This window comes from Pelophylax lessonae, assembly GCF_965119305.1.
Source record: "Pelophylax lessonae genome assembly, chromosome: 3".
NCBI lineage: Eukaryota > Metazoa > Chordata > Amphibia > Anura > Ranidae > Pelophylax > Pelophylax lessonae.
Window position 1 is genome coordinate 554,027,834 of NC_138770.1, and position 72,089 is coordinate 554,099,922.

General features: G+C 41.9%; 2 protein-coding genes across 2 annotated transcripts; both read left to right on the forward strand.

The window, feature by feature from the left end:
* Nucleotides 1-11,041: 11,041 nt before the first annotated feature.
* Nucleotides 11,042-48,325, forward strand: LOC309549701 (uncharacterized protein; the record flags this gene model as incomplete). The annotated part of the gene is made up of 5 exons (XM_082250155.1): nucleotides 11,042-11,214; nucleotides 26,890-27,104; nucleotides 36,179-36,362; nucleotides 39,215-44,155; nucleotides 48,134-48,325. Exons 1-5 carry the CDS (start codon nucleotides 11,212-11,214, stop codon nucleotides 48,323-48,325), a joined length of 5,535 nt encoding a protein of 1,844 aa, XP_082106281.1. The 5' UTR covers nucleotides 11,042-11,211.
* A 1,420-nt stretch (nucleotides 48,326-49,745) lies between these two features.
* On the forward strand, nucleotides 49,746-57,142 carry LOC309549702 (vinculin-like). The gene is made up of 3 exons (XM_082250156.1): nucleotides 49,746-50,263; nucleotides 51,275-51,395; nucleotides 56,841-57,142. The coding sequence occupies exons 1-3, from the start codon at nucleotides 50,166-50,168 to the stop codon at nucleotides 56,955-56,957; spliced, it is 336 nt and encodes a 111-aa protein (XP_082106282.1). The 5' UTR covers nucleotides 49,746-50,165; the 3' UTR covers nucleotides 56,958-57,142.
* The last annotated feature ends 14,947 nt before the right edge of the window (nucleotides 57,143-72,089 follow it).

The following is a 72,089-nucleotide window of genomic DNA, read 5'->3' on the forward strand; positions in this document are numbered from 1 at the left end:
AATGGCCGCTCACCTCCCAATCACTCTTAATGAGTGTTTGTACCAATAGGTAACAGGTCTCCAATGTAGAGGTAATGGTCCAGTGGTGGTCCCTTTAAGACAAGCTCTTAGATCCTTTTCGGTAGCCAGCATCAACCATCAGAGAGAAAATATCCTAGGTAAGGTTTGAAACTCTTATTGGTACAAACACTCATTAAGAGTGTTTTGGAGGTGAGTGGCCATTTCACTCATTTATGGATACACGCTCACCACCACAGTGAAAGTAGTTTCCGCACCAACTGAATGATGAGAGTTTCCCGCACTTCCGGCAACAATTTCAGACATCAGCACTTTTTCTTTGAATTTTTATCTTTCATATGAACTTATGAACTTTTTTGATTAATCTCTATCCTTATAAAGTGTTTCTTTATATGTGAACTGTCACTTTTCTGCTTTATAGTGACTTTCCATTGATTATTATTTGTTGAATATTATTGTGGTTCACTCCTTTGCACCATTTGCACAGATACTCTTTACCACATCACTATATATTTATTTATTCAATATTTATTTATTTGATGTATTTATGATTGTCACTTTTAACTTATGTGTTTATTAATTCTTGCATTTCTATTAATTTTATGGGATTGATCAAGCTGATCCCCCCCCCAATGCAGGAGGTCGAGGTCCCCCCCAGCCCATCAGTCAGACATAAAGTTGTGACCTGCGAATGCTGCTGCTGGCGTCTGTCTTTGTTGTGGGAGGGATCGGATCGGCATCTGCGCTGTAACCATGTTGCTTGCAGTGAGTCCGACGATCCACCACCGCGCAGCCACCCGCTCCCGCCAGATGTGACGTCATGCCGCTCATAGCGGCTGACGTAGGAAAGTGTATCAGTGTATCCGATTGGAGCGCAGCGGGCGCTGGGGCTGCAGCGGCCCCAATGCTTCAAGCGGCTGGGCGGCCCCCAATCATTGCTTAAAGCGGCCGCATCTTAAAGTGGCCCCAGGGCCGACGGCCCACCGGGAAATTTCCCGGTATCCCGGTAGGCAAGTCCGGCCCTGGTCACCTGAATTAGTTGATCATAGTGTCACTTACATGATGCTGGAGGATGCGCAGCAATTTGAATGCTGACATGTTGGTTCCCAGGTTGAGGACAGGAATAACGTGGGCCTAGAGAGAGGGGGTGACAATGACGGACAAGAAACTAGCAGTCATGTTCCTACAGCTGCAGCATACTGCCAAGTTTGCTCTAGTGACGAGAAGGGAGGGGATGATGAGGTCACTGACTGTACTTGGGTGCCTGAGAGAATAGAGGAAGAAAGTGAGGAGGGCAGCCACCCTATTGCATCACGCCACAGAGCTCCACAGGTGCAGGGGGCTTCTAACTCCCCGATGACTTCCAAAAGTTCATTGGTGTGGGCTTTTTTTAACACATGTGTAGTAGACTGCAGCGTTGCTGTTTGCAATCTCTGTCTGAAGTGGATAAAGTGTGGCCATAACACCAGCCCCTTGGGCACCACATGCTTGACAAGATATATGACGACCTGCCATGAAGTCCATTGGCAACAGCACCTGAAAGACCATCATAAAGAAAAGCATACTTCACCTTGCTCCTCATCTGGGATCTCTACCCCTACTATATACCTCATGTCTTCTCAAAAACCTGCACTGAGAGGGATGATGGTATAGCAATGAGTGCCACAAATACTTGCACCCAATCTGGTATGAGCCTGTGAGACAGAGGATGAGGACGGCATAGTTATCCACTCCACCAACTCTTCTGCATGTTGTGGTTCAATAACACGGCCAGCACCGGAAAAGGACAAGTGTGCCCCGCCTGCAGAGGATGCACCATGTCCATGGCCACCACTTTTTACTGTGGACACAGAGGCTGCTTGCTCTCTTTTAGTGTCCTGTAAGCATCTTCCTCTCCTTTTTGGTCTTCCAGACATGATGTGGATTTTGGGGTGGTTTTTGTAACTGATTATTATAGAATGTGTGATGGAAATATGTTGCTTGGTGCAATAATTTTGTGCTTGGTGCACTATAAACTGTTTTATTATTGTGTTTTATTTTTTGGGGGGATTTTGATAACTTTTTAGTATAGAGTGTGGAAAGGGAATATGGTGCTTGGGTGCAATACTTTTGTGCTTGGTGCACTATAAACCGTTTTATTCTAGTTTTTTTTATTAATAAAGAAAAAATTAATAAAGCCCAAAAAAAAAGAAAACCCCTGCTGAGGCAGAAGGAATAGCGCCTGAGATGCACAAGGGGGTACAGCAATTATGCCATTAGTATTATTGGTGCTGGTGCTCCAACAACAGAAACACCCACGTCTGGAGCAGAAGGAAGAGCGTCTGAGATGCACAAGGGGGTACAGCAATTTTGGCCCTAATATTATTGTTGCTGGTTCACCACCAAAATAAACACCCAAGACTGGAGCAGAAGGAAGAGCATCTGAGATGTACATAGGGGTACAGCAATTATGGCCCTAATATTATTGTTACTCGTTCACCACCAAAAAAACACCCACATCTGGAGCAGAAGGAAGAGCGCCTGAGATGCACAAGGGGTACAGCAATTATGGCGCTAGTATTATTGTTGCTGGTTCACCACCAAAAAAAACACCCACGTCTGGAGCAGAAGGAAGAGCGTCTGAGATGCACAAGGGGGTACAGCAATTATGGCCCTAATATTATTGTTGCTGGTTTATAACCCACCAAAAAACACCCATGTCTGGAGCAGAAGGAAGAGCGCCTAAGATGCACAAGGGGGTACAGCAATTATGGCCTAATATTATTGTTGCTGGTTCACCACCAAAAAAACACCCAGGTCTGGAGCAGAAGGAAGAGCACCTGAGATGCACAAGGGGGTACAGCAATTATGGCCCTAATAGTATTGTTGCTGGTTCCCCACCAAAATATACACCCACCAGAGGCGTAACTAGCGCCTTCAGGGCCCCGATGCAAGAAACCATGAAGGGCCCCCCCAGATCCCTGGCCGGGGCCCTTCCCTTCAAGCCCAGGGCTCTTCCCACTAATCCTGGGGCTCTTTACTCTCGTTGCATGGCCTTTTATTACGGTCCCGCAGCAGGATCCTTTCACAAGTTCTGCAGTGGGCTCCCTTCCTGCAATCTTGGGGCCTCCCCACAGTGGTGCAATGCCAGGGCCCGGTCGCAAGTGTGACTTTTGCAATCCTGGAAGTTCACCCACTGGTTTGCTACTGGGCCCCCTGGAGCATGGGGCCCGGTAGCAATCGCAACCCCTGCCACCCCTGTAGTTACGCCCCTGACACCCACATCTGGAGCAGAAGGAAGAGCGTCTGAGATGCAAAAGAGGGTACAGCAATTATGGCCCTAATATTATTGTTGCTGGTTCACCACCAAAGAAAACACCCACATCTGGAGCAGAAGGAAGAGCGCCTAAAATGCACAGGGGGGGTACAGCAATTATGGCCCTAATGTTATTGTTGCTGGATCACTCACCACCCACCAAAAAACACCCACGTCTGGAGCAGAAGGAAGAGCGCCTGAGATGCACAAGGGGGTATAGCAATTATGGCCCTAATATTATTGTTGCTGGTTCGCCACCAAAAAAAAAACACCAGCTTCTGGAGCTGAAAGAAGAGCTTCTGAGATGCACAAGGGGAGCAGCAATTATGCCCTTAATATTTTTAGTGCTGCTGCGCAAAAAAAATAAATAAAAATTGCTGCTGACGCAGAAGGACGCTCTATCGCCTGCAACAAACGGGGGGAGTACTACTATTGCAGAAACAGAACCTGATAAGTATAAGGTAGGACCCCAAAAGTAATTTGAGGTTTACTATAGCGCTTGCTCGAGTGAATCCAGGAATGAACAATAACTTGTAGATATCCTGGGTTTAAAAGATGGTAGGCATTTGTGTAAAGTGCTGAGTGTTGAAGTATAAATTACAGAGATTATAAAATCCAGTGATATATAACACAGTAGAATAAATGCTATGGATAAAGGAGGTGATGATAAATATATATAAAATCACAATAAATATGAGTAAAATGATATATATGTGCCTTTAGTGCAAATTAGTGCAAAATAAAGTCCAAGTAAAAAGTTCATATGTGACTTGGGTGAAAGTACAGATAAATATTGAGTGCCAATAAAGGAAAGTGCAAGTGCTCTGTGCTGAATCCTCCAATAGTTCAATGCTGGTACTTGTAGTGTGACCATGTGGAATAATAGGGGGATGCACTTACCAGAAGTAGTGGGTCTTAGATACCATACGGTAGTAAGACCTAATAAGCCTTATGGCTGCCTGGGCCAGGGAGGTCACAGCTGGGCTTTGTAATCCCGTGGTGATCTGGAATACCTCTCCTTGATGGCCTGGATCCTCAGAGTCCGATCAGGGTAGGAAGTAAAAAAAGGCTCCAGATAGTGCAGTACCTTTAAATAATCTTTAATAAAGTGTGCAGGTTCACAGTACATAAAAACCGGAGAAACGTCAGCCAAAAATGGTGCCTGTGAGTGGAGAGCGGTGAGTACCGGCTTGCCTTCCACCCAGGCTCCCGTGACGTGTGCAGCGTGCGTTCCACCTTACGCGCGTTTGTCAGTGCGTATGACGTCTTCAATCAGCAGCGCACATCAGTAAAGGGTGGTGGGGGGGGGGGGTAGTGTTAGATGTACTAGCAGATTTAAATACACTAACTAATTGAAACAAAACTCCAGCAAACACTTTGAAACCAGTTACACTAAATAGTTTTTTTTTCCTTTTGGGCTTTACATTAATAAATAAAAGCTGATCATTGAAAGCATGCCAGTGTTACATGGTTTGTCTCATCTCTGTAAACTGATACACTTGGAAGAGAGCTTGTTCTTTTAAAAAACAACAGACTTACTGGCCAGATCTCTAGATGAAAATAGAAGAAATAAATCCTAAAAAAATAAATTATATCAGCCATCACATCTAAGAATTGGTAACCTGCAATAAAATACATGCTTGCTTTTGGGTTAAATACTGCTTTAAAGTCTATGAAAACCCCAAATCTATTGTTTAGAATATTTTGTATGTTTGTTGTTTTCTTAAAGTGTTACCCTGCAGTCACTATATCTGGTCTCCCACAGTACACAGAACATGGACTTTACTTTAGTAAATATAAACTGATAAATACCTTTTTTCATCGGCTGTATATAGCAATCAGAGCAATCTTGTGACTTGTATCAGTGAGTGCTGATAAATTGTAGGAGGAGTTTTCTTTTCTCCCACGATTGTCCTATCAGGCTTAAAGACTCTCTTGATTCTCTGTCTGAACATGTCTGGACAGTGCTGATTGGCCCTGTGCTGATCACATGTACCCTCTCAAGAAAAAAAAAACTCTCTAGCAATACACACCAAACTGTGCAGCCTAACTCCATAGACTGTAAATATTAGGTTATGGATAGGTTGGAGTCTGTGGAAGAAGGAGACGATCAGAGCAGACAGGATCAAAGCCTTTTAACACAATGCAGAGGATTAACCCCTTAGGATCCACACTAAGGAGTATAACAAGCATGCTTTAATGCATATACAGATTGATTCTACTGTTGTGAGTTTAGTAACACCTAATCATTCACCTGGGGTGGCATCTTTATTGTTAACATAGTGTTCCAAATTTCAATATGCCCCTGTCCACAGGCCACATTACCTGCCACCACACATTTATGGGGAAGAGACCCTTGTCCTCTCAACATTGGAATAAGCTGCTTTCTCAATGCAGGTGTTTGGAAGCTGGCAATGAGTTATAGGGGAATGATGATGACAGGGGTAGTGTATTAGGACGGTATCAGTGGGTTGCTAGGTGTGATGAAGATGAGGATGACAGGGGTAGTGTATTAGGAAGGCATCAGTGGGTTGCCAGGTGTAATGAAGAGGAGAATGAGGATGACAGGGGGTGGGGTGTTAGTAAGGTATAAGTGGTGTGCCAGGTGTGATGAGGATGACAGGGGGTTTGGGTGCTAGCAAGGTTGCAGTGGGGTGCCAGGTATGATGAGAATGACAGGGGGTGGGGTGTTACAAAGGTTGCAGTGGTTAGACAGGTGTGATAAAGATGAGGATAATAGGGGGTGGGGTGTTAGTAAGGTATCAGTGGGGTGCAAGTTGTGAGGAAGATGAGGATGGGGATGGCAGGGGGTGGGGTGTTAGCAAGGTATATGTGAGGTGCCAGGTGTGATGAGGATGGCAGGGTGTAGGGTTAACAAAAAAGGTTAACAAATTAATATCAGTGGGATGCCAGGTGTGATGAAGATAAGGATGGCAGGGGGTGAGGTGTTAGCAAGGTATCAGTGGGTTGCCAGGTGTTATGAGAATGAGGATGAGGGGGGTGGGGTGTTAGTTGCCAGGTGTGATGAGGATGACAGGGGAGAGAGAGAGAGAAAAAAAAAGGAAAGGCACAGAAAGAGAGAAAAAAGGATTACAAATATAAAAAGAAAACGTAACACATTTTTGGCATGATCTGTATTATTTGTGAATTTAGAAATTCGGAAATAAATGTATTTTTAAAGGTTTCGAAATCTCTATAACCTCAATATGCATGTCTGTAGGCTGTAACTGATGCTGTTGAGAAGTCAAAAAATAACACTGCAAAAACATGTACAGTACAGGGGTATTATCTCCTTTATGGAATCACTGCCTCTTGAAATCCACTATAGCCTGTGTTCTCATGCTTTTATGGTAGGCGGAGCATCCATCAATCAAGATGTGACATCCCACCCACTCTGTTCTGTTTTAGTTACTGGGCATGGAGGAGGAGGGAGGGACTGGGCTGTCATTTAGGATCTGCATACACGCCCACATGTGTGATGTTAATACCATGTGACCTGAATAGCTCAGCTAAAATTAGGATGTGTGCTATCCAGCAATAGAGACTAAACTGAGCATGTCCAGCTGAACTACACTTACTGTGCTTATCTAGACTTGTCTTGAGTGAAAGTGCAGGAGGGGGAGGATCTGTGCATACAGGATAACACAGCCTTTTTACGCAATGCAGAGGATTAATCACTTAAGTTAAAAAGTGAGTATAACAAGCATGCCATTCTGCATCTACAGACATATTTTAATGTTTTAGGTTTAGTAACACTTTAAGCAAATCATTTGTAAACATGTTAGAACATGTATTATCTAGATATCCTGCCAGGAACAGCACTTCCTTTTTTTTTTTTTTCTTTTGAGATTTTAACCACTTGCTCACTGGGCACTTTTACCCCCTTCCTGTTGTACTTTGAATGACAAATGCGCGGCCATGCAACAGCGTACCCAAATTAAATTTTTATCATTTTTTTCCACACAAATAGCTTTCTTTTGGTCGTATTTAATCACCACTGGTTTTGCTTTGCTAAATAAACGAATAAAAACCCAAAAATGTGGAAAAAAACAAAATAACATTTTCATAGTTTGTTATAAAATTTAGCAAATGGGTAATTTTTCTCCTTCACTGATGTCCGCTGATGAGGCAGCACTGATGGGCACTGATAGGCTGCACAGTTGGGCACTGATAGGCTGCACTGATTGGCACTGATGAGGTGGCACTAATGGACACTGATAGGTGGCACTGATAGGCGGCACTGAAAGGTGGCACTGATGGTCACTGGTAGGCAACGCTGATGGGCACTGGTAGGTGGCACTGATAGGTGACATTAATGAGGAGACACTGGTGGACACTGATTGACAGCAGTTAGTACTGATTGGCAGCAGTGGTGGATGCACTTTTGCAGCAGCCGATTATTGGCTCTTTTCTCCTCTACTCCACACGCTGCGTGAGAAGGAGCGGTAAAAAGAACCAGTAACCGACTTCTGTTGACATCGTGATCAGCTGTGATTGGACACAGCTGATCATAAAATAAAGAGAAGCTGATTGGCTCTTTACCTCAATCTGTGTTCGGCAGTGTCCAGAGGACACTGCGAACACAGAGTGCGCTGCCCGCGCCCAGCTGCAGGTGTGCGGTGGGCGTGATCATGGGAGGCCGCCACATTATGGGCGCCCAGAACTGGACTACCGTGCTGTAGTTGTCATTCGGCTATAGCGCGGTCGACAAGTGATTAAGAACAATGGGGTTATTACTTCGTCTAAATTACACACCAGACATCAGTAAATTTTTTGTTCAAGGTTCAAGTTCACTAAATGTTTACAAAAGGAGATAGATTGGTATGCTGATTTTTTTTTTCCAACTATTGGTTATAGCGTTCCTGGCATGAAAAAGGAATAGGCCTAAGGCCGCCATACACGGTTCAAATGTTAGCAGGAACTGGCTGAGATTCAAACCGTTAATGGGCAGGCTGAATGTACCAAGTTGATCGATCGATCCACTTAGGTACAACCAGCCTGCCGGATTCTCTTGTGATTAATGCTAACAGCTGCTATAGCCACTAGCGATAATTACGGTCTTCACCAGACGGGGATGGCTTTCATCGCCTGCCCCCCCGTCAGGAGAAGACAATTGCTGATTCCCCTGTCAACACTGTGTTGATGGGGGAATTGTGCATATTAAATTTGCACCGTGTATGGCCGGCCTAAGAGTGTCCTTTCACCAATAGTAGGAGCCATGTCTTCAGCCAGGCTCAGTAAACAGATTAGGACTTCCTTTTTCAGGTTGACAATGTTATCCACTTCCGGACCACCCACTGTATATATACCATATGTTATTACTTTGACGTTAAATACTGGGGTTATGGCAGCAGCTAGCTATTTTTTTCATACAGCTGGCAATTTGCCATTTCGATAAAACTGGTCCCTTCGGCCGATTCACCATGAGACCACTTTTATAGACAGCGGGAGAGGTGACCCCCCTGCCTCTTTCCGGTCATTTCCCCGCTTACCGGAGCTGTCGGTAAAGGGGGAAATGATCCGATCCCCTGGAGCAATGGGCAGGAAGTTACCTGAGGGCAAGATGGCCCCCACTCGACTCTATGTCCTTGGAGGACCAGAGCGATACCTGACGTCACTTCTGCCTAACGGCCTTAAAGGGCCAGTTTTTTTATTTGGGAAATGTAAAATGAATTTTTTTTTTGCTTTTTTGCTTTTAAGTATAAATGTGAGATCTGAGATCTTTTTGAATCCAGATCTCATAATAAAGAGGCCCTGTCCTGCTTATTTCCATTACAAGGGATGTTTACATTCCTTGTGATAAAAATAAAAGTGATCAATAAAAATAAATACATTTAGAGGGACAGTGTAAAAAAAAAAAAGTAAAAGTAAAATAAATAAGAAAAAAAAAATTCAAACCTCCCCGTCCCTCCCAGCTTGCGCGCAGAAGCAAACTCATACGTAAGTCGTGCCAACATTTGTAAATGGTGTTCAAATCACACATGTGAGGTATCACCGCAATTGTTAGAGCGAGAGAAATAATTCTACCACAAGACCTCCTCTGTAACTCTAAACAGGTAACTTGTAAAATTTTTTAAAGCGACGCCTATGGAGATTTTTAAGTACCGTAGTTTGTTACCATTCCAAGAGCGTGTGCAATTTTAATGCATTACGTGTTAGATATCTATTTAGTGGGTATAACATCATCTTTCACATTATACAAAAAAAATTGGCTAACTTTACAGTTTTTTTTTCATTCAAAAAAGTGTATTTTCTCCAAAAAACGTTTGCAATTGCATTTGTAAGACCGCTGCATAAATATGGTGCAACATAAAATAGTGCAATGATCTCCATTTTAGTCTCTGGTTTCTGCTAAAAAAGTTATAATCTTTAGGGGTTCTAAGTAATTTTCTAGCAAAAATTACTGGTTTTAATATGTAAACAGTAAATGTCAGAAATAGGCTTGGTCTTTAAAGTAGAAGTCCACCCTAACACTAAATTCTCTACATCTAAAGACATCCACAATCTAACACTAATCTATCTAGCCGTGTAAATAAGAAATCAGTATACATACCTTTTCTGAAGCCGGTCTGACTATATCCAACGCTGAGTGCCAACAGCCCGAAAACGGAAGCCCCACAGTAAAGCTGGATACACACTATACAACTTTTGTTGTTAGATTTCCTTTAGATTTACCTTCAACTATGTAGTGCAAGGGCCTGCCTGATTGCATACACATTGAAAGTGTTTAGATTTGACCTCATATTATATGGTTTTGGTAAATCTAAAGGAAAAAATCTAAAGACAATTGTATAGTTTGTATGGCCCTTAAGTCTATGCTTGACGTCACTCCCCATTCATTTTACAGCCGTTGTCGGCTGTGTCCTCTGCAAAGCTTCCGCCGCGGGAAACAGGATTGGCTTTAAAAAAGGTATGTATGCAGGCGGTCCCAGGTTACAAACATCCGACTTACAAACGACGCCTACTTATGAACAGAGAGAGACAACAGGAAGTGAGGAGAACTCTAGCCATAGGAAGGGAAATTCACTCCCTAGTTCTCATGGGAAAAAGGTGTCTCCACCAAAGATTTATCACTAATCCTTGTTTCCACAACAACCCAAAATGTTCAAAATACAATTGTCATAGGGACAGAATGTGAGGTGAAATCTTCAGAACAGGGGTAAAGACAGCAAAACAAATGGTACAGGGGTGGTAATCCTTCCCTATGCTATCCAAACACGTTTAATTTTTTATTTTTTTTGGCTGGAGCTACACTTAAAAATGTACCTGTTCCAACTTGCAAACAAACTTGACGATCCCACAGTCCCTATCTTGTTTGTAACCCGGGGACCGCCTGTACTGATTTCTTCTTTACAGGGCTAGATAGGTTAGTGTTAGATGGTGGATGTCTGTAGATGGTGGAGTTGTAGTGTTATGGTGGACTTACACTTTAAGTGGTTAAGCCACTGCCTTCTAAAGTACATTAGCATTGTCAGCCTGCTTTGTGTTCTTTCTTCACTTGGCTGTTGGCTGCCTATCAAGTCTACACATGAGATGGGCTTCTAAATGTATCATGATAAATTATATATGGCACATTTTCTGAATACACAAGCTGATACTTGACAGACCATTTTCATACGTCTGTATCTATTGTAGGTTTCACAAAGATGGAACATCTGCTGTGTATCTAACAAGCTACTGCACTTGCATGGTATGCTATGGATAGAATCACTTGAGCTTCCTAATGAATTAACCGGTGTGTTTTCAGGTGCTAGAAGAAAAGTGTGATGATGTCATCAGGCAGCTGACAGACAGTTGCTATGAGACCACATAGCAGTTCAAAAGACTGACACGTTAGCATCATTTATTGATGTACTGCGTGCACCTGAACCGACAGAATACTTCAGCAAGTAAATGGAATGGTAAGAAAAGGCTTTTTATTAGGATTGTCATTTTATACTTATTGGCTTTGCTCTACAACCCTTTACTGAACAACAATCTCTATATTCTTAAAACTAGAATTGTTCTTGCAGATATTTTAGTGTCTGCCAGTTTTTAGAGATCACTAATACATTTGTCTTCTGAGCAGGATACATGTGGGTTACAGTTTTACACTTTACACCAAAATTTAGTTTAGAGGAAGTTGTAAAATTTATGGTGGTTCTTTATTGCTTGGGTAATAGTGTCTTGATAATTGGGCAAATAATATTATTTTATTATTATGTTCAAGCAATCAGCACTTTATATGGGTTACACTTTAGCTCACTCTGACCTTGCTAGAGCAAACCTATAAAAACAAAAATAGGATCTTGAGTTATGGCTTCTCAAATACTACCCCATGGTACCTCCTCTGATACACCAAAAAAGAAGATGGTCCTGGGGTTCACCTCCTCTGCTATTCATTGAAGCAAATGTATAAACTTTTCAGTTATTTTTTTAATTAAAATGTTTTTAATATGTTATGTTTTAAAAAAAAAATTGTGTGTGTCTGTGTACAACATGTAATATATCTACATATGGCAGCCATATTTGCTCATTACATCTTTAGGCTTTGCTTCCTGCTTTGCAAAGCTGCACAGCAGTTCTGCTTGGCTATACCTTCTCATAATGCAAGGCTATGAATTGGGTCAAATCATATCTCAACAGTTATTAAAGTGACCTTGTTGCTATTGTAAATGTGTATCGGGGGATGGGGGAGGGTCATGTGAAAATACCCTCCTACCTCACAGCCATTACATCCCAACACTGTAGTAGTGCTTGGGCAACATGGGATCTTGAGTAAGGTGACCAGATTTTCAAAATGAAATCTGGAGACACCCTACTGACCATGCCCACTGGCAACAGGGGTAGGACAGGGGCAGAGTAGGTTAATAGTGGCACAGATAGCATGCTGCCCTAAAAAGAAAGTATGGCTAAATTGTGCTTAAAGCAGAACTATAGGCAAAACTTTTTTTTTAATTTTGGATAGCACAAGGGAGGGTTATAACCCTTGTCAGATATTTTTTCACCATCTCTGTCTCATTGCGGAATTTCCCTTCACTTCCTGTCCCATAGCCAAACAGGAAGTGAGAGGAAATCCCTGCAAATTAGGGGAATTCCTTGGGGACCCCCAGGTCACCAGAACTAGTGTCCTTGTTTGAAGATTTCCTCCCTATTTATTTTCTGGGACAACCCAAAATTAGGAATTTTCTTTTACTTTTAATTTTACTTTCAATGGTAATGGTAAAGAGGACAAACGGAGAGGGTGATTCTCCTTAACGGAGGCACAGAAAGCAATAAAACCTGACAGGGGTTCTAATCCTTTGCCACGCTATCCGAAACAGAAAAAGGAGGGTCAGGAGTAAGTAATGCACAGAGTAAATGGTTCAGGAGTAAATAACACACAGAGTGCAAGGGTTAGGAGTAAGTAACAGGCAGAGTGACGCGGCTATGAGTAAATGACTCACGGATTAAAGGGGTCAGGAATAAGTAATGCGCAGAGTGCTGAGGTAAAAAGTAAGTAAAACACAAACTCTGGAATTCATGGACTGATGCAGACGACAGATTTTGTTAAAGTGTCTCTCATGCATTCTAAAATTGGTGAAGAATGCACCAAATTCATATACCTGTCTAGAACATGTATTTGAATTTGGCTCATGATCAGCACAGGGCCAATCTGTACTGTCCAGACAGAGGGCAGCCTCATAGGACAGTCAGCGGAGAATAAAAACTCCTCCTACAAGCTTTAACCAGACACTGATAGAAGTCATAAGACTGCTAAGTACTGCTGCTAAGAAAATGTATTTTGCAGTTTATATTTACTAAAATTATTGCATTTCCATGTTCTATGTACTGTGGGAGACTAGGTATAGTGAATGCAGGGTCCTGGGATTTGCCCCCTTAATGACCAGGCCATATTTTGCGATAGGGCACTGCGTTACTTTAATGGACAATTGCGCGGTCATGCAACACTGTACCTAAATAAGATTGATGGTGTCCTTTTTTTCCCACAAATAGAGCTTTCTTTTGGTGGTATGTGATCACCTGTGCGGTATTTTTTTTTTTGCGCTATAAACAAAAAAAGAGCTACAATTCTGAAAAAAAAAACAATATTTTTCACATTCTGCTATATAACATTCCCCCCCCCCAAAAAAAATTAAAAATCAAAACTTTTTAACATTTTAGGCCAATTTGTTTTCTGCTACATATTTTTAGTAAAAAAAAAAAAAAATTGCATTTTGTTAGCATACAAGGTTTGTATTTAATCAGCAACAACCACTGTATGTCATTGCTGTGTGCCTATTACATTGTATGACCACTAGATGTGACCACTAGATGGCAGTGTTACATTTGTGAGTTCATGTTTTGTCTATGCCTCAAAAAGTAATAAAGAAGAGTTCCTGCTCTGAACAAAAAGCAGCGTTCAGTGAAACAACAGTCTGTCTGCCTGTACTTTGTTTAGCCCCAAAAGGTTATATCTAACAGGTTATGGGCCCAGGACATGTTACAGAAGCCCAGGATATAATACAGATTACCCCTGGATATAGCCAGATACAGTGAGCTAAAGCAAGTGAGTACAGGAGACAGCAACAGAAAGACAAACAGCAGAAATGGCTGCTGCCATCCCCTCAGCAAAGTTCTCCATTGCAAATCTGACAAATCAGAACTACCAATCTTGGAAATTCAAGATGAAAATGCTGCTTATAAGAGAAGGTACGTGGAAATGTATAAATGAATCAAGACCTGCACAGCCCACAGAGGAGTGGTTAGACAGAGATCAGAAAGCACAGAGCACAATCTCCCTGTGCATAGATGATGATCAAATCATACATATATGTAACTGTCAGACTGCTAAAGACATGTGGGAAGAGTTACAGAAAGCACATGAAAGAGTTAATCTCAGCAATAAACTGTATTTAATCAGAAAGCTCTATCAGACTAAGCTACAGAAAGACCAGGACATGCAGGACTATATAAGACAGACCTTAGAGATGGTGGAGAGACTTAGAGGGATTGGAGAAGAGATAAAAGATTTCCATGTTGCAGCGCTGTTATTAAGTGGACTTCCTAAAAGTTAAGAGACACTTGTCACAGCACTAGATGCACGTCCAGATGATGATCTGACACTGGAATATGTTAAAGGCAAGCTTGTGGATGAATACAAGCGCAAAACTGAAAGCATGAGTAATGTGAGTGTGTGTTCAGAGACAGCTTTAAAGACAAAATTCAAAAATAAACACAGTAACGTGCAGCTAGAAAAGCGGGAATGCTTTGTGTTCAAGAAACCAGGACACCTAAAAGCAGATTGTAGAATCTGGAAAGCTAGAATGCAAAAACAAAGTGCATTGCAACAAGCTAAGAATGTCACAGAAACAAAGGAGTATGCATTCGGATCCAAAAATGGTGTCACCTCTGTGCAAGCATGGTGTGTGGACTCAGGTGCTACAAGTCACATGACAAATGACCGAAGTTTCTTCACTCAGCTTGATGAAAGCAAAACAGAAGGGATAACTACAGCTAATGGACAATTTATGAAATCAGTGGGAATAGGAGATGGCTTTCTATACTGTCCTATCTCTCCAGATATCACTAAAAAGATCCATATGAGGAATGTTCTGTATGTGCCAGATCTTGAAAGCAACCTTTTGTCAGTAAAGAAACTCACTAACCAAGGCAATGTAGTCACATTTCAGGGTGACAGTTGTATAATAACAAAAGGGGATTGCTTGCTTGCAAAGGCTAAAATCATAGATGAACGGTATCAGCTGAACTGCAGTGAAATGGTTAAAATAGCCAAAGAGGATAAACATTCAAACTGCATCCACACTTGGCACAGACGATTGGGGCACAGAAATTCTGATACAATAAAGAAAATAGTTGAGAATAACTATGCAAGTGGTATTAAGATTAATCCATGTGATCACATAATGATTTGTACCAACTGTATTAAAGGAAAAATGGCAAGGACACCTTTTCCCAAGCAGACCAACAGCAAATCCCAAAAACCTCTGGACTTAATACATTCAGATCTTTGTGGTCCAATGAAAACTATGACTCCAGGAAAGAAAAAGTACTTCCTGACCTTCATTGATGATTACTCCAGATATACCACAGTATTTCTACTTCACAATAAAGATGAAGTGCCAGAGAAATTAGAAGAGTATCTCGCTCAAGTAAATAATATTTTTGGCGGAATGCCCAGAGTTCTACGAACAGATAATGGCTCAGAATATACAAGTGGTAAAACACAAGCCATTCTCAGGAAGCATGGAATTATGTTCCAGACAACAGTTCCATATAACCCAGAGCAAAATGGAGTTGCAGAGAGAATGAACCGCACACTGTGTGAAAGTGGGAGGAGCATGCTATTTGATGCTGATATGCCAACTACATACTGGGGAGAAGCTATCACAACTGCATGTTATCTTCAAAATCGTTTGCCGGGAAAAGCAACAATAAAAACTCCATATGAACTGTGGAACAAAAGGAAACCAGATTTAAGACACATCAGAATTTTTGGAAGTAAAGCCTATGTACACATTCCAAAAGAAAAACGTACAAAATGGGATGCATGTGCAAAAGAAGGTGTACTTGTGGGGTACAGTGAATCTCAAAAAGGATACAGGATTTTACATCAAGACACGAACAAAGTAACAGTCAGCAGAAGTGTGATTATTGATGAAAGTTCTGTGTGCTCAAAGTTTGAACAACAGACTCAAACTTTTCAAACTGAGAAAGAATCAACATCAGTCACTCAAGAAAATAAGGAAAGTGATACAGAAATAGAAATAACTGCAGAAGAATAAAAACCTGAAACTGAACCAGAAATACCTTCAGTCAGAAAATCAACCAGAATCAATAAAGGTGTTCCAGCTGAACGTTTATCTTACATAGCTCACAGAGCTGTTCAAACTGAACCAGGTTCATGGAAGGAGATGCAGAAACTGCCAATGCATGAAAAACAAGTATGGTATAAAGCCGCTGATGAAGAAATGACATCACTCAAAGATCTCCAGACATGGACACTTTCAGAGCTACCTCAAGGTAAACATGCCATAGGATGTAAATGGGTTTTTAAAACCAAATGTAACTCTGAAGGGAAAGTCTGTCGGTACAAGGCAAGGCTGGTTGCTAAAGGTTACTCACAGAAGTTCGGTGAGGACTATGATGCTACTTTTGCTCCAGTTGCTAAACAAAGTACTTTCAGAACACTAATGACAGTGGCTGCCATGCGTACAATGATTGTGAAACATCACGATATTAAGACAGCTTTTCTTAATGGTGATATTGAAGAAGAAATTTACATGTCACAGCCAGAAGGATATTTGAAAAAGGGACAAGAGCATCTTGTCTGCAAGTTGAATAAATCTCTTTATGGCCTTAAACAATCAGCTCAAGCATGGAACCTGAAGATTAATCAAGTTCTACTAAATGAAGGATTTACAAGAAGCAAAGCTGATCCGTGCCTATATGCTAAACAAGTAGACACTGAGTGGATGTATCTGCTAATTTATGTAGATGACCTGATCATTGCTCACAAAAACGACAATGAAATTGCAAAGTTAACAGGAGTACTCAACAAGCACTTTGAAACTAAAGACCTAGGTGAAGTGACATATTATCTTGGAATTGACATCCAGCGTGAGAAAGATGGAAGTTTCCTGTTGAATCAGAGTGCAAAAATTGAATCTATTCTTCAGCAATTCAACATGACAGAGGCAAAAGGAGCAAGCACACCTATGGATACAGTCTATCCAAAGTTAGAAGGAGAAGATGATCTTCTCACATCCAATGAACAATACAGACAAGCAGTGGGGGCACTTCTCTACATTGCAACCACTACACGTCCAGACATTGCAGCCAGCATGTCTCTTCTTTGCAGGTGAGTTGATAAACCACATCAAAGAGACTGGAATGCGATCAAAAGAGTTATGAGATATCTGAAACAGACAAAAGACTTAAATTTGAAACTATCAGCAAGTGGTGGTTTAAACCTCGTGGGATATGTGGACCCCGATTGGGCAGGTGATCACAGCACACGCAAATCCACAAGTGGTTACTTATTAAAATTGGGAGACAGTCCTATATCATGGTCCAGCAAGAAACAGATGTCAGTGGCATTGTCCTCTACAGAAGCTGAATACATATCTGCAGCTTATACCAGTCAAGAAGTTGTGTGGTTACAGCAATTACTCAAGGATCTTGGAGAAGCAACATCAGAACCTACCGTCTTATTTGAGGACAATCAGGCTTGCATTAAGCTTGCAACAAGTGAGAAAATTAATGGAAGAACCAAGCACATCGATGTCAGACATCATTACATTCATGACTTAGTTGATCAGAAAGTGATTGTACTTGTGTATTGTGAGTCGGAAAAAATGATTGCTGATGCTTTGACAAAGCCACTAGCTAGAACTAGTGTTGCCAACCGCCCGTAGATTTACGGACAGCCCGTTAAAACAGGGCACTTTTCTCCTGCCCGTAAATGCCCGTAGCAGGAGAAAAGTGCCCGTAAATCTACGGCGGCGGCGGCAAGGTCGGAACTGCGCATGTGCGGCGCGCAGTTCCGAAGATTCCCGACTGACTCCGAGACGAGTTCTCGCACAGAGATCAATGCAGCAGGTCCACCTGCGCCCGCCCCTGCCTCCGCCCCCGCCGTCATTCAAGTTTTCCCGCCGGCCGCTGGAGCTGACAGTGAGTGCGTGCAGCGTGTGGACTCACTGTGTGTGGAGTGGACTCGGAGACCCGCCCATTCTGTGACAATAGTGAATGAGAATTCGCTATTGTCACACGGATCATCCTCCTGGCCAATCAGGGAGCGGGTCCTCCCGCTTCCTGATTGGCCGAAAGGCAAACACCGTGCCATTGGACGAGGAGGAGGCGCCGCGGGGAGCCGGGGACTGAAGAGAAGCTGCGAGAGAGGTAAGTGCTAGGGGATCGCTGGCACTCTGCTATCATTGGGGGCAATGTGTGGCTGGCACTCTGCTATCATTGGGGGCAATGTGTGGCTGGCACTCTGCTATCATTGGGGGCAATGTGTGGCTGGCACTCGGCTATCATTGGGGGCAATGTGTGGCTGGCACTCTGCGATCATTGGGGGCAATGTGTGGCTGGCACTCTGCGATCATTGGGGGCAATGTGTGGCTGGCACTCTGCGATCATTGGGGGCAATGTGTGGCTGGCACTCTGCGATCATTGGGGGCAATGTGTGGCTGGCACTCTGCTATCATTGGGGGCAATGTGTGGCTGGCACTCTGCTATCATTGGGGGCAATGTGTGGCTGGCACTCTGCTATCATTGGGGGCAATGTGTGGCTGGCACTCTGCTATCATTGGGGGCAATGTGTGGCTGGCACTCTGCGATCATTGGGGGCAATGTGTGGCTGGCACTCTGCTATCATTGGGGGCAATGTGTGGCTGGCACTCTGCGATCATTGGGGGTAATGTGTGGCTGGCACTCTGCGATCATTGGGGGCAATGTGTGGCTGGCACTCTGCAATCATTGGGGGCAATGTGTGGCTGGCACTCTGCGATCATTGGGGGCAATGTGTGGCTGGCACTCTGCAATCATTGGGGGCAATGTGTGGCTGGCACTCTGCGATCATTGGGGGCAATGTGTGGCTGGCACTCTGCTATCATTGGGGGCAATGTGTGGCTGGCACTCTGCTATCTTGGGGGCAATGTGTGGCTGGCACTCTGCTATCATTGGGGGCAATGTGTGGCTGGCACTCTGCGATCATTGGGGGCAATGTGTGGCTGGCACTCTGCTATCATTGGGGGCAATGTGTGGCTGGCACTCTGCGATCATTGGGGGTAATGTGTGGCTGGCACTCTGCGATCATTGGGGGCAATGTGTGGCTGGCACTCTGCAATCATTGGGGGCAATGTGTGGCTGGCACTCTGCGATCATTGGGGGCAATGTGTGGCTGGCACTCTGCTATCATTGGGGGCAATGTGTGGCTGGCACTCTGCTATCATTGGGGGCAATGTGTGGCTGGCACTCTGCGATTATTGGGGGCAATGTGTGGCTGGCACTCTGCGATCATTGGGGGCAATGTGTGGCTGGCACTCTGCGATCATTGGGGGCAATGTGTGGCTGGCACTCTGCGATCATTGGGGGCAATGTGTGGCTGGCACTCAGTCTGCAAAAAAGGGGAAGCTCCGTTGGTTTTCTTTCTCACCCCCTCCCCCCCCCCGAGTCCGACAGCTAGCAGCGCACTGCAGACTGGAGTAGTAGAGAGAGGAGTCGGGGCCCGGGGGCAGAGGACATCAGTGTCCTGCTCCTGTGCCCCCTTCACCTCTCCATGTTAATGGAGAAATATGGTTTTTGACTTTTGTTTAACCTAAACACATTGCTAATAGCACTATCTACATGTTTATAGTTTAAGTATTGATATTTGCACGGTTTAGCACTGAAAACAGCCTGTTTATGTACATTTTTGCAATGCCAGTAAAAAATTGGTGCCGTCCGTAAATTTTGGACGTTTTGCCAGTAAATTTCCCTCCGGGAGGTTGGCAACACTGGCTAGAACCAGATTTGTGGATCTTAGATCAGAAATGGGATTGACATAGATAGTAGTTGTTGAGTGGGGGTGTTAGCATACAAGGTTTGTATTTAATCAGCAACAACCACTGTATGTCATTGCTGTGTGCCTATTACATTGTATGACCACTAGATGGCAGTGTTACATTTGTGAGTTCATGTTTTGTCTATGCCTCAAAAAGTAATAAAGAAGAGTTCCTGCTCCGAACAAAAAGCAGCGTTCAGTGAAACAACAGACTGTCTGCCTGTACTTTGTTTAGCCCCAAAAGGTTATATCTAACACATTTAGCGTATTTTGATTGGTTTACGCAAATGTTATTGCGACTACTAACTACGGGAAGATTATTATAATTTTTATAGTTTTTTTTTTACTAGTAATGGCGGCGATCTGCAACTTTTTTGCGGGATTGCAACAAGCTAAAAATATGCACTGTTACTGTAATAATGACACTGGCAGGGAAGGGGTTAACACTATGGTTGTTAAAGGGATTAAATGTGTACCTAGGGGCGTGTTTCTAGCTGTGGGGGGTGTGGCTTGTGGAATGACCATAGAGACCTGCGATCCTATATAGAAGGATCACAGGGGGCTCTATGATCATTCCAGGGAGAAGAACGGTCAGCTGTGTTTACAACATCTGACCATTGTGTTTACAACATCTGACCATTCTTCTCTCTCAGCGGAGAACGATCGCGGGTGTCAGGCGGCAATCGGAGCCACCTGCCCGCTGCACAAGCTGACGAGCGGGGGCAGGAGCGCACCGCCAGCGGCGGGCGCTCGCCCCTAGCTGCCTGCGCGCGGCCGATGTATACCTATGGGGGTTTGCGCAGGAGCGGCTGCCTTCCGCAGTATTACTGCGGCGGGCGGTCATAAAGTGGTTAAAGCATTCACCCAACTAGGTGCCACTGCATTATTAAATAAATCAATTTATAAACACAGAGTATCAGTGGGTGACGTCACTTCTGGTACAGCAGTGGAATGCACGCCAGCATCTGGTGTTTTTGGTTTAGCAAACTTAACAAATCCAGAGTTTGGTTGCCTAGCTGCAGCAAAAGATTTGTGTTTTGAACTTGCAGCATGACTACAGACATCCTGAACACCACCATGTGCATGGTTGAACAAGTTTTTTGTACCACAGCCACTTTGCATTTTGTTTTGATTCAGCATCTGCTGTAGGAACAATGTCTAAATTTCTGAGGTTTATTGGCAGAAAGGGAGGCCCCAATCCATTTCTAAAGTAGAACTGCGGACAGTGAAAGCTACAACATATGCCCTGAACTGTTTTGTGTTACCAACACTGGCTCCAAAACATGTCAAGTTTTAATCTGAGATCAAACAGCCCTTTAAAATGTTTTCCCACTTCTGTGGGAAACCTACGGCCAAACTCAAAGTGCACACTTATTTTAAATGAGCTAAAAAAATTTCACATATTTTTTAATGTGCTATGAGCAAGCACATATATACTGCCTTGTGTTGTGCAATTGCATGTCAGAGGAAAGTCAGGAAACCAATAGCTGTTAATGAAAACTGATATTTTGGAACTTATTGAAACATTTTAGAAAAAACATATTAGCAGCACTTAGAGATGCATCGGGTGTGAAGTTTAATATACGCTCCTGAATGAGGGTGTCTTAAAAAAAATAAAATAAATAATGTTGTCTGTGTTGCCACCTTGGTTTATACAGTAGGCCTCAAGTCTAGTATATCATGTTGTCTATTCTAATCTGGAGGTGATGGAAGCCATACAACTAGCTTCTCAATGCACTGACTATTTTCTACGGCTGAAAAAAAAAGAAAATTAATATACATACCAGAGGACAGAGTTGAATATCCAATCCGACTGTCACAGAACGCTTCCAGACTTGGTGCAGTTAACTTGATCCAAGAAGGGTACAGGAGACAATGGAAGTGGAACAGGCTGGTTAATAGCATTGGCATCAGTGTGAGTCCAGGAGAATCTAACTGCACAAAGAGGGGAAAGGAGAAAAAGAAAAACGTGAGACTAGAGCAGATAAATGTTGCAAAAAAAGCCTAAAACCAATTTTGTACTTACTGTACCATATAGCTGTAGATTGAATCCAAAGACTGGCAGGGAATGCTTCAAAAGTTGTAGCAGGCACCAGGCGGCAGTGGTGATTGTAAGCAGGCAGCTGACTGTGGGTTTGGTACAGTTACTTGATCCAAGGAGAGCGCTGGAGGCAGTGGGAGTAGAACGAGCTGGCCAATCGCAGTGGCATCAGTGTAAGTTCAGAAGAAGCCAACTGCACAAAGAGGGTGGAGGAGAAAAACCAAACATTAGAATAGAACAGATAGATGTTGCAAAAAAAACGTCACAAAAACAAATTGTGTACTTACTTACTTACAGTACAAAATACTGTAGCTGTAGATTGAATCCAAAGACTGGAAGGGATCGCATCAGGAGTTGCAGCAGGTAGTAGTAGTTGTTCTTGTAGGCAGACAATTGACCACGTTTCGTGCAGTTAACTTGATCCAAGGAGGGCGGAGGGTGGCAAGACGCTGGCAGCAGTGGAACAGGCTAGTCAATAGCAGTGATTGTGAGCCCAGAAGAAGCTAATTGCAAAGGAGAAAGCAACAAACCCTAGCCACGCCACATTAATGCAGTAATTCATGCAAAAGGAGCCTTGACCAAATATTGAGTGCATACTATAATGTACATAGACATTCTTTTCAGTAAGCCAACATTTCTGTATTAAAAAATCCTTTTTTTATTGGTCTTCTGTAATATTCTAATTTTCCGAGATACTGAATTTTGTGTTTTCACTAGCTGTAAGCCATAATCATCAAAATTAAAAGAAAGAAATGCTTGAATTATATCACTCTGTGTGTAACGCATCTCAATCTGAATTGAATTACTGAAAAAAACTAACTTTTTGATGATATTTTAATTTTATGAGATATACCTGTACAACTTCACTATACAGTACCTGAAGCTGTCTTTGTTTTTTTTTGTTTTTTTAAACCAAAACTGGAATAGGGTTAAAACCTCTGACAGGTTTTTGTTTCTGATTGTGTCACTGCTGGAGAGATCACTATTGGTCCTGGTGACGACTGACTTTTATACATGTTTTAATTGTCACAGGAACAGGAAGTGAGGGAAAATCTTCCATTTGGGAAATGTGTCTAGGTGACAACTAAAAGGGGATATCTGCTTACTTTGAAGAAACCTCCTCTTACTCCCTACTGTGTCTCTGGGATTGGAAGTAGAGGAGGACCTCAACAATGAAAGTCAGTTAAAAAAAGGGTTTAGCATCACGCACACTTTAAATACTGCATGCTTCAGTTAAAAGGTAGTCAAGTTTTGTTTGGTAAATTTAGAGACATTTTATTTCTTTATTACTATTCAGGACTCAATGGATTTCACATCATATATTTTGCGATACGGCACTGCGTTACTTTAATGGACAATTGCGCGGTCATGCAACGCTGTACCTAAATAAGATTGATGGTGTCCTTTTTTTCCCACAAATAGAGCTTTCTTTTGGTGGTATGTGATCACCTGTGCGATATTTTTTTTTTTGCGCTATAAACAAAAAAAGAGCTACAATTCTGAAAAAAAAAAACAATATTTTTCACATTCTGCTATATAACATTCCCCCCCAAAAAAAATTTAAAAATCAAAACTTTTTAACATTTTAGGCCAATTAGTTTTCTGCTACATATTTTTAGTAAAAAAAAAAATTGCATTTAGCGTATTTTGATTGGTTTACGCAAATGTTATTGCGACTACTAACTACGGGAAAGATTAATATAATTTCTATAGTTTTTTTTTTTACTAGTAATGGCGGCGATCTGCAACTTTTTTGCGGGATTGCAACAAGCTAAAAATATGCACTGTTACTGTAATAATGACACTGGCAGGGAAGGGGTTAACACTATGGTTGTTAAAGGGGTTAAATGTGTACCTAGGGGCGTGTTTCTAACCGTGGGGGGTGTGGCTTGTGGAATGACCATAGAGACCTGCGATCCTATATAGAAGGATCACAGGGGGCTCTATGATCATTCCAGGGAGAAGAACGGTCAGCTGTGCTTACAACATCTGACCATTGTGTTTACAACATCTGACCATTCTTCTCTCTCAGCGGGGAACGATCGCGGGTGTCAGGCGGCAATCGGAGTCGCCTGCCCGCTGCACAAGCTGACGAGCGGGGGCAGGAGCGCACCGCCAGCGGCGGGGGCAGGAGCGCACCGCCAGCGGCGGGCGCTCGCCCCTAGCTGCCTGCGCGCGGCCGACGTATACCTACGGGGGTTTGCGCAGGAGCGACTGCCTTCCGCAGTATTACTGCGGCGGGCGGTCGTAAAGTGGTTAAAGCATTCACCCAACTAGGTGCCACTGCATTATTAAATAAATCAATTTATAAACACGGAGTATCAGTGGGTGACGTCACTTCTGGTACAGCAGTGGAATGCACGCCAGCATCTGGTGTTTTTGGTTTAGCAAACTTAACAAATCAGAGTTTGGTTGCCTAGCTGCAGCAAAAGATTTGTGTTTTGAACTTGCAGCATGACTACAGACATCCTGAACACCACCATGTGCATGGTTAAACAAGTTTTTTGTACCACAGCCACTTTGCATTTTGTTTTGATTCAGCATCTGCTGTAGGAACAATGTCTAAATTTCTGAGGTTTATTGGCAGAAAGGGAGGCCCCAATCCATTTCTAAAGTAGAACTGTGGACAGTGAAAGCTACAACATATGCCCTGAACTGTTTTGTGTTACCAACACTGGCTCCAAAACATGTCAAGTTTTAATCTGAGATCAAACAGCCCTTTAAAATGTTTTCCCACTTCTGTGGGAAACCTACGGCCAAACTCAAAGTGCACACTTATTTTAAATGAGCTAAAAAAATTTCACATATTTTTTAATGTGCTATGAGCAAGCACATATATACTGCCTTGTGTTGTGCAATTGCATGTCAGAGGAAAGTCAGGAAACCAATAGCTGTTAATGAAAACTGATATTTTGGAACTTATTGAAACATTTTAGAAAAAACATATTAGCAGCACTTAGAGATGCATCGGGTGTGAAGTTTAATATACGCTCCTGAATGAGGGTGTCTTAAAAAATAAATAAATAAATAATGTTGTCTGTGTTGCCACCTTGGTTTATACAGTAGGCCTCAAGTCTAGTATATCATGTTGTCTATTCTAATCTGGAGGTGGTGGAAGCCATACAGCTAGCTTCTCAATGCACTGACTATTATCTACGGCTGAAAAAAAAAAAGAAAATTAATATACATACCAGAGGACAGAGTTGAATATCCAATCCGACTGTCACAGAACGCTTCCAGACTTGGTGCAGTTAACTTGATCCAAGAAGGGTACAGGAGACAATGGAAGTGGAACAGGCTGGTTAATAGCATTGGCATCAGTGTGAGTCCAGGAGAATCTAACTGCACAAAGAGGGGAAAGGAGAAAAAGAAAAACGTGAGACAGAGCAGATAAATGTTGCAAAAAAAGCCTAAAACCAATTTTGTACTTACTGTACCATATAGCTGTAGATTGAATCCAAAGACTGGCAGGGAATGCTTCAAAAGTTGTAGCAGGCGCCAGGCGGCAGTGGTGATTGTAAGCAGGCAGCTGACTGTGGGTTTGGTACAGTTACTTGATCCAAGGAGAGCGCTGGAGGCAGTGGGAGTAGAACGAGCTGGTCAATCGCAGTGGCATCAGTGTAAGTTCAGAAGAAGCCAACTGCACAAAGAGGGTGGAGGAGAAAAACCAAACATTAGAATAGAACAGATAGATGTTGCAAAAAAAACGTCACAAAAACAAATTGTGTACTTACTTACTTACAGTACGAAATACTGTAGCTGTAGATTGAATCCAAAGACTGGAAGGGATCGCATCAGGAGTTGCAGCAGGTAGCAGTAGTTCTTGTAGGCAGACAATTGACCACGTTTCGTGCAATTAACTTGATCCAAGGAGGGCGGAGGGTGGCAAGACGCTGGCAGCAGTGGAACAGGCTAGTCAATAGCAGTGATTGTGAGCCCAGAAGAAGCTAATTGCAAAGGAGAAAGCAACAAACCCTAGCCACGCCACATTAATGCAGTAATTCATGCAAAAGGAGCCTTGACCAAATATTGAGTGCATACTATAATGTACATAGACATGGGAATGGCAGGCAAGATTTACCTTACATAAATAACTTAGCTAACATAATAAATATAAATAAATAAATAAAAACGCTAGGCATTGTTTGGAGATAAAGGCCGCGGCTGCTTTAATTAATGGCTTGAATTACAATAAATAAAACTTCAGACTTTTTTGACATTAAAAACTTCGTATCACATAAAATATCAACCCAGCCATACGGCTCGGGTTGACCACCTGACTTAAACTTTACAGCCATTATCCACATAAAAACTTTAAAAAATACATTCTTTTCAGTAAGCCAACATTTCTGTATTAAAAAATCCTTTTTTTATTGGTCTTCTGTAATATTCTAATTTTCCGAGATACTGAATTTTGTGTTTTCACTAGCTGTAAGCCATAATCATCAAAATTAAAAGAAAGAAATGCTTGAATTATATCACTCTGTGTGTAACGCATCTCAATCTGAATTGAATTACTGAAAAAAATTAACTTTTTGATGATATTTTATTTTTATGAGATATACCTGTACAACTTCACTATACAGTACCTGAAGCTGTCTTTGTTTTTTTTTTGTTTTTTTAAACCAAAACTGGAGAAGGGTTAAAACCTCTGACAGGTTTTTGTTTCTGATTGTGTCACTGCTGGAGAGATCACTATTGGTCCTGGTGACGACTGACTTTTATACATGTTTTAATTGTCACAGGAACAGGAAGTGAGGGAAAATCTTCCATTTGGGAAATGTGTCTAGGTGACAACTAAAAGGGGATATCTGCTTACTTTGAAGAGACCTCCTCTAACTCCCTACTGTGTCTCTGGGATTGGAAGTAGAGGAGGACCTCAACAATGAAAGTCAGTTAAAAAAAGGTTTTAGCATCACGCACACTTTAAATACTGCATGCTTCAGTTAAAAGGTAGTCAAGTTTTGTTTGGTAAATTTAGAGACATTTTATTTCTTTATTACTATTCAGGACTCAATGGATTTCACATCATACTGTGATATTACTTCATTATTTATAACCAAAACTGTAGACAGGATCATTTCTCCAATGGCGGTACAGCTCTGTCACTTGGTTATTGCTTTGGAATGTGATGGCAGCAAATATACCGGCGCAAGCTGTGACTTAGAACAGATGGCAGAAGAATTATCCAAAGCTACAGAGAACTTTGCTAACACTTCAATCAGGTACGGTTTACTATTATCTATGGTTTATATGTTAAACTATTTATATTTCAGTCCTAATTTACAGGGCATACCCATTGTGCTGCTGTCACACAGCCTAATGGCATTGCTAAAGGTCACAGCAGTTTGCACTTAATATACAGTAATGTGCAAACGTTTTAGGCAGGTGTGAAGAAATGCTGTAAAAATGCTTTAAAAAATATATATTTCAATTTTTTATTTTCATCAATTTACAAAATGCAAAGTGAATGAACAGAAAAAAACATCTAAAGCAAATCAAAATTTGGTGCGACTACCCTTTGGCTTCAAACCGGCATCAATTCTTACAATCGTACACTTTGTACACTTGCACAAAGTCAGGGATTTTGTAGGATTAGAGGCAGGGGTATGATTAACCAATTATACCAGTCAGGTGCTAATGATCATCAATTTCATATGTAGGTTAAAACACAGTCATTAACTGAAACAGAAACAGCTGTGCAGGAGGCTTACAGGAACAGCCAAATTCTGCTATTTAGGTGAGGTTGTTGAAGATAGTTTCAGGTCACAGGTCATGCACCATGGCAAGACTGAGCACAGCAACAAGACCCAAGGTGGTTATACTGCATTAGCAAGGTCTCTCTCTGGCAAAGATTTCAAAGCAGACTGGGGTTTCCAGATGTGCTGTTCAAGCTCTTTTGAGGAAGCACTTAGAAACGGGCAACAGTGAGTAATGATGAAAGACAGAACCAGTGGAACCCACGCTAAAAATCATAAATATGAACGATTCATATGCATAATTTCATATTAGCCTAAGAATTTAAAAAAATATTTTTTTTACATTTTAAGTCTTGAAACAGTGGCATATCCTCAATGTGAGCAGGGCTCCTAAGAGGTATGAGGTCCACCGTGCTCTCACACACTTCACAAATTGAAGATTTTTGTCAGCAGGGGTTGCCTGCACTCTCTGCTTCTTTCACTGCAGTCTCCAGCACAGGTTCCCACCATCTTTTTTGTCACTGGTTGCTAGGACCACTAGAGTCCTAGCAACCAAGGGCCCACCTGTGAGGGGGCCCAGAGTGGGTGCCCAGAGAGAAGTGAAGGCACACAGAGACCAGGTATTGCGGCATATTTAACAGAAGATTTCCGACAAGGTGGTAACAGAGTCACTGTAACACAGCCAGTCTGGAACAGCAGCACTTAAAAAGAGTTAAAAACATATAGCAGGCGCTTAGCCACATATTACAACATGAGTCCATATAAGTCCATATATTGTCCAATACGTGTGGGTAAATGGGTGAAATAATATAGGATGGAGGGGGAGGGGGGCACTAAAAAAGTCCAACAATTAGGGCAGCCGTCCAGAACCAGTGAGCCAAAGGTTCTCCAAACTGTATACAAAAAAAGGAAAGAAAGAGGCTCCTCTAAGTGCAGACTAAAACAAACATTTATTCCATAAAATATGCACTCACATTGTGCGTATGTAGAAAATGTGTGTAGGATATCCTCCTGGGGAACTCCAAGATGGATCCGGTTTAAAAAGAGTCATCCAGTCCGTGCTGCCAGCTGGGGAGCCGGTCTCCTCTTCGCCGCAGCCTGCAGTAAGCGGCGAAGCTGGAGCAGAAGCGTCCGTATGTTGAAAGCGAGGCTTGGTCAGCAGGAACAGCAGGAGCATGTGGATGACATCACTGGATTGCGACGCGTTTCCGAGCGTGCGTGCTGCCGTTGGACAGGCAGCCGCGCTCCTTCATCAAAGCACCAGACATGGGATAACAGCAAGAGGAAATAGCTAGCCTTATAAACAATCGGAGGGGGAAAGAAAGCGGAAGTGATAGATTCTTTTGGATATATCAAATTAAACAATGGGATGTGGAATTAGTACTACCAAGATAAGACTGTGGTCAGAATTAAGAAAAAGGCAACAAGGAAGAAAAAATAAATAAAAAATAATAAAAATAAAGATAAAAATAAAAGTAAAAATAAAAATAAATATAAAAATAAAAGTAAAAATAAAAATAAATATAAAAATAAAAATAAATAAAAATAAAATAAAAATAAAAATAAAAATTAAAAATTAAAAATAAGGATAAATATAAAGATAAGAGTGGAAATGAGTAAGTGATGAAAAATGAATAGGGGGCAATGAGGAATAAAGGGACAGTAGATATGACAAGGATAATGGGTATATGACATTTAAAAACAATAATATCAAATATTTAAAAATTGATAATATCAAAATATATAAAAATTGACATGTATGAGAACACATTAGTGTATCCATATACTTGGACCATATTGTAGGTAGGGATCTTATCCGTATATATGACAGCAAAAATATGCACACAACACCACATAAATTATTAAGCACTAAAACATCCTTTGTGGAAGAAAAAGGAGGGAAAAAAAAAGGGGAGAAAAAGGGGAGAAGGAAGGGGGGGGGGCGACTCACATGATAGTGGCAATTTGAGGCCACCAGGCGAAAGGGCGTCCAGGGAATAGATCCAATATGTTTCCCTGGCGCATAATCTTTTAAACCGTTCTGCTCCAGTGAGGGTCCTGGGCATTTGCTCAATGACCCACACAGTGAGGCCGACAGTGGACCCCTGGTGGGCCTCAGCAAAATGTCGGGGGACACTACGTTTGTCTTTTCCAGATTCAATGGAATGTCTATGTTCACCGAATCGTTGTCGAATCGCTCTAATGGCGCGACCAACATAGATAAGTCCACATGTGCAGGATAAACCATATACAACAAAATCAGACGAGCAATTAAAAAAATCACTTAACTGAAAATCTTTCCCCTTAGTATGAAAAGAAGTTTGGCCATGCTGAACAAAAGAACACATTTTGCACAGCGCCTTTCTACATTGAAACATTCCTTTTAGGGGAATGAGGATAGGTATATTGGTAATCACAGTATTAGATTTTAATTTACTTGGGGCGATTTTGTTTTTTAGACTGGGGGCTTTTCGGTATGTCACCTTAGGTTTATTAGAAATCACTGTTTTCAGGTGAGGATCTTCTCGTAAGATGCCCCAGTGTTTGGCCAGAATTTTTTCCATCTTTTTATGTTGGAAATGGTAAGTTGTCGTAAATCTAATAGTGGGATCCAATGGGGACGAACTCCTTTTTGGGGGATTTTTTCCTTTGTATAATTCGAAAGCTTGGTTAACCAAGGGTTCCGGATAGGCTTTATCTAGGAATTTTCTTTTCATAATGGACCCTTGGTCAATATAATCAGACTCTAAAGTGCAATTTTTACTGAGCCTACAAAATTGGCCTTTGGGGATGTTGGTGATCCATTTAGAGAAATGACAACTGTCAAAATGGAGAAAGGAGTTGCCCGCTGTGGGTTTTGTGTAATTTTTTGCACAGATCCTTTCTCCTAGATTGTATAACTCCAAGTCTAGAAAAGCCAAAGAATTGGTACCCAAGACTGAAGTGAAAGAAAGGTCATAGGGGTTACTATTGCAATAGGTGACAAAATCGTCAATGAGACTGGTGGGTCCATCCCATATGACGATAATGTCATCTATATATCTGCCAAAAAATACTATATGGGCGGAAAACGGGTTACCATGCCAAAATTTAGACCCCGACTCAGCAGAGACATATCCGCATCTGTCAGCATGTGGGAAGAAAGATTATAGATTTTTATGGTTTGTGGGACTTGTGTAGTTTTTTTGGGTTTGTTTCGTCCTCCACGGCATCCTCTTGATTGTGATCATCTAAATCACGCCTGAATTTACCCAATTTAATACCAATGAGTCTGTCTTCTTCTCTTTTGGTGTTTAATTTGAGAGTATTTAGCCAGGATGTGGGGATATTCTGATGAAAGTCAGAAATCTCTGTTGTAAGCATTTGGACCTCATGAATAAGAGATTCATGTTGTAATATGTGGCTAAGCGCTTGCTATATGTTTTTATCCTGTACTTTTAGCCAATTCAGTGCTGCTGACTTCAGTTTTATGACATAGTCCTTAGTTTCTTTTCCTTTACCTTTTAGTTTATTTATTTATAAACCTATCTACCAATTTATAATCCTACATACCATATACCACATTATTTCTCCCTCCCCCTTTTTTTTTTTTTGTCTGATTATGGAGTTCATTGGGGAAATTGAGGCCCATAAATACGGTGTTTTGGATGACCTATATACCACCTTGACCCCTTGCAATTTCTCATACCATACTATCCTTAAAGGGAAAATTAGATACACCCTTTGCGGGAAATTTAAACCCCTAGAGAGGCTGATCACCACTGCTAATCAGCAGTGGTGGGACAGATTCTTTCTGCTTAAATATATTAGTACTAAAATTTCCCCCAGAGGACTCAGAGTAAAGGATCTGTGCAAAAAATTACACAAAACCCACAGCGGGCAACTCCTTTCTCCATTTTGACAGTTGTCATTTCTCTAAATGGATCACCAACACCCCCAAAGGCCAATTTTGTAGGCTCAGTAAAAATTGCACTTTAGAGTCTGATTATATTGACCAAGGGTCCATTATGAAAAGAAAATTCCTAGATAAAGCCTATCCGGAACCCTTGGTTAACCAAGCTTTCGAATTATACAAAGGAAAAAATCCCACAAAAAGGAGTTCGTCCCCATTGGATCCCACTATTAATTTACTACAACTTACCATTTCCAACATAAAAAGATGGAAAAAATTCTGGCCAAACACTGGGGCATCTTACTAGAAGATCCTCACCTGAAAACAGTGATTTCTAATATATCTAAGGTGACATACCGAAAAGCCCCCAGTCTAAAAAACAAAATGGCCCCAAGTAAATTAAAATCTAATACTGTGATTACCAATATACCTATCCTCATTCCCCTAAAAGGAATGTTTCAATGTAGAAAGGCGCTGTGCAAAATGTGTTCTTTTGTTCACCATGGCCAAACTTCTTTTCATACTAAGGGGAAAGATTTTCAGTTAAGTGAATTTTTTAATTGCTCATCTGATTTTGATGTATATGGTTTATTCTGCACATGTGGACTTATCTATGTTGGTCGCGCCATTAGAGCGATTCGACAATGATTCGGTGAACATAGACGTTCCGTTGAATCTGGAAAAGACAAACGTAGTGTCCCCCGACATTTTGCTGAGGCCCACCAGGGGTCCACTGTCGGCCTCACTGTGTGGGTCATTAAGCAAATGCCCAGGACCCTCACTGGAGCAGAACGGTTTAAAAGATTATGCGCCAGGGAAACATATTGGATCTTTTCCCTGGACGCCCTTTCGCCTGGTGGCCTCAACGAGGGTATTGAAATTGCCACTATCATGTGAGTCGCCCTTATTTGTTTTCCTCTTTTTTACTTTCTCCCCCCCCCCTCCTTCTCCCCTTTTTTCTCCCCTTTTTTTCCCCCTCCTTTTTCTTCCACAAAGGATGTTTTAGTGCTTAATAATTTATATGGTGTTGTGTGCATATTTTTGCTGTCATATATACGGATAAGATCCCTACCTACAATATGGTCCAAGTATATGGATACACTAATGTGTTCTCATACATGTCAATTTTTATATATTTTGATATTATCAATTTTTATATATTTGATATTATTGTTTTTAAATGTCATATACCCATTATCCTTGTCATATCTACTGTCCCTTTATTCCTCATTGCCCCCTATTCATTTTTCATCACTTACTCATTTCCACTCTTATCTTTATATTTATCCTTATTTTTAATTTTTAATTTTTATTTTTATTTGTATTTTATTTTTATTTATTTTTATTTTTATATTTATTTTTATTTTTACTTTTATTTTTATCTTTATTTTTATTATTTTTTTATTTACTTTTTCATCCTTGTTGCCTTTTTCTTAATTCTGACCACAGTCTTATCTTGGTAGTACTAATTCCACATCCCATTGTTTAATTTGATATATCCAAAAGAATCTATCACTTCCGCTTTCTTTCCCCCTCCGATTGTTTATAAGGCTAGCTATTTCCTCTTGCTGTTATCCCATGTCTGGTGCTTTGATGAAGGAGCGCGGCTGCCTGTCCAACGGCAGCACGCACGCTCGGAAACGCGTCGCAATCCAGCGACGTCATCCACATGCTCCTGCTGTTCCTGCTGACCAAGCCTCACTTTCAACATAAGGACGCTTCCGCTCCAGCTTCACCGCTTACTGCAGGCTGCGGCAAAGAGGAGACCGGCTCCCCAGCTGGCAGCACGGACTGGATGACTCTTTTTAAACCGCATACATCTTGGAGTTCCCCAGGAGGATATCCTACACACGTTTTCTACATACGCACAATGTGAGTGAATAAATATGTTTGTTTTAGTCTGCACTTAGAGGCGCCTCTTTCTTTCCTTTTTTTACTTAAAAGGAGTTGCAGGGGATTCCTGTAACACCAATGATAGCAACATCATCCCACAGAGTAGTTGGCTGGACGGCAGTATGGAAACAAGGCACCTGAAGATGGAGAAGCTCTTAGCTGATGACACAGTGAAAGTGGACTCTACACTGTCCTTCCTCCACTGGAACCTCTCCCTGCACTAGACACACTGTCCCTAGCCAGAAGGTAACAGTCCCTGACTTAACTACTTTGCAAATGCGTGCCAACTGAAGGGGGACAGTGCTATTTTTTAGAGAAACATGGGTTCCCTTTGCCATCTGCTACTCTCTGCATGGCAGCTGCTGGACAGTGCCACCTATGCAGGGAGGCTGAATTACACCTGCCTACATGCTTCTGCAACACGCACTGCTCTGCCTCCTGGCATCTGCTTCCTGGCTTTTGGCTTCATGGCTACCTCCCTGTAAGGTAGGAGGGACTGTGATCTAAGGGTGGAACTCTGATGTAAAAGGTGACTTATTTAACGTAGAACTATTGATCCAAGGGGGGACTCCTAATCTAACGGGGGATTCGGATCTAAGATGCGTAGACTTCAGTGCGACATGGCTCTTCCCTTGTTGCAGGTCTACAGTGGGGCCCAACATGTTCTTGCACACAGGCCCACTGCATTCAGAAAATGCTCCTGCCCTGAAATGATTAAATAAATAAAATATGTACCGAGGTAATGAAGCCCGTGAGACCTTCTTTCACACAGTATTTGATGCAAATGGCCTGTTTAACAAAAGAATAGTGCAGCTACCTGATGCTGAAAAAATGCAGACTCAAAAAATAAGGCACCGCCATAATTTTTCTGAATATATGGACATTCCCCTTTTACACGAACTGCTTTTCTCCCCATACAATTCAATTGTAAAGTAGTTTAAATGAGACAACCAATCCCATACACACAAGTCCTAATTTACTCTTACCTGAACCCTAAATAAGCCCTTAATTCAGGGGCATATAATGAAATCAGTGGGCCCGTGTACAAGATCAAAAGTGGGCCCCAGGAAATGATAAAGAAATGAATGCGGTGTGCGAAGGTAAAACATTGGCGCAGTTTAAATTGCGCTAAATATTGGGCATGGCTTGGAGAGGAGTGTGGAGTGTATTGCGATGAAAAATATGTGCAGGGAGAAGAGTGCGGAGAGTATGGCGGTGGGTAGTATGTGCAGGAGAGGAGTGTGGAGTGTATCTCGTGGGTAGCATGTGCAGGTGAGGAGTGCAGAGTGTATCTCGTGGGTAGTATGTACAGGAGAGGAGTTCGGAGTGTATGGCGGTGGGTAGGCAGACAGAGGCTCCTGGTCATTCATAAACTGAGGCATCGTAAACACAGTTTACGATGCTTCCTTTATGAATGGACAGAATCAGTGATCACTGACTCTGTTCATTCAGAAAAGAAAGGGGCTGGTAATTGACAAATTTACCAGCCCCTTCCTCTGCTCTCCATCCTGACAGTGTCCTGCAGCCCCTGTGGGAGAGAGAGGAGAGGAGAGGAGAGGAGAGGAGAGGAGAGGAGGAGAGCCGGCAGCACTGCAGGGGGACAAGGTAGGGCCAGAGGAGGACACAGGGGGGCAGGGGAGGACACGAGAGGACACAGGGGGGCCAGAGGAGGATACAGGGGGCAGGGGAGGACACGAGGACACAGGGGGGGCTGGAGGAGGATGCAGGGGGACAGTTGGGGTTGATCAGTGCGGTAGTGGGGGCAGTTACAGGCACCGATCTCCCTGTATAGCTTTCAATGCAGCAGCTGGCAGCTCCTCCCTCTCTGCTTCACCTCCTATCCCTCCTGTGGCTGTCAGCTGCTTTATTTAAAGCTATACAGGTTGATCGGTGCCTGTACATGCCCCCACCACTGCACCAATCATTCCTGACTGTCAGCAAGGGACAGATCATCCATGGGAGCAGTGTAGGTCAAAGCACAGTGCCCCCCCCCTCCTTGGGGACATGTTCAGTAAACACCCTGCACCCATGGATGATACGCCCTTGCCTTAAATGTTAAAGCAAGCATGTGCTCAGCATATGCAGGGCAAAGCAGTAGGTTTGCTCTAATCCTAACCTATCCTGCAACACATACTATATTTGTTCAGTTCAACTGCTGCAGCACAGTCTATACCCAGTATTACATGGCTCCCAACTGTCCCTGATTTCTAGGGACTGTCCCTGATTTTGAATAAAGTCCCTCTGTCCTTCTTTCTTCCTCATTTGTCCTTCATTTTGGTCTGATCTGTAAAGTTCTATACAAAATGCACTATTTATCTTTCAAAAAATATTTCACAGAGCTAAACCTTTCATCCAATTTCTACATTTCTGCAATGATAAATTTCAAAAGCCAGTATAAAGGAATAGTATTGGTAAATAAAAAGCACTTGTGGGTTTAACTAATCATTTTTTTTGTATTCTTCTTCTTTGAGGGGCGTGGCAGGGGGTGTGTCCTATGCCTACATACTTTTGGTAATAGGTGTTCCTATAGCAAAAAGCAGTGATGTATGAGTACTGGAGTAAATAGCTAGTACTGTTGATTTAATAGTACTCTAGGTGAGATTTCCTATTATAGGACAGATGTTGATGAATGTTGTTGATGCAATGAACATGCAGATAAATCTTCCTAAAAATTGTGATTTTACAAAGCCAAATGTGCAGCGAATGTGTTTTTAATTATTACATAAACCACTTTAGAAATATTCCCCAGAGAAAAAATAAAGTAAAGCAATTTTTGGCTTTTTAGAGAATAACGCTATGTTGCTTCCCGACACAGATTGGGTGAGGAGTGTGATGATGGTATTCTAAGAAAGGAAATGGAGCAAACTGCAAATAACCTTCTGATGACTGGAAAATCCATCCTGCTGTCAGTGCAGAAACTCTGTATTCAACCTACTGGTCGAAAGCACCAGGAAGACCTAATCTCTGCAGCACAAAACATCTTAACAGAAACTCTGAAGGTGAGAAATATGCTTTTTACATTGCTCCACAAAGAATAATCATGTATGCATGGAGAGTAATTGTGGCTTGCTATTTTTACTGTGCTGTCATGTCTGAAACAAACAGGGTCAAGCTAAAGTTGAGTTGATTTATAATTATTTCGCTAAAGTTGATAGTAAACTCCTAACATTTGCTGTGAAATTAAAGTGTTCCTGTTCAGCAGGGCTGGCCCAAGACATTGCTGCCTGGGTCCAAGAATGAAATGCTGCCCCCCCCAAAAAGAAAAAAAAATCACGCCCACCAAAAGGCCCCCACATCCATAATTTATATCATGATAATTAAACTAAAATTAAATTTATCAGGAAGTCAGATTTACATGCAAGAGCACCTTGTCAATATGCAGAATGGGCGGGGTTAAGGGGCTGCATTGTGGGGGGGATTAAAGGGCTGCTTTGTGGGGGGGGGGGGTAAGGGGCTGCTTTGTGAGGTATAGGGACAAAAAAAAAAACAAACAAACAAAAATAATAGTAATACCTTTATTAAATATAAAATTTAATAAATATTATATATACTGTTATCTTCTTCCATACGTCACCGCTAGACCAGTCCACCAAACACCCACTGTCTGTTTTCCTGTCACTGCTGTGTCCGCTGGAGCCACCTCCCCAGAAGATCCAGCCTGCCTTGCATGAGATGGAGTGCATTAATTTCTGACATCATTGCGCACACCACAATCACGCGAGGGACGTCCCCGGGGGAGACGCTCCGTCTCCTCATACTCATCAGTTTTCACTACGGGTGGCAGTATGAGATTGGGGAAATGCCACCCGTAACGCGCCGCAAACTGATGACACATAAAACTGCTGGAAAAAAAATCTGGGGCATCAGTTTGCTGCCACTCTTAAAGTGCCACCTGGGTCAAATGGGCCCAGCGAGACCCATGGTAGGGCCGGACCTGCTGTTCAGCTTGCAACACTCAGAGGGATAGTGAAAAGGAGCTGTCAGCTGCATAGTTTCATACACCCACTGAAGGGCACTTATACTATATCAATGCTCTTCTTAGATCAGTTACTTTGAATAGTGAAAAAGATAGAGGCAGCTAAGCGACAATCACCCCATATTAAATACCCATTTATTGTATCCATTTTTTATTTTTATATCTAAATTGCCATTGTTACACAATTACATACAGATATCAGTGCTCTTTTGCATCATCCAGGTTGTGCACTTTTGCATCATCCAGGTAGTGCACTTTTGCATCATTCAGGTAGTGCACTTTTGCATCATTCAGGTAGCTCCATTTGACTTCCTAAAACCAGTAGCCTCTTATCATCCCTATGTCAAACATGACCTATGACAATTGTAAATTCATATCCAGTCTCCAATTTAAACCCTTTTAGTCAGCTCATGCTGGAGGTTAATGACCTGCAGTAAAACCCCACTGGCCGCAGATAAAAAAAAAAAAAAAATCATTATGCTTCCACAGAGACACTCTAAGTCCTTATAGGCCCTGGTCATGCCTGCAGTCCCTGGGGGTCGTCTACTCAGGTCTCCAACTGGCACTCCTGGCTCTTCCTGCCTTTTGAGTATCTCCATTAGAAGCTGCGTGCTATGGGGGTACTCATATGGGCTTGATCCCAAGACAGACTGTGTGCATCAATTGGCACACACAGTGCGGCTTGGCCCTGCTCCCGCTGCTGTATCAGAGTCCTGTGAAGGGGAGAGAGAGAAGTGCTGGATCAAGATCGGGCTCAGGTAAGTATTTAGGGGAGGAGCTACATCACTGAAGGTTTTTTACCTTAATGCAGAGAATTCATTAAGGTAAAAAAAAAACCTTCTGCCTTTACACCATTTTAAATATATATTTATTTTATCGGAATATATGTCAACTATGTTATGTTATATAGTCTTCTTTCTTTGTTCCTTTAAAAGTTGAACTCCAGGAGAACAGGTAAACAAACTGATTGAAATACATGTATGAGGGCCTTTTCCTGGTAAAGAACAGCACAAAGCTTTCTAGCAAAGCCAAAGACCTGGTTTTTCTCTGCCACATGTAACTTACACTTACACAGGGCTTGTGTTTCTTTCAGCCTGTGATTGGACAGTGAAAGGAGAAGCTGCAAACTGATGAGCTCATCTCTCTGTCACTCTTCCTATTAGCATGCTCCTTGTTTGCACATGAGCACTGGAGCACAGCTGACTGCCTACATGTGCTGCTTCTTCTAGTCTCCAATCTCCCAGTCTGAGCTTTGCTGGACAGAGGATTGCAAGAGGCTGATTCCATGTCAAATTTATATACTTACATTGGTTTAATTAAAAATACATTTAATGATGCATTAAAGCGATTGTATCCTCAGAAAAAAAAAAAAAAAAAACCCTGCATGGCAAAGGCATAATCACATGCATCGCATACTAGCTCATTATGAAATACTTACCTGAGTATGAAGCCCCGACACGGTCACCCGGACACCATTGGGGCAGCTGACATCTTCCCTTGGCGTCTCTTCCGCCTCCGGCGGCTCCGGCGCTGTGAGTAAGGAGCCGGCAAGGAGCAAGGCAAGGAGCTCCAAAGGTCCGCCGGACTTTCAGAGCGCATGCGCTGCTGGTGTCAGCGGCTACATGCAGGGCGAATATCTCCTAAACCGTGCAGGTTTAGGAGATATTAATTTTACCTACAGGTAAGCCTTATCATAGGCTTACCTGTATGTAAAAATTAAAAAGCGGAGTATACTACCGCTTTAATAAATACAGAGCTACATTAATTTGTGTTAAATCTTCCTGGAGTTCACCTTTAAATTCCTATGCAATGCAGCCTTTCCATTCCACTGCAAAAGCTATTTGAATAATGTGTGATTAATGTGTCCTTTAACAGATACTTCAACTAGAAGATGACGCGGGTGTGAGAAAGATTAATGAAGCCGTAAACTGGCTTCTTGAATGCTTGCATTATTTACACAAAGCAGAAAGCATACCACACCTCCTAACTCACTTCTGTGAATTTTCAGAAGCCCTTCTCTTGGTGAATAGTTTGATAGAGAGAAGAATAATAGACATCAAGGATGCCTTACACCAGAACCATTTATCAGAAACTATGCAAACCTTCAGGAAATGTGTTCCAATGTTGTACACAGCAACACAAAGCAACATAAAACATCCACATAATGAGCAAATGATTGCTTCGAAGTTGTATATTTTTGATCTTGCTTCAAAAACATTACAGGAACTAAAATGTTTGCTAAAAAATGGACCAGCCAAACAAGAACTAAACAAAAGGCAAGGCTCATTTTCTCAAGATATGCGCAGATTGCTCAAACTATTATCCACTTCAAATTTAAAAGAGATCGACTGCAGTGATCTGGACTTCCTCATTGGAGCTGTTGTGTTCTTCTCCATGTATGTAGCTGATTGTTCAAGACCAAACATAAAGCTGCGGCTGGTCAAACATTGCCAGCATCTCCTGGAAAAGAGGAAGAAGCTTTGTGACTATCTTAGTGAGCTACAGGAAAGTTCAGGTATTGGAAATGTACATTGTCAACTACAGCAACAATGTGCATCTATGAAAGCTGAACTTAGCGATCTCAGCCAACTCCTGGTTTCTACTATATTCTATCAAATCTTAGATGCTTTTACTGTTAAGGATCCACTAAAGAGGTTGCTGAAGACTGCTCTGAAGAACAATAAAAAAACAACTCTATACACACAAAGTCTCATTGCCTCTAAATCTTTACAGCTTCTTCAAGCATTTCAAAATCACGCAGAACATCTACTGAAAATAGCTAGTCTTGTGCTGGCTCTTTGTTCTCAAGAAAGAAATGTAGAAGAAATACAAAACTCAGTGGATTTCTTGTGCAGAGTGAGGGATGACGTTGTTGAGTTCATTATAGACAATAACCCATACTATGAAACTAGAATGTTTGAAAAAGCACAGTACCTTTACCAGAAATGGATCCAAGCTATAGAAAGCCTTATGATCAGTTTTGACAGCATGCTTACTGTGCATCAATTTTTGGACTTATCTATTAAAGAGATTAAAGATAACAGGCATCACTGTGAAAAGAGCCTGAGAACTCAGGAGCCTGAAATCTTTCAGCATCATGGTACTGACCTATGCGATCTGGCTGAACGTTTGTGTCAAGTTGTTAATAGACATGTTGACCAAAGTAAGGACCCAATTTTCAGGAATGGCCTAAGAGTTCTAGTTAGACAACTGGAAAGAGCAGTCATCGAAACGAGGGAAGCTATAATTAATTGTGTTGAATCTATTTCCTGTGTGGTAACACAAAAGTCTTTCTTGGAGAAAATGAATAGGTTGTTTGAATCTATAAACAGTGTTAAAGAAGGTATTAGTGGATGTAATCATCCAGACCTGCTTAGTCCTTTAAGAACGGAAGCTGTTCCAGTAGGTCATAAACCTATGGTAATTGATTTAAATGAATTCGATCAAGTAAAAGAGGACCATTATAAAATTTCAGGAGAGCCTACCAAGTGCTTATCATACGAAGGATATCTGAGCAAACCCCTTCCTTTAACCACCAGACCAAGAGAATTTGTAAATAGTATTGTAAAATCTGAAAAGACAAAGCAAATTTCAAACCTTCAACCACTTGTAGGTGATCTTCTATCAGCAGTAAAGCAGCTAAACATGAAGGAGATTAATGTATACAGCTCTACCCTTATTGAAATCTCAAGCATTTATCTTGAAGAAATCAAAGAGTGCCCTCCTCAAGCCAATATATCTGAAAAGGACATACATAGGTATAAAGAAGTTGAATCTCTAATATTAAGTCTTGCTCACTTAACTAAGGAAGGAGACACAGACTCAGTTTGCATGGGCAGACTTACTCAAACAGCAGTTTTACTTTCACATTGTATTGAAGAGATTAAAACTCACCTTATTTCCTTTGCAAGTTTCTGGTATAGCTTTTCTCACCAATTGTTCTGCACCTCAACTCATTTGGATGCCAGCACCAATATCCAGATATTTAATGGAATTATGCAGCGCTTATCATTGATTGTCCAGTCTTTAAGTGAACATTTACTTAGTGGCCATGATGGTCTGGATTTTCCCACATTTTCTGAAAAACAAGAATCTCTCATCAAAATTCATGTCAAGTTCTCCAAGTGCCAGGCTGTTGCAAATCAATTACTCACAAAAGTCCTATGCTCTAAAATAAAGCCTGATACCCAAAAACTAGAAGATATTTGTATACAGTGGTCAGTTGCTGTCCAACAGTTATCAAAATGTGTAGATGACTTCATAGGCATCGATAATTCAATGATTTCTGAATCAATGGATATGACAGAATTAAAGCTTTCTGAGTGCAAAAGTCTTATTCTTTTGTGTGAAGCCTCATTATGGCTACAGGAAGCATCTGCTCTTTCGGGTCCTATGTTTAAAGAAGAGAAAGATCAAAAAGCCGTTGAACTTCTCAAGGAAGAGGTGGATGCCCTGACAGAGTCAGTTCTGAAAATGAGGGATGAACTTAGTGAACCTAAATGTGCTACCAAGCCAAAAATGTTCCTTAACATAGAGTGTGTTCTCCTTCAAAAAGAACTTATGTTTAAGGCAAAATTGCTTATGTACCACCTACAAATCATGTACAACGGAAAGCATATTTTACTTCAAAGAATGGTCAATTTAGTTTTAGTTAAAACCACAGACAAATCCCTCATAAGAGAGACCTTTGAAAATGAAGCCAAATTGTTAGTTGGTAATATAACATTAATAAAAGACAGACTCAGCAGAGCTCTTTGCTTCGAAAAGAAAAATGATGTTGCATTTTTGGTTGACCATCTTTTTTTCCTTACAGGGGAATTAGTAGCTAGATTAAGGTTACTAATAGACAATCACAACAACTGGGAAATGTTCATGGTTAACGCCATGTCTTTGAACTGGTTAGCAAAAGCAGACCAGTTAATTTCACACCTTCAATGTGATTCAGAGATAGATGCAGTAACCTTAACATTTATCAAAGAGGGCTTAGAAATGTGCGAAGAGTTAGAGAACCATAATGCTATCATTCCCACCGTCCTTGAGAATGTAAAATCAGATACATTAATACAAACAGTGACTAAAAATATGACGTTACCTAGGGCAGGCAAAGAAATTGAGCAAAAATATTCAAGTCATAGAGGGCAAGATGAGTCTAATGAACATAGCAGTAATTCTATTTATGAGCAAAGTGCATCCTGTGGTGATGAGAACAGTGAAATTAATGACAGTGATAAAAGTAATTTAGAAAATGGAATAAAATGTAAACAACAAAGTACAGATGTATGGGAAGAGTGGATGGTATTAAATAAGGACCCAAAGAGCACTGTTAATAAAATGATAAAAGAATTCAACTCTGAACAAGAAACAGTAACTCAAGCTAAATATGATAAGCCTTTTATTCAAGAACAATCTAAGATATTTAGTGTGGCCTTACAGCAAGCAACCAATGCAAAGTGTGAAAAGAAGGTTAATGCATGTGAAATTAATAGAGAACATTTGGAAATGACCAATCAGATGGTATCTAAAGTAAATAATGTAACATCTGAAAAGACTATGGTGAAACCACAGGGTGTGTTGAAGAAAATAACACGAAAAGAATCAAAAAGAATAAAAAGACAGACATTGCCTGATGAAGTACAGAAGGAAGGAATCCATCTCCATTCAAAGATTCAGAGGACATACACCAAAAGTGCTGGAATGTGGAAACAAACTTTCAATCAGGAATACAGCAATCAAAAAACACTTACAGAAAGTCAAACAATACAAAAGGAAGCAACAGATCAGGAATCAAACAATCAAGGCGCTTATGCTGAAGACACAGCAGTACAAATAGATATGTCAAATCATGAATCAATAAATCAAAGAACACTTACAGAAAGCAAAAAAACACAAAAAGAAGCATCAAATCAGGAATCAAGCAATCAGGGAGTTAATGCGGAAAACATCACAATACAAAAAGATGCATCAAATCAGGAGTCAAGAAATCAAAGAACAGATATAGAAAGCAAAAAAATGCAAGCAACAAATCAAGAACCCAGCAACCATGGTGCTAATTCTGAAAACACCACAATACAAAAAGATACGTTCAATCTGCGATCAATATATCAAAAAGCACTTTCACAAAGTATTGGGCTACCACTTGAAATGCAAGTAGTGTTCTCTGGAGAGCAGGAGGAAATCAAACAGGGATCAAGGAATCAGAAAACACTTTCAGAATGTTCTAATGTTCCAAAACAAATGAATATTCAGGAATCCTTAAAACAAAGAACACATAAATTAACTCCCAGAGACCAGAAGGAAAAAGTTGAACAGGGCTCAAAGAATCATGAACATATATTACTTTCTGAAGGGCAGAAGGAAACAAAAAGTCAGGAACAAAAGAATCTAAAAGGTCCTTCAGACTTCGTTGGGATACAAACAAAAATAGCAAGGAGTGATATAAAGAATAGAAAATCTCCTACTGTTATTTCTAGAGGACACGCTGAAACAATTCATGTGGGATTTCAGAACAAGCAGAAGGAAACAAGCATTCAAGGATTAATATGTCCGAAAATGGACATAATTACTGTAGAAGAACACAATGGAAAATCTTTCAAAGAGTCACCCTGCGGAAAAACATATTCCCCAATATCTCTTGAAAAAACAAAAACAACCAACTGGAAATATACAACTCAACAAACACATATCACACCAACTACAGTATTACAGGACAAACTGAATAAAAAATGTAAAGTATCAAAAGCTGAAAGTTTAATAAAGTCCAAGCTGCTGCCTGCTGAACTTCTAAGGAAGACATCTGTCATTATGGAACGTCAAAAGGTAGAATTGTTACTTGGGTTACATAAATAAGCAAATTTGATAAGGTAGTGGCAAATGTAATGCATGTGAACAAAGCACACAATTCAACGCACTTTAGATTTAAATTGACTTATCATTTCAGATTTTTTTCTCATTTGACATTTGTAGACAAATGAGAAATAAACTGAATAATCTTTTCCACATTCCCTATGATTTGGTGATGTAAGATCATTGTATAACCGTCATTTCAAGCATTATGCTACAGAATTGTAACCCTGACAGGCTAAATGCTTATTTGGGAACAAGCCTTTAGGATTTTATAACATTAGTTACCTTTTGGGTTATTGCTATGCAGTTAGAATTCTTATATATCAGGCACTGAACATTTGACTAGATCTCAGTAACTATTCCTTTGGGTTGCAATGGGGGCACTGCAATGAAATAGCATCAATTCTGGCACTTCTGATACTACCATGAGAGGTAACACTGGAGGTGGAATTTCCCATCGGCAACAGAACCTTCCTCTGCTTCTCTCTGCCTATTGAGGTTGATTGATGGCATGGCATTAGTGTCATGAATATTAGGCATTCAGCAGAGGAAATCCTCTCCCAGGGTCAAGTTATGTTAACCACTACAGCATCTGAAGCAATCCCATGCCCTAGGCTGCATGTTATGACAAAGAACTAATAGAGTCATGTGATTTGATTTTAGAAGACAAATTAATTTGAAATTTAAAAGCTGTACCCTATGCAGGTATAAAATACAAATGAATGCAGCTGTATATTCATAAAGGCATAATTAAAATATTTTTGAATGCAAGCAATGTAAATACCTACATTTTATCTGGTATCATCCCCTAAGGCTCCATTCACATATGGGCATTTCGGATCGCGGACAGAATCGCCACAATTCTGCCCGAAATCCCGAATCATTGCAAATCGCGGGAAATGATTTGGCCTTAATTGTTGCCCGATGAATTGTGGTAAAATCGCGCAAACAGAAATTGAGGGACACCGGTCGCCAAAAAGAAGTTTCTGTACTTTTTTGGGCGACAATCGTTGTGATTCTGCCCGCGATCCTGCCCACGATCTGAGACGCCTATATGTAAATGGAGCCTTACAGTTTCTGTACAGCAGGGTTGGGGGTGAAAGGAAGTAGAAGAACAGGGAGGCAATCAGCTCATATGCTGAAAAGAATCATGCAAACAGGAAGAAAAAGCAGAGGGACAAAGGGATGAGCTCATTACTGTGTTTCTTCAACCTTCTTTTCAGACACAGGCTTGGGTGGGTCCAGGATGACATGGGCACAGAGGAAATACAGTAGGTTGAATGATGTTGGCCATCAGATTGAAGACATTTAGTAACTGATTTACTAAAGGCGAATAGGCTTTGTTTTTCAAGGGAATTTTTACTTTGCAAGGCAATTTTCCCTTAGCTTACTGAATGTGGCAATACTTCACTGTTAAAAAATATCCAGTCATGTGCAATGAAAATTAAAAAAAAAAAACAATTTTTGCTTGCACATAATTGGATAATAGACTTCAGCTTACCTCATTCACTTAATTTGCCTTTAGCAAATTAACCCTTAGAGTCGGGAAAAAAGTACAGCTGAGGATATATTTAGATTAAAGGCAAATATTGTAGCAAAAGCTGTTTTTTTTTTATCTTTTTGTAGCACTGTCCCTGTAGGGCTTGCTGTGTGATGACTTCTTGGGTCTCCCTCTGATTACCTGCAGACAGTCACTAGGGGATTTTTCACACATTCATCCTTACTCCCAGTTGCTCATTACTCAATAAGCAGTCCAGGGGATTTGGTTTTATATTTATTGTGGAACTTGGAAGGGAGAAGGGAATAGTGGGATACTCCAACTGAACTATTCACAGTAGATGAGGGCAACTCCCACTCGGCCTCACCCAGTTATTTGTGGAAGCAGGCACACTGCTTAACCATGCTGCCACTTGTATGGAAGAATTACGTCTTCTTGCTCTCTTCAGCAGCAGACTTGATGCAAACTACTTTTTCTTCAGGATACTCTCTAGCATCTCCTTGACTGACAACCGTCCAAAGACTTTTCGAGCTGAAGAGAAGGCCCTCTCGGGACAAGCCCCATGACACAGATCTCTACTCACTGTAGGAAGAATCAGATTCTTTCCAGTGTCTCCCTTCCAGTCAGCTCTGCAGGACATCTGGGTTCAGCTTCTCTCTGACTCTCAGGCCCTCAGGTCGACCACCTGAGGCCGCATGCCTGCTTCTACAGAGAAGAGGCAGCTACCTCCTCCCTCTGGGACTCCGCTCTCCAGCTGAAAGACCCCGACAAATGTGCCCCTGGCATTTATACAGTATACCAACATGCACCGAGGCACTTTCCTCTGCCAATAACCAGGTCTGTAACAATGCCTGTGCACTCACTTGTTTCAGAAGTGTAATGCCTCGTTTCCACTGAGCGGAACGGTTCGGGTCGGTACAGTTTGGAAGGGTTAGAATGGTCCGGTCTATTCAGGTGAGCATTTCCACTGCAAGTCGGGCCACCGGGGACCATGCGGGGCTTACACCAAATGAGGTGTTTGTTTTGCTCTTTCATTTGACGTGAGCATTGAAGGTTTCCTGTCCGCCAATCAGTGGACTCTATCGTGTGACGCCAGTAGCTCCGCCCTAACCGTACCGTACCATTTCCTATGGCCCTACATCTGAAGCAGGACCAGGAATGGTGCGGTTTGGTTCGGTTGTATGGGCCACTTTCATAATGGAAACACTCAAATTAGCGTACCGTACCGAACCGACCCGAACCGATCCGCTCAGTGGAAACGAGGCATAAGTTTCCTCCCACTGTCCAATATGCCTCCTTATAAGACCAGTGTGAAACATTTAAGACAAGCTGAGTTGCACTTGAGCACCATTAGCAGACTTCACTAAGAAATCCTGCTCTCTGGTAGGCAGAGAGCAATATAAATTTACCTGGCCATCTCTCTGGTAAGCAGAAAGACTATACTCTCTCTTCTAGCACCTACCTAGGAGGGTGCTACATCTTAATTGAATATTAATTTTTATCTTGTCTTGTTTGGATGAACATTTGCTTTAAGTGCATATACTCTACAAATCATTTGTAAGACCTCTCTCATCTGGAATGTAAGAATATGATAAGAGGCATGGAGGAGCTCAGCTATGGGGAACAATGAGAGAAAGTTAGTTTATTGTCCTTTGAAAAGAGGAGATTAAGGGTGGATATGACCAACATGTATAAATACATAAGTGGCTCATATAGTGAACACAGTGTTGAGTTATTCACTTTAAGTGTCATCATAGAGGACAAGGGGGCACTCTTTATGTCTGGAGGAAAAGGGATTTAATCTCCAAATATGGAAAGGTTTCTTCACAGTAAGAGCTGAGAAAATGTGAAATAGACTCCCCCAAGAGCTGGTTCTGGCCAGCTCAGTAGCTTGCTTTAAAAAAGGCATGGATTATTTTCCAAATGTACATAGTATAACTGAATATTAACATTTATAGGTAAAGTTGATCCAGGGAATATTGGATTGCCTCTTGGGGGGTCAGGAAGGAATACCTAAGATGCTGAAATTCACATACTGTAACTCTCTTTCTTTATTTCCTTCAGTGAAAGTACAATGATCATATTCATAGTTGTCTTGATTGCTGGGGGGACTTATTTACATAGTAAAGACAGGTAGAGTAGGTACATTTTTACTATATTTTATCTCACAGGTATATTGCTTCATAGCGGAATCTGGAGTTATTATTTACCTAAGCTTTTCAGGCAAGCCGAGTTTCACAGAGACCTGTGCCTTTTTACATTTTGGCTGATTTCTGCATTGAGGCTGTAAACAATGCAGGAGGCAGCTGTCATTAAAAATGTATAAGAAGACCCCTATGTAGGGGAGGGGGCTCATTTAGAATAGATTAGGGAGCTGGGTAGTTTTTATTCTAAAGTAAACCAGTCCTTCAATAAATAATCTACCCTTATTTTTTAATCTTGTATGCCTTTAGGCAAGCCATACATCTTGTGAAGACATCGGTTGGCAGCCCCGCAAAGTGACGACATGTGTTCTAGCTGCAGAAGTGGAGACATGGGAGGGTGAGAGTAACATAATTGTAAAAATCACCAGGGAAATGGCAGCAGAAATGTCCTACATGGTACAGTACCTAAATAGGAAAGGACCAATAAAGGTATCCATCTGAGAGCTGTATCTTTGTCATTTGAAAGAGAATTTGTCACTTTTTAAATACTTTTTTCTATGGAAGTGTTTGCTTGATACTTTTCTAAATTTCCCTCGTAAAAGTCTGACCTACAGTGATTATTTTAGACCATCCATCATGCATATTTTTATTCTGCATAGGTTTTCCCTCCTTATCCGGATTTTCAAAGTCACCTTCACCCTACTAGTTCACTTGTAACCAGTGTACTTATTTTTATTTTTCATGATGGGATCTACTAAAACTCTTTCCATCCCCTAAGAGAGGAGAAATGGGGAGGCCAGAAGTCAAACCTGTATACCGAGGAGTGTAGGAGGGATGTTCTGAAGTATCACCGCGGATCAGACTTTCATCTGAGAGTCAGGTCCTGTCAAAAAGTGATTTCTTTTTATTGTAAAAACATTATAAATAGAAAATATACTGTATGACTAGCATTGTGCTGATAAAGGTATTTGAAATATGACAAAGGCTTCTTAAAATGTCGGCACTGCTACTGTCTTTGGAGTAAGAATTCTATATGTTCTAATCATTGTGGGTTAGGACAGTCACTGGGATCCAAAGAGAGAACTGGTTCTACAATACACAGTAATTAGTAAAAATGTATCACTAATATCATCATTTATTATACAATTCGTAAATCTGTAAATATGTATGAACTGCATAAGAAATTCATACAAATGATATTGGTGATGCTCTTCTATAAATCTCTTTATTTTTTAACATTTCCTAACATGACTTGCCATGTCTACCATAGTGTATAAACTGATCTAATTAGTAAAGTCTCTGTACTCACCTTAAAGTGGAGTTCCGGCCAATTTTGCAACTTTAGTGATTCCTGGAGTGCTTGCTATTCTGATCAACAATTGGGCATTTTACATTTTTTTTGGGGGTCCCTTACCTTATTATCAGGGCATTTTTGATTGTACTTCCTCCTTCTCCCCCCTCTGTGGCCGCGGCCACCGACATCACTTCCGCCTTTGCATTGCATCCTGGGAGCTGTTTGTCATCACTCCCAGGAGGCTGGAATCAGGAAGAACTCCCAGAACACTCCCTGGAATCAGGAAGAAGGACACAGCAGATTACACTGCGGCTTCAGATGCCCACATCCAAGATGGCCGCGCCCAGACAGCGTTTTTAAAAGTAAGATTTTGACTAAAATCCAATACTGTACACCATGTAAGTATGAGTATAGCGGTTCTGTAAAGGGCGATGGATTAGTATTATAGGGGTATTTTTAGTTTAAAAAGGTATTTGAGGCCGGAACTCCGCTTTAAGGTCTGTTCCTTTGTATCTGAAAAGAAGATACTAGCAGAATATGAGGCCCTCACCTCTCTCCATACTTAGATTAGGCTCCTATCTTTACTGGCACTGAACCCTATCCTCGATGGGGAAAGACATAATCCAAGATGGCATCAGGCCTACTCTCAATTTTGAGGGTATTTGAGACCCTGTATAAAGACTGGGTCTAGTACCCAGGGTCCTTCCCAAGCACAAACAAACAGTTTCCCCAGAAAACAACATTACTAGCCATAAGGATGACCACTATCCAAAAAAAAGCCCATATATAGCCCTAAATAAAATTTGAATAAGCCAATGACAAGACTTCTATTTCAGTGCAGCTCAAGCATGTACTTTCTTTTTTCTTCTTTTGTGCATGAAGTGATATGATTCCTGCAGTGCTTCTTCCAAACCACTTTTTTTATTCAATATTTAAGACCTACACATTGGCTGTAATTATTTTTCAATGTAGACCCCAGAACAGTTCATTGCCTCTGCTAAATCCATAGCTGCACTTGGTCAGACCTTTGTAAAGTTTGTTGGAATAATGGCTAAAAACTCTATGGATAAGAGGAATACATCTGATCTCCTGTGCGGTATGGCGCAGATACAAACAATTAGCAACCAACTCAACATTGTTTCCAGGTAAAGTATCAAAGTGTTGTTATTGTCTAGAATGTATTTACTCCCCTATTCTTTTCCTTGCAGCTGTATTTGAACTATGGTACCACTTGCAGTAAATGAAATATTCCTCCAATGGGTACTATATATATATATACACTATATTGTTAAAACTATTGGGACGCCTGCCTTTCCATACACATGAACTTTTAATGGCATCCCAGTCTTAGTCCGTAGGGTTCCATATTGAGTTGGCCCACTGTTTGCAGCTATAACTGCTTCAACTGTCCACGAGGTTTAGGAGTGTGTCCGTGGGAATGTTTGACCATTCTTCCAGAAGCACATTTCTGAGGTCAGTCACTGATGTTGGACGAGAAGGCCTGGCTCGCAGTCTCCACTTTAATTTATCCTAAAGGCGTTCTATCAGGTTGAGGTCAGGACTCTGTGGAGGCCAGTCATGTTCCTCCACCCTAAACTCACTCATCTGCGGACTTGCTGTCATTGTGCAACAAACGTCTGAAGCCTGGAAGGTCTAGCAATAGCTTAGCTAGCAAGTCATTTTCAAACTTTCTGCACAATTGCTTGCTATCTGGGAGTGTAAAGAACAACAAAGAACCCTGGAAGTGATGGTTTGGCTCCCACAGAGCCCTGATCTAAACGTCATTGAGTCTGTCTGGGATTAAATGAAGAGACTGGATTGAATTGCTTTATTGTGATTATTGTGATATGTAAATTTCTGCACTTGATTATACAGAAGCAGTAAGTATGGCACCTGCTTGATTTGTGAGTCCAATCTGATTGTTTGGAACTACAAGTGTGACTCAACTATATACTGTATATATATATACATAGCTGTTCAAAAGCAAAACGTTAGCACTGAGCCATGTCTAGATTTGCCAGAATTGGAGTGCCTGTGGCTGATCAGGAGCTGAAACTGCTGAGTACAGTGATATATCAGGGTACAAAGAGTGAAATAATCGTTACCTAATAATGACTTTGTTAATTTATTTTTAATGTTTTAATTTTGATCAACAGTGTAAAGGCCGCTACGGGCTGTGATGATTATTCTGCAGAGGATGTTCTATTGAAAAATGCTCAAAATCTGATCCACAGTATTTTAGCCACTTGGAAAGCAGCAGAAGCTGCTTGTATCAAGGTAGGCCTATAGTCTTATAGAAAATTATATATTGCCTTTAGGTACATTTTTCCATGCTGCTACTTCAGTTACAAAAATCTTCCTTGAGCGTGCTGATATTCTGACCTGTCAGCTGATGAAAGCTTTGTCTTGGTCCCTTTGGCCACTATCTTCATTTCCACCTTTTTGCCATGGCTTTTTAGAGGCACTGATTGGCTGCACAGGCAGAGGCAGGCTATCTGCTCTGTGACAATCTATGATCAATCAGCGCAATCAACTAATTGTGAAAACCGTTATGTCCAAACTGAAATTAGAGACCCAGCAGTCCATGCAGTATGGCCTCTCACCGCACTGTCATAACCTCTGCATGATCAGTAATGCTGGCCATACACGTATAGATTTTAGTTTGGAAATTTTTGTTCTAAGAAAATTTGTTTGATTTTCTAATAGTTAGTGGGGTTAAATCAACGAATTTTCGTTTCGCTCAGAAATTACATTAATTTTAAAATTTAATGTTGAAAGCAAAAGACAATTTTTGAACGTCGTTTGTCTATTCATCAAATGTTTAACCACTTGCCGCCTGCTCACCGTCAAATGACGGCGGAGCGGTGCGGCTCTCATTCTGGGACGACATCATATGATGCCGCCCCAGAACGGCCGTTCTTGTTCCTAGGACATGGCGCGACCCCGATTTTGGTAAAGAGCCAATGACGTGGCTCTTTACACATGTGATCGGCTGTGTCCAATCACAGCCAGTCACATGTAAATGAGGAAGTGCTGTTATTCGGCTTTCCTCGCCTCACACTGTCAGAGTGTGTGGTGAGGAGAGCCGATCAGCGGCTCCTCCTCGAAGGGGAGTACAAGACACGTAATCAGGGCACTGATGATCAGTGCCCTGATTACAATACAGTAAAATAAATGCACAAGAATGACATCAAACATGGCACATCAGTGCACCTAATCAGTGCCATTCAATGACCCCAATCAGCGGCCATTAGTGATGCCAGTCAGTGCCTGCTCTTCTGTGCTGCCCATCAGTGCCCACCAGTGCCACCCATCTGTGCCCAACAGTGCCACCCATCTGTGCCCACCAGTGCTGCCCATCAGTTCCCACCAGTGCTGCCAGTCGATGCCCATCAGTGTTGCCCACCAGTTCCGCCTATCAGTGCCCATCAGTGCCACCTATCAGTGCCCATCAGTACTTCATATCAGTGCCACCTATCAGTGCCCATCAGTGCGGCATATTAGTGCCACCTCATCAGGGCCACCTAAACAGTGCCCATCAGTGTAACCTCATTAGTGCCCATCAGTGCAGCCCATTAGTGCCCATCAGTGCTGCCTCATCAGCGCACATCAGTGAAGGAGAAAAATTACTTATTTACAAATTTTACTGACAGAAACTAAGAAAAACTTTTTTTTTCAAAAATTTCTGTCTATTTTCTTTTTTTCTATAGTAAAACATAAAAAACCCAGCTGTGATTAAAGAAATACCACCAAAAGAAAGCTCTATTTGTGTGAAAAAAATTATAACATTTTCATTTGGGTACAGCATTGCATGACCGCGCAATTGTCATTCAAAGTGACAGCGCTAAAAGCTGAAAATTGGCCTGGGCAGCAAGGGGGTGAAAGTGCCCTGTATTGAAGTGGTTAAAGAAGTTTCGTACCAACGTTCATACGAACATTCTCATCCAAAAACCTATACGTGTATGGCCAGCATAAGTCACAACATGCAGTTTTCCCTCCAAGGAGATATGGATAACAGCTGGCACTTTACTTTATTTTTGGTAAGAATTGCGCTACACCAGTTTAGTTATATATACAGTATCTCACAAAAGTGAGTACACTCCTCACATTGTTGTAAATATTTTATTACATCTTTTCATGTGACAACAATGAGGAAATGAAACTTTTCTACAATGTAAAGTAGTGAGTCTACAGCTTGTATAACAGTGTAAATTTGCTGTCCCCTCAAAATAACTCAACACACAGCCATTAATGTCTAAACCGCTGGCAACAAAAGTGAGTACACCCCTAAGTGAAAATGTCCAAATTGGGCACAAATAGTCATTTTCCCTCCCCGGTGTCATGTGACTCGCTAGTGTTACAAGGTCTCAGGTTTGAATGGGGAGCAGGTGTGTTAAATTTGGTGTTATGGCTCTCATTCTCTCATACTGGTCACTGGAAGTTCAACATGGCACCTCATGGCAAAGAACTCTCTGAGGATCTGAAAAAAAGAAAATAATTGTTGCTCTACATAAAGATGGCCTAGGCTATAAGAAGATTGCCAAGACCCTGAAACTGAGCTGCAGCACAGTGGCTAAGAACATACAATGGTTTAACAGGACAGGTTCCACTCAGAACAGGCCTCGCCATGGATGACCAAAAAAGATAAGTGCACGTGCTTAGCATCATATCCAGAGGTTTTCTTTGGGAAATATGTAGATGTATGAGTGCTGCCAGCATTGCTGCAGGGGTTGAAGGGGTGGGGGGTCAGCCTGTAAGTGCTCAGACCATACGCCGCACACTGCATCAAATTGGTCTGCATAGCTGTCGTCCAAGAAGGAAGGCTCTTCTAAAGATGATGCACAAGAAAGTACGCAAACAGTTTGCTGAAGAGAAGCAGACTAAGGACATGGATTACTGGAACCATGTCCTGTGGTCTGATAAGACCAAGATAAACTTATTTGGTTCAGATGGTGTCAAGTGTGTGTGGCGGCAACCAGGTGAGGAGTACAAAGACAAGTGTGTCTTGCCTACAGTCAAGCATGGTGGTGGGAGTGTCATGGTCTGGAGCTGCATGAGTGCTGCTGGCACTGGGGAGCTACAGTTCATTGAGGGAACCATGAATGCCAACATGTACTGTGACATACCGTAGCAGAGCATGATCCCCTCCCTTCGGAGACTGGGCCTCAGGGCAGTATTCCAAAATGATAACATCCCCAAACACACCTCCAAGATGACCACTGCCTTGCTAAAGAAGCTGAGGGTAAAGGTGATAGACTGGCCAAGCATGTCTCCAGACCTAAACCGTTTTGAGCATCTATAGGGCATCCTCAAATGGAAGGTGGAGGAGCGCAAGGTCTCTAACATCCACTAGCTCCATGATGCCATCATGGGGGAGGGGAAGAGGACTCCAGTGGCAACCTGTTAAGCTCTGGCGAATTCCATGCCCAAGAGGGTTAAGGCAGTCCTGGAAAATAATGGTGGCCACATAAAATATTGACACTTTGGGCCCAATTTGGACATTTCCACTTTGGGGTGTACTCACTTTTGTTGCCAGCGGTTTAGACATTAATGGCTGTGTGTTGAGTTATTTTGAGGGGACAACAAATTTACACTGTTATACAAGCTATAAACTCACTGCTTTACATTGTAGCAAAGTGTCATTTTTTCAGTGTTGTCACATTAAAAGCTATAATAAAATATTTACAAAAATGTGAGAGGTATACTGCTGTGCAAATGTTTGAGGCAGGTGTAAAAAAACGCTATAAGGGTAGATATGCATCTAATCTCTCTTGCTTTTGAAGCCTGATTCACATTTTGATTAGACTCTAGAGTCAACTGACAGGCGACAAAGAAGTGCAGCATGCTTCCTCACTGCCTGTTTTAACCCCATTTTGGCCAACAATCGCGCAGGTGTTTGTGGCACTTCCCTATTTACTTGCCACCCGCCGATCGCTACATATAGAGTCAATTTAGCCATGGTCACAAAATATTGTGGCGGTGGCATGTAAACATCCCCCTCCGCTGCCTATTACAGCTTAAGGGGGGCAAACGGCAAAAACTCTGCTCAACCGTGCATTTTTGCCGCCCCCCCCCAACTGCAAGTCTAAACAAAACCTAAAGTAAAAATGCTTTTAAAAATATATACTTTCATTGTTTTTTTATTAAAAATTGCACAGTGAGCAGACAGAAGTAATATCTAAATCTTAATCTAAATCAAATCAATATCCAGTGTGCTAGCATCAATTCTACTAGGAACTTTTGATCACAGTTTTCGAAGGAACTCGGCAGACAGATTGTTCCAAAACATCTTGGAGAACTAACCACAGATCTTCTTGCCTTAAATCCTTCTGTCTTCATGTAATCCCAGACACTTGATGATGTTGAGACCATGACTTCCAGGACTCCTTGTTCTTCTTTATGCTGAAGATAGTTTATGATGACGGCTGTATGTTTGGGGTCATTGTCCTGTTTCAGAGTAAATTTTTAGGTGAATCACACGCCTCCCTGATGGTATACCACGATGGATAAGTATCTACCGGTATTTCTTAGCATTAAGGACACTTTGATCAGGCAATGTTGAGGACCATAGATACAGTGGTTGGCCAAGAAAACTTAATGCAGCATATGACAGACACATCGTGCTTATTTCCCTTCAACATTGGAAGATGTCCAGCAGGGCCATCAGCACAGAATTGGTAGAAACCAGTGGGACCCAGGCACACCCATTTACTGTCCATAAAAGTCTGGCCAGAAGTTGTCTTCATGGATGAATTGCCATACCTCTGATGTTGAAACAAGGCTAAGTGACTTAACTATGCATGAAAACATGGGAACTGTGGTGCAGAAAAGAGGCAGCAGGTGCTCTGGGCCGATGAGTCAAAATTTAAAATATTTTTGAGTGTAGCAGGAGACAGTTCGTTTAGCTTAAGGTTAAGATAGCTGCACAATAATGAGTGTCTGCAGGAAACAAGTGAAGCATGGCAGAGGATACTTGCATGTATGGGCTGCATTTCTGCAAATGGAGTTGGGGATTTAGTCAGGACTCAGGATCAATAGTGTCCTTAATGCTGAGAAATACAGGCAGATACTTATCCATCATACCATAACATCAGGGAGGTATGTGATTGGCCCCAAATGTATTCTGCAGCAGGACAATGACACCAAACATACAGTCAATGTAATTAGGTACTATTTTCAGTGTAAAGAAGAACAATGAGTCCTTGAAGTGATGGGTTGGCTCTCATAGAGCCCTGATCTCAACATCATCCAGTCTGTCTGTGATAACATGAAGAGACAGAAGGGTTCGAGGCAGCCTACATCTACAGAAGATGTCTGGAACATCTTGCCGAGCATCCTGCCTAGCTCCTTCAAAAACTGTGTGTAAGTGTACCTAGAATTGATGCTGTTATTAAGGTAAAGGGTGGTCCCACCCAATATTGATATATCTTGGATTTCTCTTTACTTTCCATTTTGTTAATTGCTAAAAATAAACTATTAACACTTCTGTTTTTGAAAGCATTCCTAATTTACAGCATTTTCCTCACTTCTGCCTATAACTTTTGCACAGTACTGTAATATACTGTATCTCTCTCTCTCTTTCTCACTATCTCTCTATCTCTCTAGATATATATATATATATATATACTGTACATACATTATACTGTATATATATGTATATTGCACACAGTATGTATATGACATTGTTTTATTATTATTCTCAGAATGTTTTTACTCCTGCAGAGCTCTGAAAACCCTGCATACAGTGAAGAGGAGGCAGAAGTTGCTGTATTTTGCTCCCAGCTGAGAAAAAAATTGGTTTGTCAAAGAGCTAAAGAATGTTCAGATTTCAATGAGTGACAATATAGTCCACAGTGCTCTTTATTTAAATACAGTATGGTATAAATGACTGTAGCGGATACCTGCACCTACATCTGCCAAAGGAAAGGCTATCAACTGGGTTGAAAATGCAGTGTAACATTACACTGTTGCTCTGTTACTGCAAGATAAGCAAATAGGCCACAGTGCAATAATTTATAACATAAAAGAGCATATACTGTATATTCAATTGAAAAAAAGGAATATTTGGAGTTTGGCATGTCTTGCATTAGCAAAGAAAAAAAAAAAATGTGACATTACAATAGTTACTATGAAATAAAAACTCTTAAAAATTACGGAGACATGAAGGTGACCTTTGTGAAATCACTATAACTACTATGGCAACAAAACAACAATATACCTTTGAAATCACAATAAAGCCCTGGTTTCCAACCTACGGTCCTTTGACAATTATTGACAGGGATCTGTTTTTGTGCTTACTAAACCTGTAAGAGGTAGGGTGATGGGGTGGTCGTCATGCCCTCTATGTTTCTGTCCTTGTTGGGCGCCAAGTAAAGGTCACATAAGAGGCCTTCCCTTGGGTGGGTTCTTCTGGGCTATGCTAGGCACTTAGGATAAAATCGCTGCCTTACACATGGGGTACCTTTGCTTGCACAAATGACTGAACTCTGATAAACTTTCTATTGATGTATTGTACACCACCACGGTTACAGATTTATTTAGGAGGGACATGCAGAGCCAGTCTCCTCTTCACCTGTCCAACGTACTGTATCACTGCCACCTCACTCCTGTGTGCACTACCTAACTCCTCCACTTTCGTACCTGTGCACAGGCTGGGGACCTCTGCAGTGCTGATCTGCTCTTGTTGCTATGGGAGATGGGCCTGCTCACAGAGAGAGTGCCGGCAACAACTCCTCCTGCTCGAAGCTATCCCACCTGTCATATGTACATGCTTATAAAATCAAGGGGGGAATCCTGGGCTTAATGACAGATGAAAAGTTCAAAATTACAAAATGATCATAAACAATGACACAAACAAACTAGCAGCTAGAACACTGGACTTATAGAAATCCCACTCAAATATGTATCAAATAGTGCAGCGCTAGGAACATCAAAATAAATCATGCATTAAAAGACTAAAAGTTCAGTATGGTTGATCACTAAACCAAACAAGTACATAAAATCATAAGTCCATTGCATCAAAAAATACATTCAGCATGCGAGGGTGGTAGAAAGTCCAATTCAGAATGGAAATCCCAAGATACGGAGAGCAGAGATGGGAAGACACCCGTGTGTATAGATAAGGTGGCTGCTTACCGCAACTAGTGGAGCTCCAACCAGGGACCCGAAAAGAGGAGGATCTGGGCTTCTCTGTGCAAAACCACTGAACAGAGAAAGAGTCATATCTGGACTTGTGACTGAGCGAGGTATAGAAATACACGGAATCGATCCTGGTCTATTGAAGTGGAGGAGAAAGTCCATCCCTTAAGTGTTAATATCTCATGCTTAAGTGGCCTGTCCATTAATTTGGAGGCCCACTATTTGCGGTAAGCAGCCACCTTATCTATACACACGGGTGTCTTCCCATCTCTGCTCTCCGTATCTTGGGATTTCCATTCTGAATTGGACTTTCTACCACCCTCGCATGCTGAATGTATTTTTGATGCAATGGACTTATGATTTTATGTACACTCTTGTTTGGTTTAGTGATCAACCATACTGCACTTTTAGTCTTTTAATGCATGATTTATTTTGATGTTCCTAGCGCTGCACTATTTGATACATATGTACATGCTTATGACTGCTAGAGAAACCTTTGTTACCCTTGGTAACCACTTGAATCTTCACACTATATTAACTGTAATAACTGTACCGTTATCTTCATAGCCCAATGTGCTTAGCTGACCCGAACTGTAGGCCATATGTGCCAGTTACTTGTATTACTTGCCTTGAGTAACTTAAGACCAGGCAAAAGCAAAGTTTCAAAAGCTTTACTTGAATAACGACAGCTAAACAAAGGCAACAGTCTCTCCCTAAACTAGTCCCTAACTCAGGCTTATGTTGCCCCAGCATACCTGTACAGTAAAGAGTCCATATCTGGCTGAGTCCATGATGGCAGTATCCAGGATTGGCATCTTTGAGGCGGACATCGACATATCCAGCAGGCCAACGGGATAGAGTCAGGTAATAGTAACAGCAGCAACCTTAGAGTTTGTCGCTTTTCAGCCCCCCTCAAGTCCGGACCCTTGTCTCTTTTATATCACACAAAACCAGGGGGACAGACCCAGGAAAGACCCCTAAGAAAGAAACAGGAAACACATTTAACACTAACCCTCCTGACTGGGGCAGCATAAAACTCTACCTGCATACAAGCCGGTAAAAGAAAAATATTCGTTAGAATGGCTTTCTAGTAGTTATGGGTTTGGTTAACATTTTTCACACTCTCTCACTTTGTTGAACTGTCCATCCCTTTTCTCTTTAAATGTTTTTTTTTTTTTTTTTTTTTACTTTTATGAATGATCTTGCTGAGAAAATTATCAAATGTGCCACAAGTAAATTTTTAAGAGGGCTATAGAGAGCACAAATGTAGAAGCATTGCTTTGTATATGGACTGTAAAAGCGGTGAGCTCTAGCAGTCTAATATAATGTGTCTTCTGTCTATGACTCTCCTGATTGTCTCCTGAAGCAAATCTTTAGTCTCCAACAGCTCCTATAGCATGTCTGTAGTCTTTGATCATCTCTCATTGCATGGTTTTAGTCTCTGACAGCTTTTCAGCAGCATTACATTTACTGAATATTATGTGTGACCCTTTAGGGATATCAGGGGCCACATTTGAGAACCCTATATCAAATTGATTGACCATCACTGCAATGCAGATTTTGAAATAATAAATAAAAACTGATACATCACAACAAATATTATAGATTTATATTATTCAAATTATAATTATATTATGATAAAAATATAAAAATGGGGCTTGACCAAAATTGTGACTGGATTGGATGCATTTTAGGAGAGCTCTGCTGCCATGTGACACTTTTCTTCTGCTCCCTTACTGAATCTGCCACTTACCATTCACCTTTTCGGTGACACAAACTGATTATGACTAAAGGCAGGCAACTATATGCAATCTGGAATGTGGTAAACACTGCACACTACTCCAACAGGATGGCAGAGCAAACAGCTGGAGCAACCAATGTGGCGAGTCAGACGGAGGACAGTGAATCAGCACTCTTGGAACAAGCTAATTTTTCAGCTCTATAGCAAGTGATTCCTACTTGCCAAACCGCACTCATGGGCAAGATGGATTCTTTCCAGACAGATATCAGGCTGATATGTTAGAATATAAATAAATTTTTGGCCTGTTTGACTGAGATGAAGTGACGTGTGGGGGAATCAGAGGGCACCTTCAGAGATCACCCTGTGTACCCTACAGACAAAAGTAAAGTCATTGGCGCACAGAGTGGAGGATGTGGAGAACCCCAATAGCCGGAAGAGTCTATGCTTCCTGGGACTGCTGGAAGGAGCAAAGGGTCCAGATCCTGTGGCTTTTACTGAGCGCCTGTAGCATTTCCTGCTCCATCAGATGCAAGTCTCCTCATTCTTAGCAGTGGAACAAACCCCCAGGATGCCAGTGAAGCTCGGTCCCCTGGGTGTCACGCTATTCAATTTTATCCTTCGTTTGCTGAATTTCTGAGACTGTGATTAAGTACTGGATAAGGCCAGGAAGCTGGCATTCTACGATATGAGGCTACTGAACTAATTATTTTTTCCAATACTCTGTGGACACACAAAAGCTTTGCAGAACCTTTGACCGTGTCAAACTTAACCTCCAAAATAAAGGTGTTCAATACAGCATGCTCTTTCCAGTCTGTCTCCAGGTTCAAAATGGTGACACAACCCGATTCTTTACCTCTCCAGAGGAGGCCTGCTGCTGGCTGGAAACACTGCCTAGTGCTTGACTGCTTCAGAGCTGCAGTTTCTCTCTCTTCAATATATTCTCTCTTCAATATATTCTATATATGTTGTTGCTTAGACTAAGCTTGTCTCCATGTTCTGGGACCTCCAAGCCACTTACCTGTTGTTGTCTGGGGGACAGATCCTGGTTCATGTTGAATTTGAGAGCCTCACTGTTACTATAAAAGTCTACTGCTTTGCTCAACAGTCTGTCCTGCTGTTCTACAAGAAATGCTTTGACTGCTCCTTGGTAGTGATGGGTCAAACACCCCACTGTTAGGTTCGCAAAAGTCCTAATTTTAAAGGCTTATATGCAAGGTATTGCCATAAAAAGTGTATGGGGACCTGGGTACTGCCCTGGGGGACATGTATCAATGCAAACATTTTTTTTTTTAAAACAATAGTTTTTACAGGAGCAGTGATTTTCATGATGCTTAAAGTGAAACAATAAAAATTAAAAATTCCTTTAAAATTGTGCCAGGGGGTCGTCTTAATGTGCCTGTAATGTGGCACATCTGTACAATGTATAGAGCCTGCTGCAGCAATACTGACATTTCTAAAGGAAAAATGTAATTTAAACTTGCTCGCACCTGTAATGTATTACCGGCTCCCAGTAATACAGATAAAAAAAAGAGAAAAAAAAAGCCATATTTAAAAAAAAAAAAAAAACTGCGTGGGCCCCCCCCCCAAAATCTATAACAGACCCCTATCTGAGCATGCAACCTGGCAGGTCAGGAAAGGGGGAGGACAAGCGAGTGCCCCCCCTCCTGAACCATACCAGGCCACATGCCCTCAACATAGGGGGGTGGGTGCCTTGGGGCAGGGGGGGCTCAGCCCCCCCACCCCAAAGCACCCTGTCCCCATGTTGATGACGTCATGTGATGTCAGAAGGGGGCAATGCCACCAGGTGACGTAACTGGGTGGCCCTGCCCCTTGCCTATAGAAGAACTGTCAAAGCTGAGGATCGGGCAGACGGCAGGTAGCCCCTAAAGAAGCGAAGTGTATTTGAATCTTTTTCTATTTTTTGGGTCTGGCGGGCATCGTAATTGATAATGGATTTACCTCAAGGGACACTATTTTTTTTTCTTTTTCCCACTTTCCGACCGCCGCACGACTATTTACTGCGGCGGTTAGCCGCTCCTGGGCAAACCGACGTAGGGCTACGTTGCTCGCCCAGGAGCCTGAAGGGGGTGAGTGCGCCCCGCCAGAGGCGCGATCCCGCCCCCACTCGTTCGCAGTGATCCCCGCGTGTGTGACCGGCGGCTCCGATATCCTCCGGCCACTCGCGATCTCCCGCAGGAGAGAGAGAAAGGCAGACGGCTGATGTACACAGCCGTCTGTCATTCTCCCTGATGTAAGTGCAGAGACTATACAATCCTGCTATGTAGGATTGTATGTCTCTGTGGTTACATCACAAGCCACGCCCCCCCCAGTTAGAATCACGCCCCTAGGGATACATTTAACCCACTGATCACCAATAAAGTTAACCCCTTCCCTGCCAGTGTCATTTTTACAGTAACAGTGCATATTTATAGCACTGATTACTGTAGTAATGTCACTGATACCCCCAAAAGTGTCAAAAATGTCAGTCAGGGGTCCGATCTGTCCGCCACAATATCGCAGTCCCGCAAAAAAAATCGCAGATCGCCGCCATTACTAGTTTAAAAAAAATCAATAAAAATGACATAAATCTTTCCCGTAGTTAGTAAACGCAATAACTTTTGCGCAAACCAATCCAAAAATGCTTATTGCGATTTTTTTTACCAAAAATATGTAGCAAAAAACAAATTGGCCTAAAATGTTAAAAAATTTTGATTTTTACATTTTCTTTTTGAGAATTTAATATAAAAAAATGTGGAAAATATTGTTATTTTTTCAAAATTGTCGCTCTTTTTTTGTTTATAGCACAAAAAATAAAAATCACACAGGTGATCAAATACCACCAAAGAAAGCTCTGTTTGTGAGAAAAAAAGGACGCCAATTTCATTTGGGTACAGCGTCGCACGATCGCGCAATTGTCCGTTAAAGTCATGCAGTGCTGAATCGCAAAATAGGGCCTGGTCTTTGAGCAGCCAAATCCTCCGGGGCTTAAGTGGTTAATAAAGGACATGTCAAAAACTGTATTCTGTGGTTTTTACACTTTTTTTCGTGAATGGGTAGGGGGATGATGTACCCGATACCCATTCACATGGGGGGGTGCGGGATCCGGGGGCCCCCTTGTTAAAGGAGGCTTTCAGATTCAATAAACCCCCCACCCGCAGACCCCCACAACCACAGCCACATCAACAAGGGGACAAGGTGCTTTTGGGGGGGAGCCTACGCTGTTTTTTTTTAAATTCTGCAATAGGGTTCCCCTTAACCACTTAAATACAGGGCACTTTTACCACCTTCCTGCCCAGACCAATTTTCAGCTTTCAGTGCTCACTGGCATCTATGGGAAATCTTGGTCAGCTTGACATCGCACTGCACGGTGCACCCTGTCTTTAACTTTGATGTCTTTGGGAAATATTGGTCAGCTTGGCATGGCACTGCTCCCTGTCTTTAACATTGGTGTCTATGGGAAATATTGGTCAGCTTGACATGGCACTGCTCCCGAACTATAAGTGACAGGGACACAAAATTTGGGAAGGACCGAGAGGGGGCCCAGGACTACAACATAGCTATACATTTAAAAGTGGAGTATGCCTATACACTACACTAATTGCACAAAACTGACAGAAAACACCATCCACTATCTTCTTGCCTAATCTCTATTGTCACACACTATACACGGCTGCTATGTAAGCAGCAGCCTTATAAAGTGGGAAGCGTGGACATAGCCCCTGAGCCATGATTTGCCAAAGGCACCCTGCCTTTGGCCTATCATGGCTCTGACAGGACATTGTGCTGTGATTGGCCAAAGCATACAGGTCAGGTGCATGCTTTGGCCAATCATCAGCAATCAATGCACTGCAATAGCACAGTGCATTATAGGAAGCTCATCGGTGGGTGAACTTCCTGCCGATTGCTCCATTTGATCGTGTTTTCACAGCTGATGTTTGAGTCAAACTTTCGTTCAACTTGAACACAGAGCCAATCCCCACTCATTGGTCACCATTTTCTACTTTTGCCTTACAATGGTGACTCTTACCACCTACCTATTGCTTCTTTTTGTTAGGGGAGGCCCATTAGTACAACTTCTCAGCTCTTTTTAGGGGCCAACAATGTATATGCATTTTCTTGGTGATTCCTTTTTTGCACTATTTTCATCCAAAAGTTGTTCTTTTTGTGCTGGTAAGATAAGTGGGGTGCCCTCGGCTGCAGGGATTTTAATATGATCCCTTGCCCACTTCTAGACAAACTCACCCCTGAAACACCTGTGGATTCTGCCATATCCAGGTGGGCAGATGTTTTTGTGTTTTTTGATGTCTGGGATTGGAAATACCAGCAGCAGAAACAATTTGCTTGTCACTCTGCTGCTTTTTCTACCTTTATTTATTGACCTTATTTATGTTAGTAATACAAGTCTTTCTTGAATACAAGCCGTTTCTATCCCTCCTCGTGGAATTTCTATTCACTTCCCTTTGTTTTTACAGTTGAACTACTTACTCTGCTCCAAAGAACTATCATGGTACTGGATTACGGACAATAGGGTTAAGCCCATAGTGGCCTCAGCCATTCATGACTACTGGCTGCACAACCAATATACATGACTGCTGCCCTAGAAGTGGTCTGGGATGCATTTAAAGTGATGGTAACCCCTTTTCTGCTATTTTTACCTACAGGTAAGCTTATAATAAAGCTTACCTGTAGGTAACATTAATATCTGCTAAATGTGAGCCAATTAGGAAATATTCCAGTGAGCAGCAGCCAGTAACGTCACCAGCGCATGCACTCTGAAGCAATGGCATACCCATGCCGTCCCTTCAGAGCTCTGTGCCGCGGCCATGACTCCCACGCGCATGAGCAAGAGTGACATCATTGCGGCTCTGCCATTCAAGCGGCCAGAGCCCATGAGCCCGGAAGGAAGACCGAGTGAAGATGGAAGCCATGTCATCGGTGACAGTGCACCGCTGGAGGGCTTTGTTTTAAGGCAAGTCTTTCATAATAACTCTGTCCATGTCCGCTCTGCAAAAACTAAGCGGACATGGACCTGTCATCCACCCTCTCTGCTCTGATCAATAGAAAATTTGTGTTTGAAAGCATCCCTGTATCCAAATATAGCAGTGTTTCTCAACACAGGGTGTCATGGCACCCTGGGGTGCTATTTGAGTTCCCCCCCAGAGTGCCCCAATCACAAAACCTAGTTTGCCCTGGGTTATATGTGGATGAGAGGACTCTCTGATGGGGTTACTCCAACTATGTGATGTGGGGCCTCTAACGTACAGAGGGATGGGGGGAGTCTGACGTGAAGTGGGGGACCGCTGACATGGTGTGAAAGGGGGGCTCTGATGTAATGAAGGGATTCCTGGTGTGAAATACATTTCATGAAGGTGGTTGTGTGCATTGTCCCTGGCTCAGGATTCCCACTCATAAGTAACATTTCATTTTTATACATTTTATACTGGGATGCCTCAAGATTTTGCATACTATTAAAGGGTGCCACAGCTGTAAAAATGTTGAGAAATGCTAAATATAGAACCTTCATTTACATTTCTTGTAATTCTGTGGGGCTGTAGAATTTACTTTTAAAACTGTAACCACATGGTGGGGGTAATGAGCTGCACAGGAATCATCCCTTTAGAAATAATACCTTAAAAAACACATTGAAATGAAAGACACAGTTATAACTGCTTTGTAAATTACACCTATTTATACACAATTAACCAGGGGGAATCAAAATCTTCGTGACTAGATATAATGAAAAATTTTGGTATGTACCAATTTACTTAAAAAAAACTTTTTAACTGCTTTGCATACCAAAATTTATTTCACACCATTATTTTTAGCAGTGATTGGCCCTTCATTTAGTAATTTTTTACAAAAATACCCTGAATATTTTTTTTTATATAATAATTATAATAAACAAAGAAATTGACAAAGATCAAAAAGAAGTTTTGGTTTGTTATTGTGTAATTTAACTTGTATAATTAATAATATTCTAAATAGTTTTCCAAATATTTTTTAAAATTTATCCTGAGTACTGTACAGGAATCCCAAAATGTATAGATCTACACACATCTGCACTGTACGCCCGATAAACAAGTGCATATTTTTAGCTTACTAGAAATCAGGCATTTCCCATTACAATTTAGGGTGGGTTTACAATGTCCCAGTGCGGTCCCAATGTGCTTTGGGCAAAGTGCAGTTAACTTGCGGTTTTGTGCAGGTTAGGTGCACTTTTTCCTAGACTTCTATGATGTCCCGCGGTCTTGGTGCGGTTTCTGAAATCACACCAAAGATGCAGCATGCTGAAGTATTGGTGCACTTTCTGAAAGCGCAGATAGACCTCAAATAAGTCTATTGGAAAGCTCAGCTAACCTGTATGAAAACTGTGGGTTAGCTGCGCTTTAGCAAAAGTGTGAGGTGCAATAGTCGCCCTTAGTAATTGCCCATGACAATAATGTACAGGAAGGCCTCTGTGAACAGGTAAATACAAAAAAGATAAGACTGTATGAGGTCAATACTATATACAACAAATTTCTAGGCTAAAAACTGCATGTGCTTGCAAAACGGCGCTGTATTTTTAATTTTTTATACTTACCTTTATCAGAAATGTTTAGGCCAGTTGGGTAAGGTTCAAGGCTCAGTGGTGGGCAGTCCTTAGTATTCTGACTCCAATTGTTGTAATCGTGACTTATCCCTTGCTGAGACCTATTCCTAGCCTGAACCACGGCAGACAATCGTTATCAGATAGCTGAACTCACCAGACACCGTTTCTTTCCATTCAAATAGGTTTTATTGTAAGCAGTAGGTATAGCAGACAACAAAATGTGGCAGATGATTGAAGATGGTATCTGCAGGCCAAAAAAAAGGTAATGTGTTCCCGGATGCGAGCAGATTGTATAAAGGCCTAGACAGATGTGGCGATCTCTATTCCCACATGCATAAAGAAACAGGAACAGGAAATACATCATCAATGGGAGGGAACAGGAGGTAACACAGAAGAGAAAGACAGAAAGGCAAGTGCAACAACCGAAAAAAACACAAGATGGCAGTATAATGACCAAATATATAGACATTACCACAACTATGCATTATATTATATCTTACATATTGGTGTAACAACACACTTAGTGATGCAGAAAGGGGCACCAGTGTCCCTTTCTGAATCATTATCCTGTGAGTGAAATGCATTATGGTGACTAACCCCAAGTAAGTCCATGATGCCCTGCACTCATAGTATATCTTCAATCTGCTGGATTAAATGATGTTGGGTGTAATTCAACCTGGAAGACTAAGTATTCCATCAAATTGAAAAGCATTTGCTGGTAATGATTTGTAACTATTTTGCCACTCTTCTATGGCATTTTTAAAGCACCATCTACAGTGGAACAGCAAACTAGGAAAAAAAAGTGTAGCAGTGATCCCCCAAAATGCTGGAAATGTTAGGTTCTCCTACCTTTTTTAGCGATTAACCAGCCCAGTGACACCAGTGCAAGACATTGCCTTTTTTAAACAAAAAAAGCCCTGCAAGATGTAATTGGTTAAACACATGTAAGTGACAGCTGCAATAAGTGACAGTTCAAAACCAACAGAATGGTCCAACATTTGTTTTTTGTTGTAGCACTAGTGAAGGGCTCTGCCTTAAATGCATTAGTAAAGTGGAGAATGACCCTGCAGCAGTAAAGGGCAACAGCCATTGCAACAAATATCTTCCAAACCAAAGTGAGAGGGATAGGACTAAGTACTTGGGCCTAAATGCAATCTATAGAATCTAGCTAACCACTGCCCACTGATTAAATCTACACAAAATCTGCCAGTTTTGTGGCCCTTTAAGTGTAACAGTGGAGCACTAAACCCTTAAGTTAAGATATTTATAATCCACAGAGGCAAAGGGGGATCTTTGCAAAGTGTCCCAATTACAGGCAGTAAAAGGATAGTGTGTTCCCCTTAGCAGCAGTAGTGTCCCAGCAAGTGTAGACAAATGTAAGTACCCAAAGGGTGGCTAGTCAAGTGCAGCCTGTACTTAGATGGTGGTTGCTGCAGGCAGGATGGGAGCAGATGAAATGAGTGGACCGTTTTGTCACAGCTGGATGAGTGCTGTTTTCTGGTACAATGGAAGGGGGTTTGTCTCCGGCTACTTGGGAGATCAGTCTAGTCCTGCAGATCTTCCCTGTACCTTCCTCTTCCAGGTCCCTCCCCTGTTTGATCATCTCCTGGCTTGTATCCCTGGGGCAGTGGTGGGATTCAAAAATTTTAGTAACCAGTTCCGACTTTCAGTAAAGGTGTCTGATCTGTCCGTCGAAATGTCGCAGTCCTGCTAAAAATCGCAGATCGCCGCCATTACTAGTAAAAAAATAAATAAAAATGACATAAATCGTTCCCCTAGTTTGTAGACGTGATAATTTTGCGCAAACCAATCAAAATATGCTTATTGGGATTTTTTTTAACCAAAAGATTTAGCAGAAAATAAATTAGCCTAAAATAAAAAATTGATTTGTGTGAGTTTCACCTCAGGGATCTTATCATCCCCGTCGGGCAGCAGTAGGTCCCCCGGGACTCCCTGTAGGGAAAGAGCTCCTGGTGGGAGATAGCCAGGGAGAAGCCTCAAGGTGAGAAGGGGTCCCTATCCACAAGGGAGAAGGGGTCCCTGTCCCCAGGGGAGATGGGGTCCCTGTCCCCAGGAGAGAAGGGGTCCCTGTCCCCAGGGGAGATGGGGTCCCTGTCCCCAGGGTAGAAGGGGTCCCTGTCCCCAGGAAAGATGAAGTCCCTGTCCCCAGGAAAGATGGAGTCCCTGTCCCCAGGGGAGCACTGGTCCCTGTCCCCAGGAAAGAAGGAGTCATTGTCCCCAGGGCAGAAGGGTCCCTGTCCCCAGGAAAGAAGGAGTCCCTGTCCCCAGGGGAGAAGGGGTCCCTGTCCCCAGGTGAGAAGGGGTCCCTGTCCTCAGGTGAGATGGGGGTCCCTGTCACCAGAGGAGAAGGGGGTCCCTGTCCCCAGGAAAGAAGGAGTCCCTGTCCCCAGGGGAGAAGGGGTCCCTGTCCTCAGGTGAGATGGGGGTCCCTGTCCCCAGGAAAGAAGGAGTCCCTGTCCTCAGGGGAGAAGGGGTCCCTGTCCTCAGGGGAGAAGGGGGTCCCTGTCCCCAGGGGAGAAGGAGTCCCTGTCCCCAGGTGAGAAGGGGTCCCTGTCCCCAGGGGAGATAGTGTGGGTATGGGATGGTGTGTGGGGGATATGGGGTCATCTCACTCACCTTTACCAAGCTGCAGGACAATCATCCACAGTCACTTGGGCTCCGTCCAGCAGCAGCATGGATGGGCAATCAGCTCCGAGGGCCACCTGTGTATGACAAGGGGGAGGAGGGGGGCTGGCCTTGCAGACAACCCTGCTGTGTCCTTCGGCTCTCCTAGTGCACCTGTGTGCTTAAAGTTAATTTGCGCGGGAGCCGACTGGGGGGAAGGGGAAGGGGGGTCAGGACTCTGGCTGGGGAGGAGACTGTGCTGAGTGAAGCAGGAGAGAGGCACCCAGAGCCAGCTGAACACACGGGCGGGGAACTCAAGACAAGGAGCAGCCAGTGCAGTGGAGCAGGAAGCTTTGCTGTCCACCCCAGAGACGGCTCTTTAATTAGGCGGCCACAAGGTTTAAAGCAACTGCCTAATTAAAGAGCCGTCTCTGCCGCCCCTCTCATATTGCCGCCTGGATCTCCGACTTGCCCCGGTTCCGCAAACTTGTAAAAGGTTAGTAACAGTTTCGGTAGAACCGGTGCGAACTGGCTGAATCCCACCACTGCCCTGGGGTTTCCTTGCACTTCTCACAGCAATATCTCCTCTCCTTCCTGGTCTCTCAGCCAGCTCTGGGCCACTAATCATGTGACTGATTGTAGTTCTTCTTCCTACTGCTTCCTCCAGCAAGCCTGTCAATCACCCATGGGAAGGACAGCAATCTGGCACATCCACAATGCCCAAGCTGAGCTGTTTCTGAGCCTTAAAGAGACCACTAGCACTAGGGCTACAATTATTTTGATCTTAATACCTTTTCTGAGCTGAAATCACAATGAATGGTGTCAGCCCTGCCCTGTTGTGTTTTTCTATACTACAGAACATCTCCCCTTTTCTAATTTTTACCACATGCGGAGGTGTGCCCTGTAGTCTAAAATAAATTATTTGGAGGGCTGAGTAGACTCCTTGAGGTTACACAGGCACAGTGGACAGGAAGCAAGACAACTTTACATTTCCAAGCGGATCATCATATATGTTTCTGCACTTATCAAACAGATTAAAAAAAATGATTTTGAAAATATAGATAACAGTCCAAAAGGGAACAAATAAAAGAATTGTATTGTTATTGTTCACATACACTTCTTCCCTCTAATAAGCCCCCTAAACCACTGAAGACTAATCTTCTTGGCTTAGCTATGGCTGGTAATCAGTGTATTCATCGGAATCACAGGTATGCTGGCTCCCGGGATATTGAATCACTGCCCAGCCATGTACAGCCCAGAACATTCAGAAGAGGGAGAAATCTGGTTTGCATAAAAGTAAAGTTAACCCTTAGAAAAAAGTAATAGGAAATAAAGTATCTTTATATTTTGGTAAAATTTGTTGAATATGCACATAAATTATGGTACTTTAAAGTCATATTCCACCTTTTACAAAAAACTAAAAAATGCACCCACCTTGATCAGAAAAAAATGTGCATTTATTATTTTTTTTGCTATGGAGACTGAAAAGCATTGCAAACGCAACCAGGGGATTGTGGCCACAATGCACAGACTCCTGTAGCTCCGAGGTACGACCTTAGTTTACAGGGCTGGAGGGAGTAAGAGACGACTACAGGTGTGGTAATGTCACTGCATTCATTCTCAATTGAGGTGTCCAAAGCTTTATTCTGTGGTCACATAGTAGATATGTAGCAATGTTTCAGAGTCATGCAGGGCCCCTTCATCAGGCATGTGACGTCACATCACCGCCTGAAGAAGGGGCCCTGTGTGGCTCCGAAACGTTGCTACATATCTACTATGTGACTATGGGCCTGATTCATAGTACGGCGAATTGGCGTTTCGGCGTGATTTTGCGAAGCGGCGATTATTTAAGTCTGAAATTGGCATTCAAAGAACGGCGGGCGGAAAATAGCGCCTAGTGTGAGATTCATTAAGATGCAATATGGTCAGAGCGCGACTTAAAACCACGCCAGCTAAAAGCTCGACTAAAGTTTAGCCAAATTTTCCCCTGTACCCCCAAAAATCCCAAATCACTGTGGAAGGTGTGGAAGTCAATTTGGAGATGACTTGCGTTTAAAAAATCTCAAAAACTGACTTAGAAAGAGAGATATCTGCGAAAGTGTGGAAAGGTTAAACAGCTCCTCCAGCCGCGAGCTGCGAACTCGCGAATGTGCGCATGCGCAACGCCAAATTGGCTCAAAAAATTTCGCCAGCGCGATTTTGGGTCAATTTTTTTTTGAATACCGCTTGCAAATCCGCTGTCTCGCCCATAGAAAATGGCAAAAACCGGCGGAATTGGAAAAACATGCACACTTCCAACAAGGGATCCTTTAGTAAACACCATCACATTCCATACACCTTTCCTGCTAACTCCGAAATCATAGCAGTCAAATCTACAGTGTTTATATAGAACCTCCACATTCTCTGAAAAAACCCACAAAATATTACATTGGGGAATTGGTCGTCAGATAGAAAAAAAATAGATGTAAAACATATTTCAAAGAAAGATTATTAGCATTTCACACATATCAAGGAAATGTCACAATTTTGACAATATTTTATGTGTTTCCAAAGAATGTTTTTAGAAATATATTGCAAATACTACCTTTTCTTCCATATGGGTATGGCCAAGTGTTACCATTTTACTACACATTTAACTGAAGGTATATATATATATATCCCTTATACTTGGCTAATTAGCAAAGTATGCCCAACAAACAAATAGAGCTTTAGCTCACAATATTGCTACATATTGACTTTATGGGGCATCTTTTGTATTTTGTTCATGTCTTTGGATTAAAAGTTTGCTGATACACATGCCTTTTTCAAACATGAACAAAATTAATGATGTCAACATTTGGAGGATTGGAGATATCCAAGTGTTGCCCATACAGAGGGC

Excerpts from the sequence above, each read along its gene's own strand:
- LOC309549702 (XM_082250156.1), top strand. The coding sequence starts at position 50,166 with ATGGCTAAAAACTCTATGGATAAGAGGAATACATCTGATCTCCTGTGC. Across the intron at positions 50,264-51,274 it reads CAACTCAACATTGTTTCCAG|TGTAAAGGCCGCTACGGGCT; the intron begins GTAAAGTATCAA and ends TTTGATCAACAG. Across the intron at positions 51,396-56,840 it reads CAGAAGCTGCTTGTATCAAG|AGCTCTGAAAACCCTGCATA; the intron begins GTAGGCCTATAG and ends TTACTCCTGCAG.